Here is a 72089-nt window from a genome sequence, read left to right as displayed (position 1 = left end):
CAGTTCTAGAAGCCACATAAAATCTTTCTTATAGAATGTTAGTGAAGAGTCAAGAAATCTTTTAAGATTTCGTGTGTGATGGGAGGAATTTTTCACAATGGCAGGAGAAAAGGAATAAGCAAGAGGGAAGTGTATGGAGCCCTAGTTTTTTCAAGAGGGAGAGGATCTCATCTGAAACAGTCTAGGATGGCAGGAGAAGGTTTATTGTAGCAGAAAGGGGAGCAATGACGTGCAAGTGAGGATTTAAATATGAAAAAGACATACTAAAAGTTCTCATGGGGATGTTCAACATTGTCCCCCAGACATACACTTAGACAAAAGGACAGAGAATTACTTCACTTCTCTCATTGGGAGATAATTATACACATAGGAAGGTATGAAGACAGTGAGAGGGAAATTAGAAAAGAGATGGGTTGATACAAAAAGAAAGATTAGATCTGAAGTATTTGGCTATTAATCAGTGTCTTGCCTATCAGATCTAAGAAGCCAAAATATTCTAAGTGGACTTATGAGGTAAAGCCCATATACATTTTGAATTATTCATGAAACCATTTATAACTTAGAGTATTTCCTCCCTTATGCTCCTGGCTCCCAGCGACGAGCTAGATTCAACTGTGGGGATGCTTAATTTCAGCCAGAACCCAAACTAATTAGAGTGCAAAAGCTTTCCATCTCTATCACCCAAATATCACATGCTCTGCAGTGCTGAATAACAAAGTAAAATAGAAATAGTTTATAGAGTGAGCATTATTATTTATGATTACCTCATCCACCCAATATTTATTGGGCATTTTTACCTTCTTCCAGTACTGTGCATTGCTGCCCCGGGAAACAGAAATATCTGACACCATAGTCTCTTTCTTCAAGGAAAATACTTTAACAAATGGAAAGACTATAAAACTAAAGTCAAAGCAGTTTGGTACTAGTTTCAAATATAATTATCTTATTTCTAAAATAAGTAAAATAATCAAAGATAGTCTACATACATCTTGGCAGTCCTATGCAATTCTCAGTCATGCTGTGAAACACAAAATTAGCAAACGTTTGAAAAACTATGGCAAAAATGTAGAAAAGTATTCATACAAGTTATTTAATATCTTGGCATGTGAGGCAGTGAACAACTCAATGTCATATGTGCCTGATTGAATGTGTTAAACATAATAACAAGGAATAGAGTAATTGTATAAGCCATAAAATGATGAAGATTAAATCAGATGTAGAATTTTTGAAGCACTCAGTTTAGAGTACAATGAGCTTGGAATTGAAAAAATGTGCAAAATGTCAATTGCTGTCTTCACTATGCTTGCATAAATGTGCTGGTGACATCATCCACACACCCTAATCGGTATTAGTTCTGAGGTTGCAGAGGTATTATATTATTCTTCCTAACTCTGAAAGTAGAAGTAATGGAGTGTATTCTTCTTTACATTCCTTTAATATTTCAGGAACTTAATGTCTTCTCTCAGAAAAGTAGTGGCTTTGGGCAGCTTCAACAATTCTAATCCTTTGTCCCAACTGAGTATTAAAATGACCAAGAAATTAACACTGAACATCACCCAAACTGGGCTATGTGGGAAAGTTGTTGTGTTGAATCCTGACTCCATAGTTTTCCAGTGTTCAGGAGCTGAGATATATCTGGCTTACTTAATGTAACAGAATCTCATTTATTTAGACCTCAACTCAGGTATATTTCCTATATTGTATAATAATAAGCCAAAAAATCATTTAAAATATTGGCCAGAACAGGCCTTCATGATATATATTCGGTGATTAGTAATTGGTTGCTGAATAAACAAATGAATGAGAAAAGATGTGACCTATATAAACATGATGCTTTGTGAAACTAAATGAAAAAAAAAAAAAAAAAACAAGCCTGGTACTTGGACATTCTTTTCTCTTGTCTTATTCAAACAGCAATTGGTGATTTTATAACTCTAGAAATACTCATCTGTTGTTTCTTTCAGATTTCAGACATTCAAACAATGTGGATCAACCGGATAATCCTGAAGGAATTCATCCTTGTTGGCTTTTCTGTTTATCCAGATATACAGACATTCATCTTTGTGGTCTTCCTTTGCCTCTACCTTTTCACCCTCATGGGCAATGTGGCCATCATGGGTCTAACTTGGGTGGACAGAGCCCTCCACACCCCTATGTACCTCTTTCTCAGCGCACTCTCATTCTCTGAGACCTGCTACACTATGACCATCATTCCCAAGATGCTGGCAGATCTTCTGGCCAAGGACAGAAGCATTTCAGTTGTAGGCTGTGGCTTGCAGATGTGTTTCTTCTTGGGACTTGGTGGCACCAACTGTGTCATTCTCACGTTGATGGGGTATGACCGGTTCCTGGACATCTGCAACCCTCTTAGATATCCTTTGCTCATGACAAATATGGTATGTGGACAGCTTGTGGCCTCTGCTTGGGCTGCAGGCTTCTTTGTCTCTCTGGTAGAGACTTCACTGATATTCAGAGGTTTTTTCTGTAACCCTAACCTTGTGAAACACTTTTTATGCCATATGCGGGCAGTTGTGAAGTTGTCCTGTCTAGACAGTGACTTCACAAAACTCATTGTAACAGTGATCTCAGTGTCAGGTTTGCTGGGTACCTTTATGCTCATCATCCTCACTTACATCTTCATTCTTTCCACTGTCCTCAGGATCCCTTCAACTGAGGGAAAGCAGAAGGCCTTTTCCACCTGTACTTCTCACCTCACAGTGGTCATCATTCATTTTGGTTTTGCATCTATTGTTTATCTGCAGCCAGAAGCCTCGGGAGGAGATGACACACTCATAGCTATCCCTTACACTGTCCTTACTCCTTTCCTCAGCCCTCTCATTTTCACCCTCAGGAATAAGGACATGAAGAATGCTTTCAGAAAGATGCTGGGAAAGGTTGTTGTTTTAGATAAATGATCATTGTTTGATAATGCTGGTTTAATAGATGCCGGATTGTCCCCAGGAGCCAGTTTGGTATTTACCCTATGACCTCTGGGGAAGCCTACACCATTTGCCTTTTACCAGAGGTTCAATGTGGGGATACAAGTGACTGAGTCTGGGACCTCAGCCAACACAAGCATTTCCTTAGCATGTTAAGGAAGTAGTCCAAAACTTCTACTTTCCACTGTCAGGAGAATAGTATCCCTGCTGATGTGAGGCTTCTGCCAATCAAATCTAGGTATCCAGGATAATTCACGGGGTTGGAAAAGAAAGAGTGTGGAAGGAAATAAAGACACAGATGACCATTGCACAGAGAAAATGTTTAAATGTTAAGATTGAGTAATTGGTCTAGGAAAGATTACGAAGCACTGGGTTGCATATCTCAGCAGACAATCCATTTCTGATATGAATGACACCATGTGGTATCCACCAACTATCTATTTGTGTATTTCTGTATTGAGCTGATTTTTAAAGGCTCATGCAATATTGTTTACTAAGTATTTTTAGAAATGCTCAGTTCATGATTGTGGCCTCCCACTGAATGTCAGAGACCAACTCTGCATATGCAAGATATCTTGGAGGTTAGATTCAAAAGAATATACAAGACATCTTTGCCTACTTGGTCAAGCCTATTGGAATCCATGGATGAGGGCTGGTCATAATCCCTATTTTTTCTAAGATAAATCTACTCTACAGTAAATGTTAGAGAACTAAGTCATGATATGGAGGGATTTCATAATGAAGCATGCTTTCAGATATTTTTGAAAGAACACAAAAGTATTAAGAAGGAAACCAGATAGACAAAACAGTAATTCTTTATATAGCCAATAAGAAAATTTGGGAACACTTGGAGGTTATATCACAGAAGCATGGAAAGTGATCTTATTGCAAATTCAGATACACAGTCCTAGGGAATTCCAGGGATACTTTTCTCTGTTCTCCCATTAGTCAATTCATACTCCCTCATACTTCATTGAAGTTTTGGTGTATATAAAATGTATATCTAAAGTATTGAAGTAATTTTTGAATAATATCATTTATGAGACTGTAAAGAAGATAAATGAGATAATGGATGAAAAATATTATGTACACCAATTGGTGAAAGTTTCCAATAGCCATTATCTGTGTTTTTCTCTTGACCCTTTTTTTGTGGTTTACTTCAGTGGCAAGTGTGTTTCTTCTACTTTGATTTTGTTCTTGAGAACTGGTTATACAAGCTAGGGAAGGCATGGGATCTGGGAAATAATTACTCACAGTTTTCCACTTACGGTGGGTGGAGATGATATGACATCAAGTCTATACTCATGTCCTTAAACCCAAATTTGAATGAATTCACCTACATAGGCAATACCTGATGCTGTTAGGGTAGCAGGCAACAGGTATTGCTACTTACCTACTTATTATCCATTCTTCAACTAAAAACCAGTAATTCACTGGGAGGTGGAAAATATCCATACATGTTGAAGTCAGGAAATACTTCACAAATGCCATAAATCGAATAAGAACTCCTACGTGATTTAGTTTCTTGGGATGTTCAAGCAAATAGCAAATGGCAATGAAATGGGTCAGAGTAAACAATGGGAATCTATTAATTCATGGTCTGGAAGCTAAAGGGTAGTCCACTTAAAGTTGTCATCAAGTTGAATAACTATGGAACTTTCAAGGTATGCGTATGTGAGCTTGCAAACCTTGTAACTGACAGTCCGTTTATAAAGTGTATGGAGAGTGTACATTTTAAAAAAGGACAAAAATAAATAAACAAATAAAGGAGAATGACGGGTGCATGGGATATGTTGAGTATTCTTTTCTACTTTTATTTTTATATTTATTCTCATTTTTATAGTTTTTGGAGTAATGAAAATGTCCCAGAATCTGTTATAATGATGAATACACAGGTTTATGATGATACCGTGAAGCATTGATTGTACAACAACAACAAAAAAAGATGTCATCAGGGCAATACTTTCTTCCCTGTTCTGGAGCTGACTGCTGGTGATCCTTGCTCCTTAGTTTGTCATATGCCAAGGCAAACTGAAATATTTCCTTGTCTCTCCTGTCTCTTTTAGGTTTGGTCAGTGTTCAGTTTCTTGATGCTGTCTCTATGACTCTCTCTTTATGTCTGAATTTCATTCTGCCTATAAAGTTTGCTGTTTTGAAACTGCTATATAACTCAGAAAAGGCCATCTTCTTTTAATCCATCTTTGTGGAGGCAGACCTACTGTGGTCAGATCTTTTGATGAGGTTGTTTCCATGGAGATGTGACCAACCCAATTCAAGGTGGGTCTTAAGCCTTTATTGGAGTTCTCTAAAAGAGCTTATAGAGAAAGAGAGAGCTCAGAGAAGTTGATGCAGAAATGCTCTGGGAGAAATAATCAAGGATCAACATGTAGAAGCCCAGAGACATTTTGGAGGGAAGGAACAGCAGACATTGCCATGTGGTTTCCCATGTGATGGAGGAAACTTGCATATCAGCAGACATTCCTCAGATAAGACATCTTACTCTTGACTTAGACATTTTCATGGCCTTAGAACTATAAATTTGAAAACTAATAAATCCCTATTGAAAAAAATAGATTTATTATTTCTGGTATATTGTAGTGAGCAGCTGTAGCAGACAAAAATAAAAGACCCCAGTATTAGCATTAAGACTCATCCCAGTTGAGATGGGCCAACCTTAACTAAAGTAACCTCATGAAAAGTTCCTGCTCATAATGGGTTAACAGCCTCAAGAATAAATTAAGTTTAAGAACATGTTTTTCTGGGATGTGTATTACTCCAAAAGACCACACTCCATCATATGAACCCCAAAGGATGTGTTTTTTCTAAATCTTAAACAGTCATGCTTTCACAGTATCTCAAACGTCTTAAGGCATTTTAGTAACAATGCTATGTGCAAAGTCTCATCAAAATGGTTATTTCTGGGGCACAATTCCCCTCAGTCTGTGGGTTGTGAAACCTAGACATGAAGTTATCTGCTTCTAATACAATGGAAGGGCATGCTTAGGACAAACATTTCCGTTCCCATAGAGAGATACTGGAAGTTAAAATAGGGGTCATGGGTCCCATACAATTCTAAAACACAATAGATCAAACTCCATTCAATTGCAAAGTCTGAAAATCATTTATGAATTGGTAGTTTGTACTTTGGGCCTGTTGGAATGGCAGGCCCACCCCTCCACGCACTTTTTCAATGGATGTGCTCTCCCCAAACACTGGGGTGAAAGTTGTGTCTTCTTCAAGCACATAATGGGTGACCACTGACTCTGTAAACCATGGGGCACAGTCCCCACCCTATATGAGCACTAGGGTGGCAGAACTCTCCTTGACCACCATGGTGGAAGGTCCACACTCATCAAGCACCAGGCCAGACTTGCCTTTTCCACACAAATGAGTGGTCTTGCTCTCTTGGCCCAAAGAGATCTCTTCAGTCTAGTCCTCTGCTTCCATGGTTCTTAGAGTCATTCTCCATTTAATTTATCCCTTCCCTGACCCTTTCAGTCCAGATTGGAAATGTTTCCACTCATGCAAATATCACACACACAAAAAAAACTGGTTGGCTCTGCATGCAATTCACAGGGGTCCAAACCATCAATTTCTGGAATCTTTGTGCCCAGGAATTCATTTCTCAACTTATGCCTTTCCTCTTTTATTTCACTACATATTCTTTAGGGAGAAACCAGGCTGCACTTTCCACATGATGCTTGGAAATTTGTTAGTTTAATACCCAAGCTCATTGCTTTCAAATTCTGCCTTCTATTCAATATCAGAACTCAATTTTGCCAAGTTCTCTGCCATTTTACAACTAGGGTCACCTTTCCTCAAGTTTCTGATAACATATTCATCATTTCCTTAGAAGGCCTCATCAAATGTACTGTAGTGTCTATATTTCTACATTCACTTCAAAGAAATTTATGCCTTTTCTATCAAGAATATCACAATTCTTCCAGGGTCTACCCATTGCCCAATTTCAAAACCATGTCCATATTTTTGGTTTTTACAATAGCAGAGTGCTACTTTGTTGCTAACAAAATCTGTAGTTTCCTGAATGGTCAGAGGAAATATTATGAAACAGGTTAAGCAAAAAATTTATTATCTCAAAGTTTTGAGGCCAAAAGAAAGTCCAAATCAAGGCATCACCAAATAGTTGCTTTCTTCCTGAAGATTGACATTCTGGGGCTGGCTGCTGGTCATCCTTGAGCCTCAGCTTTTCACATGGCAAGGTGGGATCTCTTCTTTCTTTATGTTCATTTTCCTTTCTCCTTCAGTGGCTTTCTCAGTCTGAATTTCATTAAGCTTATAAAGGACTCCAATAACAGAATTAAGACCTATCCTGGTTGAAATGGGCCACACCCTAGCTGAAATAACCTCATCAAACGGTCCAACATACAATGGTTCCCTACACACAAGAATGGATTAATTCAGGAACATATTTTCCTGTAGAAAATATAGATACAAACCATCACAAAATGTCAATTAGAAAAAAGTATATATTTGAACTGGAGGAAATGAAAAGATAACAGATGAAAGCTTGTGAGATACAGCTTGTTCTAGCTTGCAAGCTTGGGAATGCAATAAGCCAGAAACAGAATAGCTTGTAAAAGGGGAAATTATTGAGTTGCATGTTTACATGTTCTAAGACCACGAAAGCATCCAAATTAAAGCAAGGTTATAAAAATGTACAATCTAAGGTGTCAGGGAACGTTACCTTGGTTAAAGGAGGCTGATGATATCTCTCTCAAGTGGAAAGACACATGGCGAGCATGGCGACATCTGCTAGCTTTCTCTCCAGGCTTTTTAGTTCATGAAGCTACCCCCAGGGCGTTTTCTTTCTTCATCTCCAAAGCTCACTGGCTGTGTGGCTCTTGAGTCTCTCAGGACTATTTCTAAAATGTTTCCTCTTTAAAGGATTCCAGTAAACAAATGAAGACCCACCTGGAATGGGTGGAGTTACATCTCCCTCTAGTCAGAGGTTAATACGCAGAATTGGGTGTGCCACATCTCAGTGGAGATAATCTAAACTGGTGTTTATAGCAGAATTATTCACCATTGCCAACAGATGGAAACAGTCCAAATGTCCATCAACAGACACGTGGATAAACTGTGGTATATACACGCAATGGAATAGTATGCAAGTGTAAGACAGAATAAAGTCATGAAACATGTAAAAACATGAGTGAAACTTGTGGACATTATGTTGAGTGAAATGAACCAGAAACAAAAAGACAAATGCTGTATGGTGTCACTTACAGAAACTAACTATCATGGACAAACTATGAGAGTAAAAATTGAGAACACATGTTATCAGAAGGTAGAAAGAGGATAGAGTTTGGGTAGTTGATGCTGAAGGAGTAAGAATGTTCTACTGGATTGACTGGAATCCAGAAATGGATAGTACAAAGTTATGTGCTATGGGGTTGGGGGCATAGAAGTCTGGGGATTTGGCTAGGGAGAGCTGGGTGGGTCACACTGGCAGAGAACCCCCACCCGGGACGCGCGGAGGCACGCAGAGAGGTACAGCTCGGAGGGAGTTCCAGCCCGCCCCAGCTGATGGCGGGGGAGGAATCCCGGGGCAGATCCACAGCCCGCAGCGCCCACGGAGACACCGGAGGTGCGCGGGCTGTCTGCCCCGAAGAGCTCGCCCCAGGATGCTGAAGCTGTCGGGATTGGGCACCCCAAGTAGCCGTCCCATTGGACGCAGTACTGTGGATTGGCTGCCTGCCTGCTATCCCGGGTTCCTGGACCAACCACACAGCCGCCCAAGCCAGCAGGTAAGCCGGTACTTACAGAGGAGAGGAGGTCCCTCCGGAGCGCCACCTGCTGAGAGACTTGGTATGTTCAGACACACACTCTCCTGTCTCCTTAGGTTTTACTCTATTTTTTCTTTTGCCTTTTTCCCTCAATATATGTTTAAATACATATATGTATATTTATACATATTCTTTACTAGTAGTATTACTGTTATTCTTATTTATTTTATTTTTATTCATATACATATTTTATATTTGCATTTTTATTTATTTCTTATTTTTTAAGATTTTATTCTATTTTACTTTATTCCACTTAATTACTTTTTCCTTAATTTTTTAATTTTTACGTTTTTTTCCCTTCTGTGGGCACCGGTCTGAGTTCATACCCAAAATATCTTGGAGTGTCTCCTTCTGACTTTGAGGCCTAATACTGGTGAAATGTGATTTTTTGCTATTGGACTACAGGGAGCCAATAACAATATTTATATTTATAACCATATTATAAACTATTTATGTTTATCACAAAATTATAAATTCTTTATTTAGAATAAAATAAAATATGTAATTTTCATATTATTGTATATTTATATTATATATTATACTTTTTAATGTTTTTATTTTATTATTATTATTTCCTTAGGTTTTTTTTAGGAGGGTACACAAGTCAGGAATCAAGCTTGTGGTGGGAGGGCGTTCAGCCACTGAAGTACCTGTGCATCTCAGATTAGTTTTTAATAGACCCTCAACAAAAATTGTATCCCTACATGAGATATGGACCTAGTGAGGAATTACTGACAAACCAAGAAAAAAAGGAATCCTTAATGCAAAACCAAGTAAATACAAACCTTCAGAAGAATGAAAGAAACCAAATTGCAAAATAACCTTATTAAGATAATCAGATGCCCTGAATACAACAGAAACTCATAAAGCATGTGAAGATCCAACCAGAAATGGCTTCGCCCAACAACCATATCAAAATTCCAAAGGGGACATAGAACATGGAACAACTACTCAAGGATATTTATAAAGAAAGAATGGATATCAGGAAGACACTAGGAGAGCGTTAATAAGAATTCAGGAGATTAAATAAAACATGGCAGATTGCACAGAAATGAAAATACAGTAGAACAAATTAGAAATATACAAGAGACACATGACAGAAAATTGAAAGAAACAGAAGGAGGAATAAGTGAAATAGAAAACAGAACAATTGAACTAAAATGCACAAAAGAACAACAGGCAAGAAAGATGGAAAAAATGCAGCTGGGTCTTAGGGAAATAATAGGCAACAAGAGGCACACACATATAAGAATCACTGCTATACCTAAAAGAATAGAGAAGAGAAAAGGGTTGGGAAAGTTAGTTGAAGATATAGTAGAGAAAACTTTCCAACTCTTGCAAAAGACACAAGTATGCAAATCAAAGAGGCCCAACAAACTCCAAATAGAATGAATCCAAATAGACCTACTCCAAGACATATACTAATCAAACTGTCAAATGTTGAAGAGAAACAGAAAATCTTGAAAGCAGCATGAGAAAAGTAATCTACATACAAGAGAAAACACATAAGGCTGACCAGACTAGTCAACAGGCACCATGGAAGCAAGAAAGCAGTGGTATGATATATAGAAGATTCTGAATGAGAAAACTTTCAGCCAAGAACTCTTTATCCAGCTAAGTTATCCTTCAGAATTGAAGGAGAGATCAAAATCTTCAAAGACAAACAAAGATTGGAAGAACTCGTCAACAAGAGACCTGCCTTACAAAAAATACTAAAGGGAGTCCAGTAAGTTGGAAATTTTTTTTAAAAAAGACAGAAGAGAGAGAGACCTGTAAGAGAGCATAGAATTGAAGAACATAAGTAATAGTAATTTAAAGGATAGAAAGAAAAGGAAAAGGATCTACAGATTTGACCAAAAAACTAAAGGATAAGATGGTAGAGTTGAGAAATGCTTCTACAGTAATTACTTTGAATGTTAATGGCCTAAAACCACCAATTAATAGATATGTTGGCAAAATGTATTAGAAACATAATCCATCTACATGTTGTTTATAAGAGACACATCTTAGACTCAAGGACACACTTGGACTGAAAGTGAAAGGATGGTGAAAGATCTTCTGTGCAAGCCGAAACAAAAAGAAAGCAGGAGTAACTATACTAATAAAAACCAAAATAGACTTTAAATGTAAAGACATCATAAGAGGCAAAGAAGGACACAACATACTAATAAAAGGGATGATTCACCAGAGGAAATAACAATCATAAATATGTATGCTCTCAGTCAAGGAGCTCCAAAGCACATGAGGCAAACCCTCAAAAAATTGAAGGGAGCTATAGACACTTGAACAGTAATAGTGGGAGACTTCAATACACCACTCTCCTCTATAGATAGAACAACCACAGAGAGGATCAACAAGGAAATAGATAACTTAAACAATGGTGTAAATGAATTAAATCTAATAGACATATGTAGATCGGCACACCCCAAAACACCAGGATGTACAGTCTTCTCTAGACACGTGGGACGTACTCCAGGATAGATCAGATGCTGGGACATAAACTGACTCTTCCTAAATTTAATAAGCTTGAAATTACCCAAAGCACTTTCTCTCCTCACAATGGAATATAGGTATAAATTAATAGTCACCAAAGTACTAGAGCTTTCACAAAGACATGGAGATTAAACAACATGCTCTTAAATACTCAGAGGGTCAAGGAAGAAATTGCAAGAGAAATCAGTAAATATCTGGAGATGAATGATAATGAAAGACAACATATCAAAACTATGGGATGAGGCAAAATGCACTGAATGCCTATATTAAAAAAAAAAACGAGAGTGGACCACAGTAGCTCAGCAGGCAGAGTTCTAGCTTGCCATGCCAGAGACCCGGGTTCAGTTCTCGGTGCCTGCCTATGCCGAAAAAAAAAAAAAAAAGAAAGAAAGAAAAGTAACAAAAACAAGCAAAATTGGAGAAGTTAACTGCTCACCTGGACAACTGAAAGAACAACAAATGAACTCCAAAGCAAATAAAAGAAGAGGAATAATGAAGATGAAAGCAGATATAGACAAACTGGAGAACAACAAAACTATAGAAAGAATCAACAAAAACAAAAGTTGGTTCTTTGAGAAAATTAGTAAAATTAATGGACCCCGAGTAAGACTAACAAAGAAAAAAACAGAAAGGATTCAAATAAACAAAATGAGGGGGACCCCATTACCACAGCTTATGAAAACTTGAAAAATCTTTAAAAATCATAAGAGAATATTATGAACAACTACATGCCAACAAACTAGACAATTTAGTTAAATGGACAAATTTCTAGAAACACATGAATTACCTGTACTGGCTCACGAAGAAATAGAAGATCACAACAAGCCAATTACAAGTAAAGAGATTCAATTAGTCATCAAAAATCCTCCCACGTAAAAAAGTCCGGGACCAGATGGCTTCACAGTTGAGTTTTACCAAACATTCCAAAAAGAACACCAATCCTGCTCAAAAGCTTCAAAAAAATGGAGGAAAAAGGAATGTTACCTAACTCATTTTATGAAGCTAACATCACCCTAGTACCAAAATCGGATAAAGATGCTACAAGAAAGCAAAACTACAGACCAATCTTCCTAATGAACATGGATGCTGTGCTGGTTTGAAACATTATGTACCCAGTAAAGCCATGTTTTAATCTTGATTCAATCTTGTGAAAGCAGCCATTTCTTTTAATCTTGTGTCAATACTTTAGGTTGGAATCTTTTGATTAGATCATCTCCATGGAGCTGTGATGCACCCAATTGTGGGTGTGACCTTTTAATTAGATGGACATTTGACACCACCCATTCCAGGTGGGTCTTGATTAGTTTACTGGAATCCTTTAAAGAGGAAACATTTTGGAGAAGAAGCCTCAGAACCGACAGAAACTGACATAGTACGGGACATTTGGAGAACCAAGACATGGGTATTTGGAGATTTGAAACCCAGCAGATGTTGCCATGAGATATTAAGCAAGGCAGAACCTGGAAAGAGGCAAGGGAGGTTAAGAGATGAAAGCCAACCATGGAGAAGCAAAATAGGGAACCCCCATGGGAACAGAGGCTGAAAGCAATGAAACTTAGGAGCAAGGGACCAGCAGATGCCAGCCACTTGACTGCCCAGCTGACACAGGTGTTCAGACCCATCAGCCTGCCTTGAATTTAAGTATCTTTCCTTGAATGCCTTAGCTTGGACTATTTTGTAGGCTTAGAACTGTAAATTTGTAAGTTCTTTAGTTGCCCCTTTTAAAAGCTGTTCCAGTTCTGATACATTGTAATCTGGCAGCCTGCCAACTAGCACAGATGCAAAAATTCTTAACAAAGTACTGGTAAATCAAACCTAGTGACACATTAAAGGAATTATACATCATGACCAAGTTGGATTTATAACAGGAATACAAGGGTGGTTCAACATAAGAAAATCAATCAATGTAGCACAGGACATTAACAAATCAAAAGGGGAAAATCACATGATCATATCTATTGATGTTGAAAAAGCATTCGACAAAATCCAGCATCTTTTCCTGGTAAAAACACTTCAAAAGATAGGAATTGAAGGAAATTGTCTGAATTTCATACAGGACATATACGAAAACAAAAAAAAAACATAGCTACCATGATACTTAATGATGAGAAACTGAAAGCATTTCCCTAACATCGGGAATGAGACATGGATGCCCATTATCACCATTATTATTCAATATGATAGTCCCAGCTGGAGTGAATAGACAGGAGAGAGAAATAAAAGGCGTTCAAATAGGAAAAGAAGAAGTAAACCTTTTATTATTGGTAGATAACATGATCCTATACTTAGAAATCCCTGAGAAACATGTGGCAAAGCTAGTTGAGCTAACAAATTCAGCAGAGTGAAAGGATTCAAGAAAAATGTACAAAAATCAATAATGTTTCTATATACAAGCAATGACCTCTCTGAGGTGACAATTAAGGAAAAAATTCCTTTCAAAATAGTGAGGGGAAGAATCAGGTTTCCAGGAATAAGCCTAACCACAGATGTCACGGACTTATACACATAAAATTACCAAAAAAATTGCTAAAAGAAATAGCAATGACTTAAGTATATGGAAGAACATTCCATGCTCATGGATAGGAAGGTTGGAATGTCATGGAGATGTCAGTTCTACCCAAACTGATCTACAGATTCAAAGCAATGCCAAACAAAATCCCAACAACCTATTTAAAGACTTGTAAAAGCTGATTATCGAATTTATATGAAAGATAAGAGACATTGAGTAGCTACAGATATCTTAAGAAAAGAAGAGTGAAGTGGGAGGATTGTCATTTCCTGACTTTAAAGCTTACTTTAATGCCATAGTAGTCAAAACAGGATGGTATTGGCACAAAGATAAGAAGCTTTGACCAACAGAATAGAGTCGAGAGTGCAGATAGACCACCATATTTATGGACATTTAATCTTTGATAAGGATCCAAAATCCACTAAACTGGATAGAATAGTCTTTTTCAATAAATGTGCATGAAAGAATCAGCTCAGTAGCCAAAAGAATGAAATAGGACACCTACATTACACTCTATACAAAAATTCATTCAAAATGGATTAAAGACTTACATGGAAGAGCCAGTACCATAAAACTTCTAGAACAAAATGCAGGGAAACATCTTCAAAATCTAGTAATAGCAGGTAGCTTCTTAAATTTTACATTAAAAGCACAAGCAGCAAAAGAGAAAATAGACAAATGGGAGCTCCTTAAGATCAAGAACTTTTGTGCCTTAAATGACTTTGTTAAAAAGCTGAAAAAGTAACCAATCAATGGGAGAAAATATTTGGAAACCATATATCGGATAAAGGCTTGATATCCTGTGTACATAAGGAAATTATACAGCTCAACAACAAAAGAACAAACAACCCAATTATAAAATGAGCAGAGGATATGAATAAACACTTTTCTGAAGAGCAAATACAGATGACTAAAAAGCACATGAAGAGATGCCCATTTTCTTTAGTTATAAAGGAAATGCAAATTAAGATGACAATGAGATATCACCTCACACCTATAAGAATGGCCACTATTAAAAAAAAAGACAACTACAAATGTTTGAAAGAATGTAAAGAAGTAGGAACACATGCACAGTTGGTGGGAATGTACAATCATGCACAAGATACTTTGGTGATTCCTCAGAAATCTAAATATTGAGTTGCCCTATGAACTGGCAATACCAATACTCAGTTTACACCCAGAAGAGGTGAAAGCAGTGACACGAACAGACATTTGCACACTGACGTTCGTAGCAGCACTATTCACAAGTGCCAAAAGATGGAAACAATCCAAATGCCCATCAACACGAGTGGATATACAAAATGTGATATTATACATATGATGGAGTATTATGCAGCAGTAAGATGAAATGATGTCCCAAATAGTATGACAACATGGATGAACCTTGAGGACATAATGCTGACTGAAATAAGTCAGTCACAAAAGGACAGATACTGTACGATTTTGTTATTATGAGTTCGGTAAGGCGATCTCAGAAGTTGCACTATAGAATATAGCAGACCTAGAGGTACACAAAAACTAGAGGTGGAGCAAAGTCTACCCAAAAATCTTCAATCTAAATTCAAGGGACTGGATAGAAGTGAAGGAAATAATTAGTGGGTTATAGGTAACGATGCCATATTGAAGGTGAATATAATTGAAAGGGGATGCATAGTGTCAAGTATCCCAACGATTAAATTTACTATTATAAATAAGTTCTCACATGAACTATTTTAATGGTTTGATAATAGAAAGTCAATAATAGAAAGATATAGGGGGAGTACTAGAGAAAAAATTGAATAAATCCCTGTTGTTTACCAACCTACTGTGTGATATTTCTCATAGCATCTAAGAACTTAAGATTTATATATCATATAGATCTGTAAAAACACCACAATCAAAATATCAAATACATACATCAGAGCACAAAAGTTTTCCTGTTATCTCAACATAATCATCCTCTACTGGCTCTCCCTGAACTGTGACCCTTAGGCAACCACTAACCTAAAATAATCTCCATCCTTCCAATATAGTTTACAATTCTGAGGGTTGTATATAAATGGAGAAAGTTGAGTGACTTCTTTCTCCCAACATAATTATTCTGAGATTCATCCATGTTGTAGGTATCAAAATGTGTTCCATTATATTGCCTAGTACTGTTATATTGTACGCTAATCTAGTCACTTGTTGGCGGACACTTGCAGTTCAAATGTTTGTGGTGTCATATGCTTTTATTTCTTGGGAGCATGCCTAACTGGGTTCATATGATAGGTGAATGTTAAGCTTCTGATGTTATTTGGAGAACATTGAGATTTTATAAAACAAAGATATCCCAAATACCATTCACCCAAACTTCCTGGGTGGTAATAACTTGTATAATTATGGTACAATATCACAGCAAAGAAGTTGACTGATAACATTCATCGACCTTACTTAGTTTTCACCAGTTTTATGCTGTTACATACTCTAATGTCTTTTTGTTTTTTTCTATGCAATATGTCATGTGTCAATTCATGTGAATATCACCAGTCAAGAAAAATAAACATTTTAATCAACATAAATCCCTAGAATTATCCTTTTATAACTGCATACAATACTCTCGCTATTTTCAAAACATGTGGCACTGTGAATGTGTCATCCTGTCCATAATTTTGTAATGTCAAAAATACTATGTAAATGAATCATTTTTGGATTGGCATTATTCACTCAATTCCCAGGAGATTCATCCAAATCAATAGTTATTTTTTTATGATTGCTGAATAGTATTTAGTGATATGAATGTACCTTAAATAATTTAACCATTCATGTGTTGAGGGACATCAGAGTTATTTCCAGTTTTTGGCTATTAGGAAGAAAATTCCCATGAACATTCATGTAATGGTTTCTGCAAATACTCAAATTTCAACTTCTTCGTGTATGAATTTAATTACGAGGTTGCAGGTTAAAATTGAATGGTTTTTAAAGAAACTTCCAAACAATTTTCCAGAGTGGCTGTATCATTCTACGTTCCCACCAGTAACATATAAGTGATTCAGTTTCTCCATTTCCAAATCAGCATGTGGTGTTCTTTTGGATTCTAGCTATTTTAACAGATGTGAAATGACAGCTCATTGTGGTTTTAATCTTCATGTCTAATAATGTCGTACATCTTTTCATGTGCTTATCTGTGACCTGAATATACTTTTTGGTGAAATAATTTGGCTAATTTCTAATTAGGTTATTCAGTTTTACAATGTTGATTTTTGTATGTAATTTAAACAGTATTCCTTTCTGGGATATACAGTTTACAAATATTATCTCCCAGCCTGTAGTTATCTTTTATTCCTCTTGCCATTTTCTTTTGCAGGTAAATGTTTTTAATTTTTGATGTGGTTCAATTTATTAATTTTTTCCTTTTATATGTCATGCTTTTGATACCAACCCTAAGACCTCTGTAACTATTCCAAGTTCCTAAAAGATTTTTCTTCAATGTATTTTTCTAAAATATTTACTGTTTTACCCTTTACAATTAATTCTGTGATGCATTTTGAGTGAATTTTTGTATAAAGCTTAAGACTTAGGCCAAAGTTCTTTTTTGGTTTGTTTGTTTATTGTTTGTTTGTTTGGTCTAAATTTTTTAATGGTTCCAGCACCATGTACTGAAAAGTCTGCCCTTCCCACATTGAATTTCTTTTGCACTTTGGTCAAAATCAGTTGGACATATTGTGTGGGTTGTTTCTGTGTTTTCTATTCTGTTCCATTGATCTATATATATCTGTCCCTCTTCCAATAACATATTGTGTGTATTACTGTAGCTATACAGTAAGCTTTAATATTATGTAGAGTGGTTACTCACATTTTATTCTTCCTTTTTAAGATACTTTTATGTTTATAAGGACATATGCCTTTCCATATAAATTTTAGAATAAGCTTGTCTTTACAAAAATCTTGCTGAGATTTATTTCCTTTTTAATTAATTAATTTTAATTGTGGCAAAACATGCATAACAAAAATCTTTTTAACCAGGGCAGGCTGTGAAGTTGGCAGCTCTAATGAAGGGTCTAGATGAACTTCAAAAGAGAGGCTCACTGGCTGAAAAAGCAGTGAAAGAGTCTCTCTTCTCTGTTAAAAGCCTTAAACTGATTGGGATTATCTCCTTGTGGGAGATACACCTTAGCTGATCACAGATGTAATCGCCACAGATGCAAGCAACTGTCCGATGATTTAATACACCAATCACAAAGTATCCTTGCAGCAATGGTCGATCAGCGTTTGCCTGACCAGACTACTGGGCATAATCATTTGGCCAGCTGACACCAGAAGCCAACCATCACAACAGCCATCTTAGTGAGTATTGTGTTCCATTTTAGTTTTAATTTGCATTTCTCTAATGGCTAATGATGTTGAACATCTTTTCATATACTTATTGGGCTATTTGCATATTATGTTTGGGGAAATGTCTATTCAAATCCTTGGCCCATTTTTAATTTTTTTTTTCTTTTTTTTTGTTGTGGAAGTTCTGCATATAAGGCTTTAACCTTACCAGATACATGATTCCAAATATTTTCTCCCATTCTGTAAGTTGTCTTTTCACTTTATTGCTAACATCCTTTGATGCACAAATTTTTAAATTTGAAGGAGTTACACTTATCTACTTTTTTTGGCACTTGTGCTTTTGGTGTAAAATCTAAAAGTCGATTGTCTCCTCTGAAGTCCTGAAGATATTTCTTTATATTTTGCTGTAAGTGTTTGAAATGTTTTTGTTTTGTTCTGTTTTGTTTTTTCTATCCAATAAGTTTTGGCAACTTAAGAAAAGACTCTTGGTTTTCGGAGCTTTTTGGATTGTACATTGATTATTTGCATATTGGCCTTTCCAACCTGTTGCCTAAGCTCAGGCACTCATCTTCTGCCTGAAACCCTCCTGATGATGCCCATTCCTCTAACAACACCCTTATCCAATCCATCTTCCTGCAAAAATTATTATCCTGAATGTCCTGTTTCAAGCCCAAGCTAATACCACATTGTAGATGCAGTAAAGGATTCTATAAGGTTGGTTACTCAATCATTTCAGTTTCCTTTCCTACCCCTTCTCCCAGCCACCCTCACTTGCTTCCTATTTCAGCCCAAATCCATTTTCATACATCTCTGTAGGTGTGACTACCTTTTTCCCAAAACCATCTTTTCCCCAGCCTAGAAAACCTCCCACATTCACCCACAGCTCAAAATCTATATCCTTCAAGCTCCATTTCAAATGCCACCTTTTCCATGATTTCCTACTGATTGAAATAATTTCTTTTTCCTCTGCATTGCCATAAAGTTTTATTCTCCTCTTCTTTATTTTGGAATTCATTAATTTTATGTACTTCACTTCCTGAGGGAATCTGAATTATCCCCATTTGTCTATCCCACACAAGTGTTTGAGTGAATGCCAAGGAGGAAACTTTGTTTTTTTTTTAATTTTTATTTTTTAATACAATTTGAGATACCCTTACACACCATACAAATCATCTGAAGTATACAATCACTGGCTCAAAGTATCATTAGTTAGTTGTGCATCCATCCTCATGTTCAATTTTAGAACATTTTCATTACTGCAGAAAGGAAATAGAAATAAAAAATAAAACCCAAATCCTCTCATTTCCCTATCCCCCCACCCCCACTCCACTGACCTATAGTATTCGTGTGGTACATTTGTTAACTGTTAATGAAAGAATATTAAAATATTACTGTTAACCACAGTCCGTAGTTAGCAATAGGTACATTTTCCCCCATGTATCATCTATTATTTTTTTTAACATTTGTTCTCCCTATTATTCATTTATTTTTAATCCCTATGTACTACTTATCTGTCCATACCATAGATAAAAGGAGCATCAGAACACAAGGTTTTCACAATCACACAGTCACATTGTGAAAGCTATACATTATACATTCATCTTCAAGAAATGTGCCTACTGGAATGGTTTCATCCATTTTGAAATTTTTTATATATGTTGAGAGGTAAGTACCCACAGTCATTCTTTTGCATGTGTAGTTTTAGTTGTCCAAACACATTTTGTTGAAATGAATGTTCCTCCCCCATAAAATGGACTTGATAGCCTTGTTGAAAATCAACTGGACTCTCCGTTTTACTCCTTAGGCCATACAGACCAGCTCCCCTCTCATTTAATTATTGTAGCTTTGTAGAAAGTTTTGAAATTTGTTCTTTTCAAGATTGTCTTGGGTATTCTGGACCCCTCACAATTTCATATGAATTTAACCATCAGCTTTTCCATTTCTGAAAACAAAAGGCTGCTGGAATTTTGATAGAGAACATACTGAATATGTACATTACAATAAGCAAAATTAACATCTTAACAATACTAAGTCTTCCAATTCATGAAACAGGAGTTCTTTACTTCTATTTAGGTCTTCTTTAAATCCTTTTAGTAATCTTTTGTAGTTATCAGTCTTTCACTCCCTTGGTCAAATTTATTCCTAGGTTTTTATTTATTTAGAAACTATCACAAATGGAATCGCTTTCTTGATTGCCTCTTCATATTGTTTATTACTGGTTTATAGAAACCCAACTGACTTCCGCATGTTTATCTTGTATCCTCCACCTTTGCTGAATGAATTTATTAGTTTTAATAGCTTTCTTGAGAATTCTTTGGGATTTTCTATATACAGGATTATGCCATCTGCAAATAGGGATACTTTGATCTCTTCCTTTCCAATTCGGATGCTTCTTGTTTCTCTCTCTTGCTGATTACTCTGGCTAGGTCTGCCTGTACAATGTTATTTGAATTAATTTTTGTATGTGGGTGCAGTAGACATTCTTGTTCTGTTCCTGATCTTTAGGGAAAAGCTTTCAGCCTCTCACCATTGAAAATGATATTTTCTGTTGTTTGCTTTTTTTCACCTAAATGTCCTTTATCATGTTGAGAAAGCTCCCTTATTTTCGTAAAATGAAAGGATGTTGGGTTCTGTCATAGGCCATTTCTGCATCACTTGAGATAGTCATGTAGTTCTTCCCCTCACTCTGTTAATATGATATGTTACATTGTGTGATTTCTTTATGATGTACCATCCTTGCTTTCCTGGAATAAACCCCACCTGGGGTTTATAATCCTTTTACTATACTGTTGGATTCAATTGGTTAGTATTTTATAGAGGATTTTTTGCATCCATAGTCATAAGTGAAATTGGTTTGTAATTCTCTTCTCTTGTGCTATCTTTATCCGGTTTTGGTGTCAGGATAATATTGGCCTCATAGAATGTTGTAGGAAGTAATCCCGCTTTTATTTTTCGGAAGATTTGAAAAGGATTGGTGCTAAATATTCTCAAAACATTTGGTATAATTCAGCAGTGAAACAGACTGATCTGTTGGGAGGTTTATGAGCATTGATTCAATAATTTTACTTCTTAGAGGTCTGTTGAAATTTTCTGTTTCTTCTTTTCTAAGATTAGGTGATTTGTATGTTTCTAAGAATGTGTCTATTTCATGCGTTTCCTTATGTATAAACCTCCTTATTATAAACCTCCCTATTAAAATCCTTTTTATTTCTGTAAAGTCATTAGTAATATCCCTACTTTCATTCCTGGTTTTAGTTGCTTGCATCATTTCTCACTTTTTTTTTGTCAATCTGGTGAAAAGTTTGTCAATCGTTTAAAAAAAACAATTTTCAAGTTTTTAAAATATTTTCTCTATTGCTTTTTATTCTCTATTTCACTTATCTCTTCTCTAATCTTTATTACCTCTTTCCGTCTGCTCTTCTTGTTGTGGTTTCTTTAGGTGTGACCTTAGGTTATTGATTTATGGCCTTATTTTTTTATAGGCAACTAGAGCTATAAATTTCTCTCTGAGCAATGACTTTGCTATATTCCATGAGTTTTGGTATGTTGTGTTTTAGCTTTTGTTTATTCAAGATATTTCCTAATTTCCCTTCAATTTGTTCTTTGACTCAAGGGTCGATTAATAGTGTGTTGTTTAATTTCTACATATTTGTAAATTTTCCAGTTTTCCTTCTGTTACTCTATTTGATTTGTGGCCTAACATGGCCTATTCTGGAAAATGTTCTATGTACACTTGAGAAGACTATGTATAGTGCTCCTGTTGTGTTAAGTATTCTGTATATATCCATTTGGTCTAGTTGGTTAATAGATATTTTTCAAGTCTCTATCTCCTCACTGATCTTCTACTTAAATGCTCTATCAATTATAAAGAATAGTGTATTGAAGTTCCCAATTATTATTATACCAATTTTGGGGCTTTGTTGTGAGGTGCACATATGTTTATAATCATTCTATCTTCTTACTGGACTAAGACTTTCATCAGTATACAGTATCCTTCTTTGTCTTTTGTAATCTTTTTTGACTTAAAGTCTATTTATGAGAATAATATAGCTACTCTTGCGCTCTTTTGATTACTGTTTGCCTGGAATATAATTTTCCACAATTTTACTTTCAAACTCTTTGTGTCTCTGGGTCTAAAATGATCTCTTATAGATAGAATATAGATGAATCATGCTTACTCTTCCTATCTGCCAATCTCTGCCTTTAAATAGGGGAGTTTAATCCATTGGCATAAAAAGTAATAACTGATAAGAAAGACATTATTTTCTGCCATTGGACTATTTTTTCTGCATATCTGGTGTGTTTTTTTCCTTCGGTTACTCCACTGCAGCTTTTTTGTGTATTAGTTGCTTTTTGTTGTGAACTATTTTGATTCCCTTCTCTATCCTTTTCTCTAGAGTTTTCAGTTATTTTCTTACTGGTTACCTTTGTAAATTCAGTGAATATCTTAAACTAATAACAACCCAGTTTAGCTAGCATCCTCCTAGTTTCAGTAGTATACAAACTCCTATATATTCCCATCCTTTGCCCATTATATTGGCAAATTGGTTATTGTCTTAGATTTTGTCTTTTTACAGTCTTCCTGTTACCACAGATTTATAATGTCATTTTACCCATTTGCCTGTTAATTCACATGTGGGTAAAAATCAGCTACAAATAAAAATCAAAATAATAGAAGACTTTATTTTACTGATGCAGTTACCTTTACCAATGGTTTTTTTTTTTTTGTACATTTCACTATTGTTATACACTCTAGGCATTCCTAGATTATACCATCTCAATCCTTAACATCTATCCTTCTTTCTGATTTCATTTATGTCCCCAGCCCTCCTCCCTCTATCATTCACACATGCAGCTTCATTCAGTGTTTTAACATAATTATATTACAGTTAGGTAGTATTGTGCTGTCCACACCAATGATTTTTATTATTTCTTATGGATTCAAGTACTGTCTAGTGTTCTTTTATTTCTGCATAAAATACTCATCTTAGAAATATTTGTAGGGGCAGATCTTGTGGTAATGAGCTCTATCCATGATGTTTATCTGTAAATGTCTTAACTTCTCCTTCATTTTTTAATAATAATTTTGGTGGGTATGTAATTCTCTCTTGAAGTTTTTTTTTTTTTTTAAAGACTTTAAATATGCCATGTCATTGTCTTTTGGCTTCAATGGTTTCTGATGAGAAATATGGTATTACTCTTATTGGGGATTCCTTGTATACAACTGGTTGTTTGTCTCTTGCTCTTTTCAAAATACTTCCTTTATCTTTGTATTTTGGCAATTTTGCTATAATGTATCTTGGTGTAGATCTCTTACTCTACCTTGCTTGGAGTTCACTGAGGTTTTTTGATGTGCATAGTCATGCCTTCATCAGACTGGGAAAGTTTTCAGCCATTATTTCTTCAACTACTTTCTCTGCCCCTTTCTCTCCTTCTTGTCCTTCTGGGACTCCAATATCGTGCATTTTGGCAGCCTTCATGGTGTTCCCCAAGACCATCAGATTCCCTTCATTTCTCTTCATTTTTTTCCTGCTCCTCACAGTGGATAATTTCTATTGTCTAATCTTCATGTTCACTGATTCCTTTTTCCACCTGTTCAAATCTGTGGTTAAATCCATCTAATGAGTTTTTCATTTCAATTACTGTACTTTGCAGGTCCAAAATTTGTTTTGTTCCTTATTATGGTTTCCAACTATTTATTTCGTTCAATGTTTTCCTAATTTCTTTGTGTAGGAATTTCTTTAGCTTATTGGAGTTATTTAAGATGGTTTATTTTAAATCCTTGGTATATTCAAAGTATGAGTTTTCTCAGGGATTATTTCTAGCTAATTTTTTTTCCTGTGACTGGGCCATCATTTCCTTTTTCTTGGTATGTGTTGTAACTTTTTGTTGAGGATCGGACAGTGTGATTATTATGATGTAGTGACTCTCATGCTCTAGTTCTCCCATTCCTCTAGGATTGGAGGATTCATTGTTGTTGAGGCCCGGAGCTGTCTACATGAGACTTTTCTTAACTTTTTTGCTCCCAAATGGAGAATGGAAAGTGTCAAATGAAGAAAAATGATAAGTATTGCTCTAAAGATCATCTGCCATTTTTCCTTGTAGGGGGTTGGAACAATGGCTGCTATTAGAGCTGACCCTGCAGTGATCTGAAGTAGCTGATCCAAAGCAGTGATCAGTGATCAGACTACAAACTGGAGGATCCAGTTCTTATAGCTCACTCTGGGACTGAAGTGCTACACAATAATCTTAGACTGTACTTTCCATTTTTGCCTGCCATGTGGATGAGAGATAAGGATGATTGCCACCACACAGAGGATGAAATTCAATTATATTTCCCACAATTTACCAGCTTCTTCCTCCAGCTTTTCCCTGGATGCTGCATCAGTGGTCCATTAGGCAGAGTTCCAAAATGGTTTATTCAACAGCTCCTGCCAGGTCAATATTTGTTTTGATGGAGGGTCTGATGCCTAGAGCTTCATACCCTGCTATCCCTTCCTGATTGGATTTTCTTAGGGATCGGAATAAGCCTGTAGGTAAAATTAAGGGTATTTATATTTTCTTTTTCTAAATTCTTCAGTTAAGGAATTTAAATTATTTTATGTGAACTTTTCTCTTTCCTAATGTTATCAATCAGTGCTATAAATGACCTCAACTGTGACCCAAAGATATTCATATGTTGAAATTTCATTTTCATGCAGATTTATATGTATCATTGAGACTAACTTTGAGACTTCTTCTTTGACCTATGTATATTTAGCAGTGTTAGTTAATTTTCATATTTAAAATTTTTTCTGATCTCTTTTGTTATTGATTTTGAATTGAGCCTATTATTATTATTGAACATACTCCATATGGTTTCAATTTCTTTTAAGTAGCTGAGATTTGCTTTATAAGCTAGGATATTATTTACATTGGTGAATGATCCAAGTACACAAAAAAACAAGGTATATTCTCCAATTCTGTTTTGTAGGGTTGTCTATAAATGTAAATGATATCAGTTATATCCTATTGAATAAGGATTTTGTTCAATTGTTCTATATCTTTGTTAATTTTCTGTATAGTAGGCTTATTGCTGCTGATAGTGGGGAATTGAAGTCCCTATCTATAAAAATGGATCTTTCTGTGTTCTCTTTCAGCTCTATCAGTTCTTGTTTCATGTATTTTAAGACCCTGTTGTTTGATGCATAGACATTAGGAGTGTTATATCATCTTGGTTGATTGATTCCTTCATTATTATGTTATAGTTTTCTTTGTATCTAGTGATTTTCTTTGCTATGAAGTCTGCTTTTTCTTATCGTAATATAACCACGTCTTATCTTGAAAATTTTTAATGTTACTTTCTTTTAGTTTACTAGAGCTGCCAGAATGCAAATATACCAGAAATGGGATGGCTTTTAAAAAGGGACTAGATTAACTTACAAGTTTACAGTCCTAAAGTCATAAAAATGTCCAAACTAAAGCATCTAGAGAAAGAAACCTTGACTCAAGAAAGGCCAATGTGTGTCCCATGGGAAGGTATATGGCTGGCATCTACTGGTCCTGGCTCCTAGTTCTGTTGCTTCCGGCTTCTGATGCCCGAGGTTTCCTCTCTAAGCAACTGTGGGCCTCACTTCATTCCTCTGGGACACAGCTCTGGGTTCTGGTTTGCTTAGCATCTCATGGCAGGGCACATCTGCTGGGCTTTGTATCTCCAAACATTCATTTCTAGGCATCTGCTGTCTCTGTCAACAGTCCAAGCATCTCTAAATGTCTGTGTCATGTCAGCTCTGAAGCAACTGTGTTTTCTCCAAAATGTCTCCCCCTTTAAAAGACCTCAGTAAACTAATCAAGACCCAACTTGAATGGGTGGAGTCACATCTCCATCTAACAAAAAGCCGCACCCACGATCAATTGTATCACATCTCTATGGAAGTAATCCAATCAAACGTCACACCCGCAATTGTGTGAGTCAATCTCTTTGGAATCAATCCAATGTTTCCCCCCACTATATTGAATCAGGATTAAAAGAAACATAGCTGTCCCCTCAAGACTGGATCAAAGAAAAGAACACTGTTTTTCTGAGGTACACAATACTTTCAAACTAGCACAGTTACCATGATACATCTACTAACCTTTATATATATATATATATATGTGTGTGTGTGTGTGTGTGTGTGTGTATGTTTTGCATTCAAGCTATTTTGTCGTGATTACACTGAGTTTCTTGTTGTGTATAGTTACGTCAAGTTTTTTATTTACTCTGCCAATTACTATCTCTTTACTGGTACACTTAGACTTTCTACATTTAATATAATTATTGATATGTTAGTGCTTAAATGTGTCATTTTATTATTTATTTTCTGTTCAGTTCCTATTTCTCAGTACTCTAATTTTTGTTATTGCTTACCTGAAAGAGTTTCTTTCACATATTTTGGATAGCATCTCATTTTATTGATACTCATTTAGAGTATATATTTTATCTTTGTGCTTACCATATGTATTTCAATATTCATATGTAACTTGTTACAGCCTACTGATATAGACATTTTGCTACTTTACGTGAACTATTGAAAATTCACTTTCATTTAGACATCTTTGCCTTTCCACTTTTAAACAATAATCATCTCAACTGTTTTCTTTATGTACATTTAGTACCACAACACTAGTTGTCACAATTTTTTGTTCAAAATTCAAAATGTGAGTTAAGAAATTCACAAGAAGAGAAGTCTATTATATGTAACCCAGTGTTTACCTATAACATTGTTACATTATCACTGCCATAACAAAAGTTATGAAGTAGCCTGTAGTTTTATTTATGGGCAGCATAACTCTGAAAGTTTGAAATCCCCAAAGATTCCTGGAACGGTTTTAGAAGTCACATGTTCCTTAGAGCCCTGCATCAAATGAGAACAAATTACAAACTTCGGTGAGAAAGTTCTCTTTTCCCTCTGAAGAGAAGGAAAGAGAAATCCCATAGGGTCTCATAACCAGAGGCAAACCCCTAGAGCTGAGTAACATCAAGCCCTGATGACAAAAAAAAAGACAATAAATCTAAACTGGTACTAGGAAATGCTCTAAACCATTGTTATTTAGTGAGTGGTAGGGCCTAATCACAGCACTTACGGCCCAGACTCACAAATCATGCCATAGAACTCTAGAGCCATAGAAAACTGAAGCTTGTATAAACTCAGAACTTTTTTCTCACTTTCCTGCTGGGGAAACTCAGGTGCACAAAATTTAGGAACTTTCTCACTGTCACTAAACTAATGGAAAAAAAAACTAAGAATTCAGACTTTTAGTCCCGTGCTTTCATAGCAAGTCAATCTTACCTCGTTTGACTGGAGAATGAAGCATGCTTCTAACAAATTGAAGACTGTATTTTGGAAAAATATAACCATGACAGTGAAGTGGCTTTGGAGCCCTGACAAAACACACAAGGTAAGAAAATATTCTAAACGATCTGGGTGCCTTCTATTCATAATAAGTTGTTGTTATACAAAAAAGTATAATTGGATTAATAATACATACTTTCTTCAAATCAAATCCTCATCTATCTTTGATGTTTGTGAGTGTGCATTTTTTAAAGTATGACAGTTTGGTTATAAAGGACAGTTTTAGAGACAGTGGAGGGTGGTTAGGTGTAACCCCTCCATACACACACAAAGTTCAAAATGTACCAGAAGAAAGCGAGATTCTGACATTTGCACTCAACTGCTGATTATTTAAGTATAACTGGTTATTTAAGTATAATTAAGGAAAAAAGCTGTATAAGTAAAAAAACTTTTTCAAATTTGTATTGCCAGATCTTTGCATTTCCAAAATCTTTCATAATTTTTATAGTGGCTATGAAATCCCATCAGAACTGTGTTTGAGGGGACAGTGCAGGTTCTGTGAAATCAGACTCTTCTACAGGTAGTATGCTAGCAAAAGGTAGAGATTGTACTGAGGAGACAAAGTCCTAGTTCTCACTTTAACAATATATTCTTTTACTTCCCTTTCAGGGTAGTTAGTTAATATTTCAGTTCTAGAAGCCACATAAAATCTTTCTTATAGAATGTTAGTGAAAAGTCAAGAAATCTTTTAAGATTTCGTGTGTGATGGGAGGAATTTTTCACAATGGCAGGAGAAAAGGGATAAGCAAGAGGGAAGTGTATGGAGCCCTAGTTTTTTCAAGAGGTAGAGGATCTCATCTGAAACAGTCTAGGATGCCAGGAGAAGGCTAATTGTAGCAGAAAGGGGGGCAATGATGTGCAAGTGTGGATTTAAATATGAAAGAGACATGCTAAAAGTTCTCATGGGGATGTTCAACATTGTCCCCCAAACATACACTTAGACAAAAGGGCAGAGAATTACTTTACTCTTCTCATTGGGGGATGATTATTCACACATAGGTAGGTATGGAAACAGTGAGAGGGAAATTAGAAAAGAGATGGGTTGATACAAAAAGAAAAATTAGGTCAGAAGTATTTGGATATTAATCAGGATCTCACCTATCAGATCTAAGAAGCCAAAATATTCTAAGTGGACTTATGAGGTAAAGCCCATATACATTTTGAATTATTCATGAAACCATTTATAACTTAGAGCATTTCCTCCCTTCTGCTTCTGGCTCCCAGCGACGAGTTAGATTCAGCTGTGGGAATGCTTAATTTCAGCCAGAACCCAAACTAATTAGAGTGCAAAAGCTATCGATCTCTAACACCCAAGTATCACATGCTCTGCAGTGCTGAATAACAAAGTAAAATACAAATAGTTTATAGAGTAAGCATTATTTTTTATGATTACTCATCCACCCAATATTTATTGGGCATTTTTACCTTCTTCCAGTACTGTGCATTGCTGCACTGGGAAACAGAAATATCTGACACCATAGTCTCTTTCTTCAAGGAGAAAACTTTAACAAATGGAAAGACTATAAAACTAAAGTCAAAGCAGTGTGGTACTACTTTCAAATATAATTATCTTATTTCTAAAATAAGTAAAACAATCAAAGATAGTCTACATACTTCTTGGCAGTCCTATGTAATTCTCAGTCATGCTGTGAAACACAAAATTAACAAACATTTGAAAAACTATGGCAAAAATGTAGAAAAGTATTCATACAAGTTATGTTATATCTTGGCATGTGAGGCAGTGCACAACAGCTCAATGTCATATGTGCCTGATTGAATGTGTTAAACATAAGAACAAGGAACAGAGTAATTGTATAAGCCATAAGATGATGAAGATTAAATCAGATGTAGAATTTTTGAAGCACTCAGTTTATAGTACAACGAGCTTGGAATTGAAAAAATGTGCAAAATGTCAATTGCTGTCTTCACTATGCTTGCATAAATGTGCTGGTGCCATCATCCACACACCCTAATCGGTATTAGTTCTGAGTTTGCAGAGGTATTACATTATTCTTCCTAACTCTGAAAGTAGAAGTAATGGAGTGCATTCTTCTTTACATTCCTTTAATATTTCAGGAACTTAATGTCTTCTCTCAGAAAAGTAGTTGCTTTGGGCAGCTCCAACAATTGTAATCCTTTGTCCCAACTGAGTATTAAAATGACTAGGAAATTAACACTGAACATCACCCAAACTGTGCTCTGTGGGAAAGTTGCTGTGTTGAATCCCGACTCCATAGTTTTCCAGTGTTCAGGAACTGAGATATATCTGGCTTACTTAATGTAACAGAATCTCATTTATCTAGACCTCAACTCAGGTATATTTCCTATATTGTATAATAATAAGCCAAAAAATCATTTAAAATATTGGCCAGAGCAGGCCTTCATGATATATATTCGGTGATTAGTAATTGGTTGCTGAATAAACAAATGAATGAGAAAAGATGTGACCTATATAAACATGATGCTTTGTGAAACTAAATGAAAAAAAAAAAAAACAAGCCTGGTATTTGGACATTCGTTTCTCTTGTCTTATTCAAACAGCAATTGGTGATTTTATAACTCTAGAAATACTCATCTGTTGTTACTTTCAGATTTCAGACATTCAAACAATGTGGATCAACCGGACAATCCTGAAGGAATTCATCCTTGTTGGCTTTTCTGTTTATCCAGATATACAGACATTCATCTTTGTGGTCTTCCTTTGCCTCTACCTTTTCACCCTCATGGGTAATGTGGCCATCATGGGTCTAACTTGGGTGGACAGAGCCCTCCACACCCCTATGTACCTCTTTCTCAGCGCACTCTCATTCTCTGAGACCTGCTACACTATGACCATCATTCCCAAGATGCTGGCAGATCTTCTGGCCAAGGACAGAAGCATTTCAGTTGTAGGTTGTGGCTTGCAGATGTGTTTCTTCTTGGGACTTGGTGGCACCAACTGTGCCATTCTCACGTTGATGGGGTATGATCGGTTCCTGGCCATCTGCAACCCTCTTAGGTATCCTTTGCTCATGACCAACATGGCATGTGGACAGCTTGTGGCCTCTGCTTGGGCTGCAGGCTTCTTTGTCTCTCTGGTAGAGACTTCACTGATATTCAGAGGTTTTTTCTGTAACCCTAACCTTGTGAAACACTTTTTATGCCATATGCGGGCAGTTGTGAAGTTGTCCTGTCTAGACAGTGACTTCACAAAACTCATTGTAACAGTGATCTCAGTGTCAGGTTTGCTGGGTACCTTTATGCTCATCATCCTCACTTACATCTTCATTCTTTCCACTGTCCTCAGGATCCCTTCAGCTGAGGGCAAGCGGAAGGCCTTTTCCACCTGTGCCTCTCACCTCACAGTGGTCATCATCCATTTTGGTTTTGCATCTATTGTTTATCTGAAGCCAGAAGCCTCGGGAGGAGATGACACACTCATAGCTATCCCTTACACTGTCCTTACTCCTTTCCTCAGCCCTCTCATTTTCACCCTCAGGAATAAGGACATGAAGAATGCTCTCAGAAAGCTGCTGGGAAAGGTTGTTGTTTTAGAGAAATAATCATTGTTTGATAATGCTGGTTTAATAGATGCTGGATTGTCCCCAGGAGCCAGTTTCTCATTTACCCTATGACCTCTAGGGAAGCCTACACCATTTGCCTTTTACCAGAGGTTCAATATGGGGATACAAGTGACTGAGTCTGGGACCTCAGCCAACACAAGCATTTCCTTAGCATGTTAAGGAAGTAGTCCAAAACTTCTACTTTCCACTGTCAGGAGAATAGTATCCCTGCTGATGTGAGGCTTCTGCCAATCAAATCTAGGTATCCAGGATAATTCACGGGGTTGGAAAAGAAAGACTGTGGAAGGAAATAAAAACACATATGACCATTGCACAGAGAAAATGTTTAAATGTTAAGTTTGAGGAATTGGTCTAGGAAAGATTACGAAGCACTGGGTTGCATATCTCAGGAGACAATCCATTTCTGATATGAATGACACCATGTGGTATCCACCAACTATCTATTTGTGTATTTCTGTATTGAGCTGATTTTTAAAGGCTCATGCAATATTGTTTACTAAGTATTTTTAGAAATGCTCAGTTCATGATTGTGGCCTCCCACTGAATGTCAGAGACCAACTCTGCATATGCAAGATATCTTGGAAGTTAGATTCAAAAGAATATATGAGACATTTTTGCCTACTTGGTCAAGCCTATTGGAATCCATGGATGAGGGCTGGTCATAATCCCTATTTTTTCTAAGATAAATCTACTCTACAGTAAATGTTAGAGAACTAAGTCATGATATGGAAGGATTTCATAATGAAACATGCTTTCAGATATTTTTGAAAGGACACAAAAGTTTTAAGAAAGAAACCAGATAGACACAACAGTAATTATTTATATAGCCAATAAGAAAATTTGGGAACACTTGGAGGTTATATCACAGAAGCATAGAAAGTTATCTTATTGCAAATTTACATATACAATCCTAGGGAATTTCAGGGATACTTTTCTCTGTTCTCCTATTAGTCAATTCATACTCCCTCATACTTCATTGAAGTTTTGGTGTATATAAAATGTATATCTAAAGTATTGAAGTAATTTCTGAATATCATTATTTATGAGACTGTAAAGAAGAGAAATGAGATAATGGATGAAAAATATTATGTACAACAATTGGTGAAAGTTTCCAATAGCCATTATCTGTGTTTTCCTCTTGACCCATTTTTTGTGGTTTACTTCAGTGGCAAGTGTGTTTCTTCTACTTTGATTTTGTTCTTGAGAACTGGTTATTCAAGCTAGGGAAGGCATGGGATCTGGGAAATAATTACTCACAGTTTTCCACTTACGGTGGGTGGAGATGATATGACATCAAGTCTATACTCATGTCCCTAAACCCAAATTTGGATGAATTCACCTGCATAGGCAATACCTGATGCTGTTAGGGTAGCAGGAACAGGTATTGCTACTTACCTACTTATTATCCATTCTTCAACTAGAAACCAGTAATTCACTGGGAGGTGGAAAATATCCATACATGTTGAAGTCAGGAAATACTTCACAAATGCCATAAATCAAATAAGAACGCCTACGTGATTTAGTTTCTTGGGATGCTCAAGCAAATAGCAAATAGCAATGAAATGGGTCAGAGTAAACAATGGGAATCTATTAATTCATGGTCTGGAAGCTAAAGGGTAGTCCACTTAAAGATGTCATCAAGTTGAATAACTATGGAACTTTCAAGTTATGCATATGTGAGCTTGCAAACCTTGTGACTGACATTCCGTTTATAAAGTGTATGGAGAGTGTAAATTTTAAAAAATGACAAAAATACATAAATAAATAAACAAATAAAGGAGAATGTCGGATGCATGGGATATGTTGAGTATTCTTTTCTACTTTTATTTTTTTATATATTCTCATTTTTATAGTTTTTGGAGTAATGAAAATGTCCCAGAATCTGTTATAATGATGAATACACAAGTTTATGATGATACTGTGAAGCATTGATTGTACAACAACAACAAAAAAAGATGTCATCAGGGCAATACTTTCTTCCCTGTTCTGGAGCTGACTGCTGGTGATCCTTGCTCCTTAGTTTGTCATATGCCAAGGCAAACTGAAATATTTCCTTGTCTCTCCTGTCTCTTTTAGGTTTGGTCAGTGTTCGGTTTCTTGATGTGCTCTCTATGGCTCTCTCTTTATGTCTGAATTTCATTCTGCTTATAAAGTTTACTGTTTTTAAACTGTTATATAACTCAGAAAAGGCCATCTTCTTTTAATCCATCTTTGTGGAGGCAGACCTACTGCGGGTCAGATCTTTTGATGAGGTTGTTTCCATGGAGATGTGACCAACCCAATTCAAGGTGGGGCTTAAGCATTTATTGGAGTTCTCTAAAAGAGCTTATAGAGAAAGAGAGAGCTCAGAGAAGTTGATGCAGAAATGCCCTGGGAGAAATAACTAAGGATCAACATGTAGAAGCCCAGAGACATTTTGGAGGGAAGGAACAGCAGACATTGCCATGTGGCTTCCCATGTGATTGAGGAACCTTGGATTCCAGCAGGCATTCCTCAGATAAGACATCTTACTATTGACTTAGACATTTTCATGGCCTTAGAACTATAAATTTGAAAACTAATAAATCCCTATTGAAAAAAATAGATTTATTATTTCTGGTATATTGTAGTGAGCAGCTGTAGCAGACAAAAATAAAAGACTCCAGTATTAGCATTAAGACTCATCCCAGTTGAGATGGGCCAACCTTAAGTAAAGTAACCTCATGAAAAGTTCCTGCTCATAATGGGTTAACAGCCTCAAGAATAAATTAAGTTTAAGAACATGTTTTTCTGGGATGTGTATTACTCCAAAAGACCACACTCCATCATATGAACCCCAAAGGATGTGTTTTTTCTAAATCCTAAACAGACATGCTTTCACAGTATCTCAAACGTCTTAAGGCATTTTAGTAACAATGCTATGTGCAAAGTCTCATCAAAATCAGTTGTGGGGATAGTTATTTCTGGGGCACAATTCCCCTCAGTCTGTGGGTTGTGAAACTTAGACATGAAGTTATCTGCTTCTAATACAATGGAAGGGCATGCTTAGGACAAACATTTCCATTCCCATAGAGAGATACTGGAAGGAAAATAGGGGTCATGGGTCCCATACAATTCTAAAACACAGTAGATCAAACTCCATTCAATTGCAAAGTCTGAAAATCATTTATGAATTGGTAGTTTGTACTTTGGGCCTGTTGGAATGGCAGGCCCACCTCCGCCAAGCACTTTTTCAGTGGATGTGCTCTCCCCAAACACTGGGGTGAAAGTTGTATCCTGTCCAAGTACACAATGGGTGACCACTGACTCTGTAAACCATGGGGCACAGTCCCCACCCTATATGAGCACTAGGGAGGCAGAACTCTCCTTGACCACCGCGGTGGAAGGTCCACACTCATCAAGCACCAGGCCAGACTTGCCTTTTCCACACAAATGAATGGTCTTGCTCTCTTGGCCCAAAGAGATCTCTTCAGTCTAGTCCTCAGCTTCCGTGGTTCTTGGACTCATTCTCCATTTAATTTATCCCTCCCCTGACCCTTTCAGTCCAGATTGGAAATGTTTCCACTCATGCAAATATCACAAAAAAAAAAAAAAAAACTGGTTGGCTCTGCATGCAGCTCACAGGGGTCCAAACCATCAATTTCTGGAATCTTTGTGCCTAGGAATTCATTTCTCAACTTATGCCTTTCCTCTTTTATTTCACTACATATTCTTTAGGGAGAAACCAGGCTGCACTTTCCACATGATGCTTGGAAATTTCTTAGTTTAATACCCAAGCTCATTGCTTTCAAATTCTGCCTTCCATCCAATATCAGAACTCAATTTTGCCAAGTTCTCTGCCACTTTACAACTAGGGCCACCTTTCCTCAAGTTTCTGATAACATATTCATCATTTCCTTATAAGGCCTCATCAAAAGTACTGAAGTGTCTATATTTCCACATTCACTTCAAAGAAATTTATGCTTTTTCTATCAAGAATATCACAATTCTTCCAGGGTCTACCCATTGCCCAATTTCAAAACCATGTCCATAGTTTTGGTTTTTACAATAGCAGAGTGCTACTTTGCTGGTAACAAAATCTGTAGTTTCCTGAGTGGTCAGGGGAAATATTATGAAATAGATTAAGCAAGAGAAATTTATTATCTCAATGTTTTGAGGCCAAAAGAAATTCCAAATCAAGGCATCACCAAATAGTTGTTTTCTTCCTGAAGACTGATATTCTGGGGCTGGCTGTTGGTCATCCTTGAGCCTCAGCTTTTCACATGGCAAGGCGGGATCTCTTCTTTCTTTATGTTCATTTTCCTTTCTTCTTCAGTGGCTTTCTCAGTCTGAATTTCATTAAGCTTATAAAGGACTCCAATAACAGAATTAAGACCCATCCTGGTTGAAATGGGCCACACCCTAGCTGAAATAATCTCATCAAACGGTCCAATTTACAATGGTTCCATACACACAAGAATGGATTAATTCAGGAACATATTTTCCTGTAGAAAACATAGATACAAACTGTCACAAAATGTCAATTAGAAAAAAGTATATATTTGAACTGGAGGAAATGAAAAGATAACAGATGAAAGCTTGTGAGATACAGCTTGTTCTAGCTTGCAAGCTTGGGAATGCAATAAGTCAGAAACAGAACAGCTTGTAAAAGGGGAAATTATTGAGTTGCATGTTTACATGTTCTAAGGCCATGAAAGCATCCAAATTAAAGCAAGGTTATAAAAATGTACAATCTGAGGTGTCAGGGAAAGTTACCTTGGTTAAAGGAGCCTGATGATATCTCTCTCAAGTGGAAAGGCACATGGCGAGCATGGCGACATCTGCTAGCTTTCTCTCCAGGCTTTTTGGTTCATGAAGCTACCCCCAGGGCGTTTTCTTTCTTCATCACCAAAGCTCACTGGCTGTGTGGCTCTTGAGTCTCTCAGGACTATTTCTAAAATGTTTCCTTTTTAAAGGATTCCAGTAAACAAATAAAGACCCACCTGGAATGGGTGGAGTTTCATCTCCCTCTAGTCAGAGGTTAATACCCAGAATTGGGTGTGCCACATCTCAGTGGATATAATCTAAACTGGTGTTTATAGCAGAATTATTCACCGTTGCCAACAGATGGAAACAGTCCAAATGTCCATCAACAGACACGTGGATAAACTGTGGTATATACACGCAATGGAATAGTATGCAAGTGTAAGACAGAATAAAGTCATGAAACATTTAAAAACATGAGTGAAACTTGTGGACATTATGTTGAGTGAAATGAACCAGAAACAAAAAGACAAATGCTGTATGGTGTCACTTACAGAAACTATCATGGACAAACTATGAGAGTAAAAATTGAGAACACATGTTATCAGAAGGTAGCAAGAGGATAGAGTTTGGGTAGTTGATGCTGAAGGAGTAAGAAAGTTCTACTGGATTGACTGGAATCCAGAAATGGATAGTACAAAGTTATGTGCTATGGGGTTGGGGGCATAGAAGGCTGGGGATTGGGCTAGGGAGAGCTGGGTGGGTCACACTGGCAGAGAACCCCCACCCGGGACTCGCGGAGGCACGCAGAGAGGTACAGCTCGGAGGGAGTTCCAGCCCGCCCCAGCTGATGGCGGGGGAGGAATCCCGGGGCAGATCCACAGCCCGCAGCGCCCACGGAGACACCGGAGGTGCGCGGGCTCTCTGCCCGGAAGAGCTCGCCCCAGGATGCTGAAGCTGTCGGGATTGGGCACCCCAAGTAGCCGTCCCATTGGACGCAGTACTGTGGATTGGCTGCCTGCCTGCTATCCCGGGTTCCTGGACCAACCACACAGCCGCCCAAGCCAGCAGGTCAGCCGGTACTTGCAGAGGAGAGGAGGTCCCTCCGGAGCGCCACCTGCTGAGAGACTTGGTAAGTTCAGGCACACACACTCCTATCTCCTTAGGTTTTACTCTCTTTTTTCTTTTGCCTTTTCTCCTCAATATATGTTTAAAATACATATATGTATATTTATATATATTCTTTATTAGTAGTATTACTGTTATTCTTATTTATTTTATTTTTATTCATATATATATTTTATATTTGCATTTTTATTTATTTCTTATTTTTTAAGATTTTATTCTATTTTACTTTATTCCACTTAATTACTTTTTCCTTAATTTTTTTAATTTTTACGTTTCTTTCCCTTCTGTGGGCACGGGTCTGAGTTCATACCCAATATGTCTTGGAGTGTCTCCTTCTGATTTTGAGGCCTAATACTAGTGAAATGTGATTTTTTGCTATTGGAGTACAGGGAGCCAATAACAATATTTATATTTATAACCATATTATAAATTGTTTATGTTTATCACAGAATTATAAATTCTTTATTTATAATAAAATAAAATATGTAATTTTCATATTATTATATATTTATATTATATTTTTATACTTATTAATGTTTTTATTTTATTATTATTATTTCCTTAGGTTTTTTTTAGGAGGGTACACAAGTCAGGAATCAAGCTTGTGGTGGGAGGGCGTTTTGCCACTGAAGTACCTGTGCATCTCAGATTAGTTTTTAATAGACCCTCAACAAAAATTGTACCCCTACATGAGATATGGACCTGGTGAGGAATTACCGACAAACCAAGTGCAAAAGGAAACCTTAATGCAAATCCAAGTAAATACAAACCTTCAGAAGAATGAAAGAAACCAACTTGCAAAATAACCTTATTAAGATAATCAGATGCCCTGAATACAACAGAAACTCATAAAGCATGTGAAGATCCAACCAGAAATGGCCTCACCCAACAACCATATCAAAACTCCAAAGGGGACATAGAACATGGAACAACTACTCAAGGATATTTATAAAGAAAGAATGGATATCAGGAAGACACTAGAAGAGCATTAATAAGAATTCAGGAGATTAAATTAAAACATGGCAAATCACACAGAAATGAAAGATACAGTAGAACAAATTAGAAATATACAAGAGACACATGACAGAAAATTGAAAGAACCAGAAGGAGGAATAAGTGAAATAGAAAACAGAACAATTGAACTAAAATGCACAAAAGAACAACAGGCAAGAAAGATGGAAAAAATGCAGCTGGATCTTAAGAAAATAATAGACAACAAGAGACACACACATATAAGAATCACTGCTGTACCTGAAAGAATAGAGAAGAGAAAAGGGTTGGGAAAGTTAGTTGAAGATATAGTAGAGAAAACTTCCCAACTCTTACAAAAGACACAAGTATGCAAATCAAAGAGGCCCAACAAACTCCAAATAGAATGAATCCAAACAGACCTACTCCAAGACATATACTAATCAAACTGTCAAATGTTGAAGAGAAACAGAAAATCTTGAAAGTGGCATGAGAAAAGTAATCTACATACAAGAGAAAACACATAAGGCTGACCAGACTAGTCAAGAGGCACCATGGAAGCAAGAAAGCAGTGGTATGATATATAGAAGATTCTGAATAAGAAAGCTTTCAGCCAAGAATTCTTTATCCAGCTAAGTTATCCTTCAAAATTGAAGAAGAGATCAAAATCTTCAAAGACAAACAAAGATTGGAAGAACTCATCAACAAGAGACCTACCTTACAAAAAATACTAAAGGGAGTCCAGTCAGTTGGAATTTTTTTTAAAAAAAGACAGAAGAGAGAGAGACCTGTAAGAGAGCATAGAATTGAAGAACATAAGTAATAGTAATTTAAAGGATAGAAAGAAAAGGAAAAGGATCTACAGATTTGACCAAAAAACTAAAGGATAAGATGGTAAAGTTGAGAAATGCTTCTACAGTAATTACTTTGAATGTTAATGGCCTAAAGCCACCAATTAATAGATATGTTGGCAGAATGTATTAGAAACATAATCCATCTACATGTTGTTTATAAGAGACACATCTTAGACTCAAGGACACACTTGGACTGAAAGTGAAAGGATGGTGAAAGATCTTCTGTGTAAGCCGAAACCAAAAGAAAGCAGGAGTAACTATATTAATAACAAACAAAATAGACTTTAAATGTAAAGACATCATAAGAGGCAAAGAAGGACACAACATACTAATAAAAGGGATGATTCACCAGAGGAAATAATAATCATAAATATGTATGCTCCCAGTCAAGGAGCTCCAAAGCACATGAGGCAAACCCTCAAAAAATTGAAAGGAGCTATAGACATTTGAACAGTAATAGTGGGAGACTTCAATACACCACTCTCTTCTATAGATAGAACAACCACAGAGAGGATCAACAAGGAAATAGAGAACTTAAACAATGGTGTAAATGAATTAGATCTAATAGGCATATGTAGATCAGTACACCCCAAAACACCAGGATGTACAGTCTTCTCTAGACACGTGGGATGTACTCCAGGATAGATCAGATGCTGGGACATAAACTGACTCTTTCTAAATTTAATAGGCTTGAAATTACCCAAAACACTTTCTCTCCTCACAATGGAATATAGGTATAAATTAATAATCACCAAAGAACTAGAGCTTTCACAAAGACATGGAGATTAAACAACAAGCTCTTAAATAATCAGAGGGTCAAGGAAGAAATTGCTAGAGAAATCAGTAAATATCTGGAGATGAATGATAATGAAATACAGCATATCAAAACTATGGGATGAGGCAAAATGCACTGAATGCCTATATTAAAAAAAACCGAGGGCGGGCCACAGTTGGCTCAGCAGGCAGAGTTCTAGCTTGCCATGCCGGAGACCAGGGTTCAGTTCTCAGTGCCTGCCTACGCCTAAAAAAAAAAAAAGAAAGAAAGAAAGAAAAGTAACAAAAAACAAGCAAAATTGGAGAAGTTAACTGCTCACCTGGACAACTGAAAGAACAACAAATGAACTCCAAAGCAAATAAAAGAAGAGGAATAATGAAGATGAAAGCAGAAATAGACAAACTGGGGAACAACGAAACTATAGAAAGAATCAACAAAAACAAAAGTTGGTTCTTTGAGAAAATCAGTAAAATTAATGGACCCCGAGCAAGACTAACAAAGAAAAAAACAGAAAGGATTCAAATAAACAAAATCAGAAATGAGGGGGACCCCATTAACACAGATTATGAAAACTTGAAAAATCTGTAAAAATCATAAGAGAATATTATGAACAACTACATGCCAACAAACTAGACAATTTAGTTAAATGGACAAATTTCTAGAAACACATGAATTACCTATACTGGCTCACGAAGAAATAGAAGATCACAACAAACCAATTACAAGTAAAGAGATTCAATTAGTCATCAAAAATCCTCCCACGAAAAAAAGTCCAGGACCAGGTGGCTTCACAGTTGAGTTTTACCAAACATTCCAAAAAGAACACCATCCTGCTCAAAAGCTTCAAAAAAATTGAGGAAAAAGGAATGCTACCTAACTCATTTTATGAAGCTAACATCACCCTGGTACCAAAATCGGATAAAGATGATACAAGAAAGCAAAACTACAGACCAATCTTCCTAATGAACATGGATGCTGTGCTGGTTTGAAACATTATGTACCCCAGTAAAGCCATGTTTTAATCTTGATTCAATCTTGTGAAAGCAGCCATTTCTTTTAATCTTGTGTCAATACTTTAGGTTGGAATCTTTTGATTAGATCATCTACATGGAGCTGTGATGCACCCAATTGTGGGTGTGACCTTTTAATTAGATGGACATTTGACTCCACCCATTCCAGGTGGGTCTTGATTAGTTTACTGGAATCCCTTAAAGAGGAAACATTTTGGAGAAGAAGCCTCAGAACCGACAGAAACTGACATAGTATGGGACACTTGGAGAACTAAGACATGGATATTTGGAGATTTAAAATCCAGCAGACGTTGCCATGAGATATTAAGCAAGGCAGAACCTGGAAAGAGGCAAGGGAGGTTAAGAGATGAAAGCCAACCATGGAGAAGCAAAATAGGGAACCCCCATGGGAACAGAGGCTGAAAGCAATGAAACTTAGGAGCAAGGGACCAGCAGATGCCAGCCACTTGACTGCCCAGCTGGCAGAGGTGTTCCTGACCCATCAGCCTGCCTTGAATTTAAGTATCTTTCCTTGGATGCCTTAGCTTGGACTATTTTGTAGGCTTAGAACTGTAAATTTGTAAGTTCTTTAGTTCCCCCTTTTAAAAGCTGTTCCAGTTCTGATACATTGCAATCTGGCAGCCTGCCAACTAGCACAGATACAAAAATTCTTAACGAAGTACTGGTAAATCAACCCTAGTGACACATTAAAGGAATTATACATCATGACCAAGTTGGATTTATAACAGCAATACAAGGGTGGTTCAACATAAGAAAATCAATCAATGTAGCACAGGACATTAACAAATCAAAAGGGGAAAATCACATGATCATATCGATTGATGTTGAATAAACATTTGACGAAATCCAGCATCTTTTCCTGATAAAAACACTTCAAAAGTTAGGAATTGAAGGAAATTGTCTGAATATCATACAGGACATATATGAAAACAAAAAAAAAAACATAGCCAGCATGATACTTAATGATGAGAAACAAAGCATTTCCCTAAGATTGGGAATGAGACATGGATGCCCATTATCACCATTATTATTCAATATGATAGTCCCAGCTGGAGTGAGTAGAGAGGAGAGAGAAATAAAAGGCATACAAATAGGAAAGGAAGAAGTAAAGCTTTCATTATTGGCAGATAACATGATCCTATGCTTAGAAATCCCGGAAAAACATGTGGCAAAGCTAGTTGAGCTAATAAATTCAGCAGAGTGGAAGGATTCAAGAAAAATGTACAAAAATCAATACTGTTTCTATATACAAGCAATGACCTCTCTGAGGTGACAATTAAGGAAAAAATTCCTTTCAAAATAGTGAGGGGAAGAATCAGGTATCCAGGAATAAGCCGAACCACAGATGTCACGGACTTATACACATAAAATTACCCAAAAAAATTGCTAAAAGAAATAACAATGACTTAAGTATATGGAAGAACATTCCATGCTCATGGATAGGAAGGATGGAATGTCATTGAGATATCAGTTCTACCCAAACTGATCTACAGATTCAAAGCAATGCCAATCAAAATCCCAACAACCTATTTAAAGACTTGAAAAAGCTGATTATCAAATTTATATGAAAGATAAGAGACATCCCCTCCTGCTCTGGCGGCTCTCCAACCACCACGGTGCCCTCTTCCGCCTTCACCGGCTCCTCCGCCACCAGCCTCGACAGCCTTGCCACCCTCACCTTTCTTCCTCCAGAACAGCTACTGGGGGAGTGGAGACAATACAGAGCAGCTCCCGGAGCCACGACGGAGATCAAAGGGACGGCGTACCCCATCCTGGAATGGCTGACTGTCTGGGAGAACCAGCTCCGGTGAGATCACTGAAGGGCATGGGTTTTCCTGGGCGGGACGGCAAGCGGCTGGAGTCCCTCCCTTCCTCCTTCCCAGGCCAGCTGGCAGAATTGGGCAGGCGGTCCCCTTGGGCCGCGGCGGCTGGTGCTCCCACCACGCGAGGCCCCCTGCACCAACTGAGAGAGTTGGGTCGAAAATCCCCAGACTGCGGAGAACGGTGACCAGGGGGTCCCTTCCAAACACGTGACTCCCCGGTCCAGCTGGGAACAGTGCACTCTCCCAGGCTGCACAGCTGGCGCCCTTCCGCCACGCTTGGCGCCCCGGGCCAACTAGGAAATTCGGTCGGGCGCTCTCCCGTGCTGCGGCGGCCGGTGACCCTCCCTGTGTTCGGACCCCCGGGCCAGCTGGCACTCTTCCAAGACGCTTTGGCTGCCAAACCTCCCCTACAGCGAGAGTTTTCCAGAGTTAAAGGACCCACAGCAACTTTTAATGGTGGAGCCTGTAGACAAATGTGTGCCATGAGCGTCACCTACTGGGCAGGATAAGAAAAACAGAACCCAGAGATTTCACAGAAAAATTTTTCAACCTGTGGGGTCCAACACCCAGGGAAATCTGACTAAATGCCCAGACACCAGCAGAAGATAATGGATCATGCTCAGAAAATTGAAAATATGGCCCAGTCAAAGGAACAAACCAATAGTTCAAATGAGATACAGGAGCTGAAACAACTAATGCTGAATATACGAACAGAAATGGAAAACCTCTTCAAAAACGAAATTGATAAATTGAGGGAGGACATGAAGAAGACATGGGCTGAACATAAAGAAGAAATAGAAAACTGAAAAAACAAATCACAGAGCTTATGAAAGTGAAGGATAAAGTAGAAAAGATGGAAAAAACAATGGATAACTACAATGATAGATTTAAAGAGACAGAAGATAGAATTAGTGATTTGGAGGATGGAACATCTGAATTCCAAAAACAAACAGAAACTATCGGGAAAAGAATGGAAAAATTCGAACAGGGTATCAGGGAACTCAAGGACAATATGAACCACACAAATATATGTGTTGTGGGTGTTCCAGAAGGAGAAGAGAAGGGAAAAGGAGGAGAAAAACTAATGGAAGAAATTATCACTGAAAATTTCCCAACTCTTATGAAAGACCTAAAATTATAGATCTAAGAAGTGCAGTGCACCCAAAAGAGGTTAGACCCAAATAGGCATTCCCCAAGACACTTATTAGTTAGAATGTCAGAGGTCAAAGAGAAAGAGAGGATCTTGAAAGCAGCAAGAGAAAAACAATCCATCACATACAAGGGAAACCCAATTAGATTATGTGTAGATTTCTCAGCAGAAACCATGGAAGCTAGAAGACAGTGGGATGATATATTTAAGTTACTAAAAGAGAAAAACTGCCAACCAAGACTCCTATATCCAGCAAAATTATCCTTCAAAAATGAGGGAGAAATTAAAACATTCTCAGACAAAAAGTCACTGAGAGAATTTGTGACCAAGAGACCAGCTCTGCAAGAAATACTAAAGGGAGCATTAGAGTCAGATACAAAAAGACAGAAGAGAGAGACATGGAGAAGAGTGTAGAAAGAAGGAAAGTCAGATATGATATATATAATATAAAAGGCAAAATGGTAGAGGAAAATATTATCCAAATAGTAATAACTCTAAATGTTAATGGACTGAATTCCCCAATCAAAAGACATAGACTGGCAGAATGGATTAAAAAACAGGATCCTTCTATATGCTGTCTACAGGAAACACATCTTAGACCCAAAGATAAACATAGGTTGAAAGTGAAAAGTTGGGAAAAGATATTTCATGCAAATAACAACCAGAAAAGAGCAGGAGTGGTTATACTAATATCCAACAAATTAGACTTCAAATGTAAAACAGTTAAAAAAGACAAAGAAGGACACTACTAAGAAAAGGAACAATTAAACAAGAAGACATAACAATCATAAATATTTACGCACCGAACCAGAATGCCCCAAAATACGTGAGGAATACACTGCAAACACTGAAAAGGGAAATAGACACATATACCACAATAGTTGGAGACTTCAATTCACCACTCTCATCAATGGACAGAACATCTAGACAGAGGATCAATAAAGAAATAGAGAATCTGAATATTACTATAAATGAGCTAGACTTAACAGACATTTATAGGACATTACATCCCACAACAGCAGGATACACCTTTTTCTCAAGTGCTCATGGATCATTCTCAAAGATAGACCATATGCTGGGTCACAAAGCAAGTCTTAACAAATTTAAAAAGATTGAAATCATACACAACACTTTCTCAGATCATAAAGGAATGAAGTTGGAAATCAATAATAGATGGAGTGCCAGAAAATTCACAAATACATGGAGGCTCAACAACACTCTCTTAAACAACAAGTGGGTCAAAGAAGAAATTGCAAGAGAAATTAGTAAATACCTCGAGACGAATGAAAATGAAAACACAACATATCAAAACTTATGGGACGCAGCAAAGGCAGTGCTAAGAGGGAAATTTATTGCCCTAAATGCCTATATCAGAAAAGAAGAAAAGGCAAAAATGCAGGAATTAACTGTCCACTTGGAAGAACTGGAGAAAGAACAGCAAACTAATCCCAAAGCAAGCAAAAGGAAAGAAATAACAAAGGTTAGAGCAGAAATAAATGAAATTGAAAACATGAAAACAATAGAGAAAATCAATAAGACCAGAAGTTGGTTCTATGAGAAAATCAATAAGATTGATGGGCCCTTAGCAAGATTGACAAAAAGAAGAAGAGAGAGGATGCAAATAAATAAGATCAGAAATGGAAGAGGAGACGTAACTACTGACCTCACAGAAATAAAGGAGGTAATAACAGGATACGATGAATAACTTTACACTAATAAATACAACAATTTAGAGGAAATGGACGGGTTCCTGGAAAGACATGAACAACCAACTTTGACTCAAGAAGAAATAGATGACCTCAACAAACCAATCACAAGAAAAGAGATTGAATTAGTCATTCAAAAGCTCCCTAAAAAGAAAAGTCCAGGACCAGACAGCTTCACATGTGAATTCTATCAAACATTCCAGAAAGAATTAGTACCAACTCTCCTCAAACTCTTCAAAATAATCGAAGTGGAGGGAAAACTACCTAATTCATTCTATGAAGCCAACGTAACTCTCATACCAAAACCAGGCAAAGATATTACAAAAAAAGAAAACTACAGACCAATCTCTCTAATGAATATAGATGCAAAAATCCTCAATAAAATTCTAGCAAATCGTATCCAACAACACATTAAAAGAATTATACATCATGACCAAGTAGGATTCATCCCAGGTATGCAAGGATGGTTCAACATAAGAAAATCAATTAATGTAATACACCACATCAACAAATCAAAGCAGAAAAATCACATGATCATCTCAATTGATGCAGAGAAGGCATTTGACAAGATTCAACATCCTCTCCTGTTGAAAACACTTCAAAAGATAGGAATACAAGGGAACTTCCTTAAAATGATAGAGGGAATATATGAAAAACCCACAGCTAATATCATGCTCAATGGGGAAAATTTGAAAACTTTCCCCCTAAGATCAGGAACAAGACAAGGATGTCCACTATCACCACTATTATTCAACATTGTGTTGGAGGTTCTAGCCAGAGCAATTAGACAAGAAAAAGAAATACAAGGCATCAAAATTGGAAAGGAAGAAGTAAAACTATCACTGTTTGCAGACGATATGATACTATACGTCGAAAACCCGGAAAAATCCACAACAAAACTACTAGAGCTAATAAATGAGTACAGCAAAGTAGCAGGCTACAAGATCAACATTCAAAAATCTGTAGCTTTTCTATACACTAGTAATGAACAAGCTGAGGGGGAAATCAAGAAACGAATCCCATTTACAATCACAACTAAAAGAATAAAATACCTAGGAATAAATTTAACCAAAGAGACAAAAAACCTATATAAAGAAAACTACAAAAAACTGCTAAAAGAAATCACAGAAGACCTAAATAGATGGAAGGGCATACCATGTTCATGGATTGGAAGACTAAATATAATTAAGATGTTTATCCTACCTAAACTGATCTACAGATTCAATGCAATACCAATCAAAATCCCAACAACTTATTTTTCAGAAATAGAAAAACCAATAAGCAAATTTATCTGGAAGGGCAGTTGCCCCAAATTGCTAACAACATCTTGAGGAAAAAAAACGAAGCTGGAGGTCTCGCGATGCCGGACTTTAAGGCATATTATGAAGCCACAGTGGTCAAAACAGCATGGTATTGGCATAAAGATAGATATATCGAGCAATGGAATCAAATAGAGTGTTCAGATATAGACCCTCTCATCTATGGACATTTGACCTTTGATAAGGCAGTCAAGCCAATTCACCTGGGACAGAACAGTCTCTTCAATAAATGGTGCCTAGAGAACTGGATATCCATATGTAAAAGAATGAAAGAAGACCCGCATCTCACACCTTATACAAAAGTCAACTCAAAATGGATCAAAGATCTAAACATTAGGTCTAAGACCATAAAACAGTTAGAGGAAAATGTAGGGAGATATCTTATGAATCTTACAACTGGAGGTGGTTTTATGGACCTTAAACCTAAAGCAAGAGCACTGAAGAAGGAAATAAATAAATGGGAACTCCTCAAAATTAAACACTTTTGTGCATCAAAGAACTTCATCAAGAAAGTAGAAAGACAGCCTGCACAATGGGAAATAATATTTGGAAATGACATATCAGATAAAGGTCTAGTATCCAGAATATATAAAGAGATTGTTCAACTCAACAACAAAAAGACAGCCAACCCAATTACAAAATGGGAAAAAGACTTGAACAGACACCTACCAGCAGAGGAAATACGGATGGCCAAGAGGCACATGAAGAGATGCTCAATGTCCCTGGCCATTAGAGAAATGCAAATCAAAACCACAATGAGATATCATCTCACACCCACCAGAATGGCCATTATCAACAAAACAGAAAATGACAAGTGCTGGAGAGGATGCGGATAAAGAGGCACACTTATCCACTGTTGGTGGGAATGTCAAAGGGTGCAACCACTGTGGAAGGCAGTTTGGCGGTTCCTCAAAAAGCTGAATATAAAATTGCCATACGACCCAGCAATACCATTGCTAGGTATCTACTCAAAGGACTTAAGGGCAAAGACACAAACGGACATTTGCACACCAATGTTTATAGCAGCGTTATTTACAATTGCAAAGAGATGGAAACAGCCAAAATGTCCATCAACAGAAGAATGGCTATATAAACTGTGGTATATACATACGATGGAATATTATGCAGCTTTAAGACAAGATAAACTTATGAAGCATGTAATAACATGGATGGACCTAGAGAATATTATGCTGAGTGAGTCCAGCCAAAAACTAAAGGACAAACACTGTATGGTCCCACTGATGTGCATGGACATTCGAGAATAAACTTGAAATATGTCATTGGTAACAGAGTCCAGCAGGAGTTAGAAACAAGGTAAGATAATGGATAATTGGAGCGGAAGGGATACAGACTGTGCAACAAGACTAGATACAAAACTCAAAAATGGACAGCACAATAATACCTAACTGTAAAGTAATCATGTTAAAACACTGAATGAAGCTGCATCTGAGCTATAGGGTTTTTTTTTACTATTATTACTACTTTTATTTCTTTTCTCTATATTAACATTTTATATCTTTTTCTGTTGTTTTGCTAGTTCCTCTAAACCAATGCAAATGTACTAAGAAACGATGATCATGCATCTATGTGATGATGTTAAGAATTACTGAGTGCATATGTAGAACGGTATGATTTCTAAATGTTGTGTTAATTTCTTTTTTTTTTTCTGTCTTCCGTTAATAAAAAAATAAAAATAAAAAAAATAAAAAATAAAATGATTGCTTTTTTTGTAGGGCAGGCCAAAGTGCCTCAGTAGGCAGAGTTCTCGCCTGCCATGCTGGAGACCTGGGTTTGATTCCCAGTGCCTGCCCATGCAAAAAAAAAAAAAAAAAAAAGACTGCTTTTTGCTTTCTTTGCTTTGTATATATGTTACATTTTACAAAAAAAAAGTGTTTTTAAAAATATATTATTTGATAAGGATTCCTGAGTAAAATTATAATAAGGGTATATAATAACTATATGAATCCAAGAATACATGTTAGAAAAGGCTTATATCTGCGAACTTAGGGTCTGTCTGTTGCAAGTGAAAGAATTCTATCCTTAAGACAGTACACACATGTGCTGGTTTGAAAGGAAGCATGCCCCCTAAGAAAAGTCATGTTTTATTAAAAATCCCATTTCATAAAGATAGAATAATCTCTATTCAATACTGTATGTTTGAAACTGTGATTGGATCATCTCCCTGGTTGATGTGATTTAGTCAAGAATGGTTGTTAAACTGGATTAAGGGACGACATGTCTCCACCCATTTGGGTAGGTCTTGATTAGTTTCTGAAGTCCTATAAAAGAGGAAATATTTTGGAAAATGAGTCAGAGAGAGCAGAGAATGATGCAGCACCACAAAGCAGGGAGTCCACCAGCCAGACCTTTGGAGATGAAGAAGGAAAACACCTCCTGGGGAGCTTCATGAAACAGGAAGCCAGGAGAGGAAGCTAGCAGAAGATGCCATGTTTGCCATGTGCCTTCTCACTTGAGAGAGAAACCCTGAACTTCATCGGCCTTCTTGAACCAACGTATCTTTTCCTGGATGCCTTAGATTGGACATTTGTATAAACTTGCTTTAATTGTAACATTTTCTCAGCCTCAGAACTGTAAACTAGCATCTCATTAAATTCCCCTTTTTAAAAGCCAAAAAACAAACAAACAAAAAAGATAAGAGACATTGAGTAGCTACAGATATCCTAAGAAAAGAAGAGTGAAGTGGGAGGATTGTCATTTTCCGACTTTAAAGCTTACTTTAATGCCATAGTAGTCAAAACAGGATGGTATTGGCACAAAGATAAGAAGCTTTGACCAACAGAATAGAGTCGAGAGTGCAGATAGACCACCAAATTTATGGACATTTAATCTTTGATAAGGACCCAAAATCCACTAAACTGGATAGAATAGTCTTTTTCAATAAATGTGCATGAAAGAATCAGCTCAGTAGCCAAAAGAATGAAATAGGACACCTACATTACACTCCATACAAAAATTCATTCAAAATGGATTAAAGACTTATATGGAAGAGCCAGTACCATAAAACTTTTAGAACAAAATGCAGGGAAACATCTTCAAAATCTAGTAATAGCAGGTAGCTTCTTAAATTTTACATTAAAAGCACAAGCAGCAAAAGAGAAAATAGACAAATGGGAGCTCCTTAAGATCAAGAACTTTTGTGCCTTAAATGACTTTGTTAAAAAGCTGAAAAAGTAACCAATCAATGGGAGAAAATATTTGGAAACCATATATCGGATAAAGGCTTGATATCCTGTGTACATAAGGAAATTATACAGCTCAACAACAAAAGAACAAACAACCCAATTATAAAATGAGCAGAGGATATGAATAAACACTTTTCTGAAGAGCAAATACAGATGAGTAAAAAGCACATGAAGAGATGCCCATTTTCTTTAGTTATAAAGGAAATGCAAATTAAGATGACAATGAGATATCACCTCACACCTATAAGAATGGCCACTATTAAAAAAATAGACAACTACAAATCTTTGAAAGAATGTAAAGAAGTAGGAACACATGCACAGTTGGTGGGAATGTACAATCATGCACAAGATACTTTGGTGATTCCTCAGAAATCTAAATATTGAGTTGCCCTATGAACTGGCAATACCAATACTCAGTTTACACCCAGAAGAGGTGAAAGCAGTGACACAAACAGACATTTGCACACTGACGTTCGTAGCAGCACTATTCACAAGTGCCAAAAGATGGAAACAATCCAAATGCCCATCAACACGAGTGGATATACAAAATGTGATATTATACATATGATGGAGTATTATGCAGCAGTAAGATGAAATGATGTCCCAAATAGTATGACAACATGGATGAACCTTGAGGACATAATGCTGACTGAAATAAGTCAGTCACAAAAGGACAGATACTGTACAATTTTGTTATTATGAGTTCGGTAAGGCGATCACAGAAGTTGCACTATAGAATATAGCAGACCTAGAGGTACACAAAAACTAGAGGTGGAGCAAAGTCTACCCAAAAATCTTCAATCTAAAAATTCAAGGGACTGGATAGAAGTGAAGGAAACAATTAGTGGGTTACAGGTAACGCTGCCATATTGAAGGTGAATATAATTGAAAGGGGATGCATAATGTCAAGTATCTCAACGATTAAATTTACTATTATAAATAAGTTTTCACATGAACTATTTTAATGGTTCAATAGTGGACAAAAAGTCAATAATAGAAAGATATGGGGGAGAACTAGAGAAAAAATTGAATAAATCCCTGTTGTTTAAGCCAACCTACTGTGTGATATTTCTCACAGCATCTAAGAACTTAAGATTTATATATCACATAGATCTGTAAAAACACCACAATCAAAATATCAAATACATACATCAGAGCACAAAAGTTTTCCTGTTATCTCAACATAATCATCCTCTACTGGCCCTCCCTGAACTGTGACCTTGAGGCAACCACTAACCTGAAATAATCTCCATCCTTCTAATATAGTTTACAATTCTGAGGGTTGTATATAAATGGAGAAAGTTGAGTGACTTCTTTCTCCCAACATAATTATTCTGAGATTCATCCATGTTGTAGGTATCAAAATGTGTTCCATTATATTGCCTAGTACTGTTATATTGTATGCTAATCTAGTCGCTTGTTGGCGGACACTTGCAGTTCAAATGTTTGTGCTGTCATATGCTTTTATTTCTTGGGAGCATGCCTAACTGGGTTCATATGATAGGTGAATGTTAAGCTTCTGATGTTATTTGGAGAACATTGAGATTTTATAAAACAAAGATATCCCAAATACCATTCACCCAAACTTCCTGGGTGGTAATAACTTGTATAATTATGGTACAATATCACAGCAAAGAAGTTGACTGATAGCATTCATCGACCTTACTTAGTTTTCACCAGTTTTATACTGTTACATACTCTAGTGTCTTTGTGTTTTTTTCTATGCAATATGTCATGTGTCAATTCATGTGAATATCACCAGTCAAGAAAAATAAACATTTTAATCACCATAAATCCCTAGAATTATCCTTTTATAACTGCATACAATACTCTCCCTATTTTCAAAACATGTGGCACTGTGAATGTGTCATCCTGTCCATAATTTTGTAGTGTCAAAAATATTATGTAAATGAATCATTTTTGGATTGGCATTATTCACTCAATTCCCAGGAGATTCATCCAAATCAATAATTATTTTTTTATGATTACTGAAGTGTATTTAGTGATATGAATGTACCTTAAATAATTTAACCATTCATGTGTTGAGGAACATTAGAGTTATTTCCAGTTTTTGACTATTAGGAAGAAAATTGCCATGAACATTCATGTAATGGTTTCTGCAAATACTCAAATTTCAACTTCTTTGTGTATGAATTTAATTACCAGGTTGCAGGTTAAAGTTGAATGGCTTTTAAAGAAACTTCCAAACAATTTTCCAGAGTGGCTGTATCATTCTACATTCCCACCAGTAACATGTAAGTGATTCAGTTTCTCCATTTCCAAATCAGCATGTGGTGTTCTTTTGGATTATAGCTATTTTAATAGATGTGAAATGACAGCTCATTGTGGTTTTAATCTTCATGTCTAATAATGTTGCACATCTTTTCATGTGCTTATCTGTGACCTGAATATACTTTTTGGTGAAATAATTTGGCTCATTTCTAATTAGGTTATTCAGTTTTACAACGTTGATTTTTGTATGTAACTGAAACAGTATTCGTTTCTGGGATATACAGTTTACAAATATTATCTCCCAGCCTGTAGTTATTTTTTATTCCTCTTGCAATTTCCTTTTGCAGGTAAATGTTTTTAATTTTTGATGTGGTTCAATTTATTAATTTTTTCCTTTTATATATCATGCTTTTGATACCAACCCTAAGACCTCTGTAACTATTCCAAGTTCCTAAAAGAATTTTCTTCAATGTATTTTTCTAAAATATTTACTGTTTTACCCTTTACAATTAATTCTGTGATGCATTTTGAGTGAATTTTTGTATAAAGCTTAAGACTTAGGCCAAAGTTCTTTTTTGGTTTGTTTGTTTATTGTTTGTTTGGTCTAAATTTTTTAATTATTCCAGCACCATGTACTGAAAAGTCTGCCCTTCCCACATTGAATTTCTTTTGCACTTTGGTCAAAATCAGTTGGACATATTGTGTGGGTCTGTTTCTGTGTTTTCTATTCGGTTCCATTGATCTATATATATCTGTCCCTCATCCAATATCACACTGCCTGAATTACTGTAGCTATACAGTAAGCTTTAATATTATATAGAGTGGTTACTCACATTTTATTCTTCCTTTTTAAGATACTTTTATGTTTATAAGGACATATGCCTTTCCATATAAATTTTAGAATAAGCTTGTCTTTACAAAAATCTTGCTGAGATTTATTTCCTTTTTAATTAATTAATTTTAATTGTGGCAAAACATGCATAACAAAAATCTTTTTAACCAGGGCAGGCTGTGAAGTTGGCAGCTCTAATGAAGGGTCTAGATGAACTTCAAAAGAGAGGCTCACTGGCTGAAAAAGCAGTGAAAGAGTCTCTCTTCTCTGTTAAAAGCCTTAAACTGATTGGGATTATCTCCTTGTGGGAGATACACCTTAGCTGATCACAGATGTAATCGCCACAGATGCAAGCAACTGTCCGATGATTTAATACACCAATCACAAAGTATCCTTGCAGCAATGGTCGATCAGCGTTTGCCTGACCAGACTACTGGGCATAATCATTTGGCCAGCTGACACCAGAAGCCAACCATCACAACAGCCATCTTAGTGAGTATTGTGTTCCATTTTAGTTTTAATTTGCATTTCTCTAATGGCTAATGATGTTGAACATCTTTTCATATACTTATTGGGCTATTTGCATATTATGTTTGGGGAAATGTCTATTCAAATCCTTGGCCCATTTTTAATTTTTTTTTTCTTTTTTTTGTTGTGGAAGTTCTGCATATAAGGCTTTAACCTTACCAGATACATGATTCCAAATATTTTCTCCCATTCTGTAAGTTGTCTTTTCACTTTATTGCTAACATCCTTTGATGCACAAATTTTTAAATTTGAAGGAGTTACACTTATCTACTTTTTTTGGCACTTGTGCTTTTGGTGTAAAATCTAAAAGTCGATTGTCTACTCTAAAGTCCTGAAGATATTTCTTTATATTTTGCTGTAAGTGTTTGAAATGTTTTTGTTTTGTTCTGTTTTGTTTTTTCTATCCAATAAGTTTTGGCAACTTAAGAAAAGACTCTTGGTTTTCGGAGCTTTTTGGATTGTACATTGATTATTTGCATGTTGGCCTTTCCAACCTGTTGCCTAAGCTCAGGCACTCATCTTCTGCCTGGAACCCTCCTGATGATGCCCATTCCTCTAACAACACCCTTATCCAATCCCTCTTCCTGCAAAAATTATTATCCTGAATGTCCTGTTTCAAGCCCAAGCTAATACCACATTGTAGATGCAGTAAAGGATTCTATAAGGTTGGTTACTCAATCATTTCAGTTTCCTTTCCTACCCCTTCTCCCAGCCACCCTCGCTTGCTTCCTATTTCAGCCCAAACCCATTTTCATACATCTCTGTAGGTATGACTACCTTTTTCCCAAAACCATCTTTTCCCCAGCCTAGAAAACCTCCCACATTCACCCACAGCTCAAAATCTATATCCTTCAAGCGCCATTTCAAATGCCACCTTTTCCATGATTTCCTACTGATTGAAATAATTTCTTTTTCCTCTGCATTGCCATAAAGTTTTATTCTCCTCTTCTTTATTTTGGAATTCATTAATTTTATGTACTTCACTTCCTGAGGGAATCTGAATTATCCCCATTTGTCTATCCCACACAAGTGTTTGAGTGAATGCCAAGGAGGAAACTTTGTTTTTTTTTTTAATTTTTATTTTTTAATACAATTTTATTGAGCTACCCTTACACACCATACAAATCATCTGAAGTATACAATCACTGGCTCAAAGTATCATTAGTTAGTTGTGCATCCATCCTCATGTTCAATTTTAGAACATTTTCATTACTGCAGAAAGGAAATAGAAATAAAAAATAAAACCCAAATCTTCTCATTTCCCTATCCCCCCACCCCCACCCCACTGACCTATAGTATTCGTGTGATACATTTGTTAACAGTTAATGAAAGAATATTAAAATATTACTGTTAACCACAGTCCATAGTTTGCAATAGGTACATTTTTCCCCATGTATCCATCTATTATTTTTTTAACATTTGTTCTCCCTATTATTTATTTATTTTTAATCCCTATGTATTACTTATCTGTCCATACCATAGATAAAAGGAGCATCAGAACACAAGGTTTTCACAATCACACAGTCACATTGTGAAAGTTATACATTATACATTCATCTTCAAGAAATGTGCCTACTGGAATGGTTTCATCCATTTTGAATTTTTTTATATATGTTGAGAGGTAAGTACCCACAGTCATTCTTTTGCATGTGTAGTTTTAGTTGTCCAAACACATTTTGTTGAAATGAATGTTCCTCCCCCATAAAATGGACTTGATACCCTTGTTGAAAATCAACTGGACTCTCAGTTTTACTCCTTTGGCCATACAGACCAGCTCCCCTCTCATTTAATTATTGTAGCTTTGTAGAAAGTTTTGAAATTTGTTCTTTTCAAGATTGTCTTGGGTATTCTGGACACCTCACAATTTCATATGAATTTAACCATCAGCTTTTCCATTTCTGAAAACAAAAGCTGCTGGAATTTTGATAGAGAACATACTGAATTTTGTACATTACTATAAGCAAAATCACCATCTCAACAATACTAAGTCTTCCAATTCATGAAACAGGAGTTCTTTACTTCTATTTAGGTCTTCTTTAAATTCTTTTAGTAATCTCTTGTAGTTATCAGTCTTTCACTCCCTTGGTCAAATTTATTCCTAGGTTTTTATTTATTTAGAAACTATCACAAATGGAATCGCTTTCTTGATTGCCTCTTCATATTGTTTATTACTGGTTTATAGAAACCCAACTGACTTCCGCATGTTTGTCTTGTATCCTCCACCTTTGCTGAATGAATTTATTAGTTTTAATAGCTTTCTTGAGAATTCTTTGGGATTTTCTATATACAGGATTATGCCATCTGCAAATAGGGATACTTTGATCTCTTCCTTTCCAATTCGGATGCTTCTTGTTTCTCTCTCTTGCTGATTACTCTGGCTAGGTCTGCCTGTACAATGTTATTTGAATTAATTTTTGTATGTGGGTGCAGTAGACATTCTTGTTCTGTTCCTGATCTTTAGGGAAAAGCTTTCAGCCTCTCACCATTGAAAATGATATTTTCTGTTGTTTGCTTTTTTTCACCTAAATGTCCTTTATCATGTTGAGAAAGCTCCCTTATTTTCCTAAAATGAAAGGATGTTGGGTTCTGTCATAGGCCATTTCTGCATCACTTGAGATGGTCATGTAGTTCTTCCCCTCACTCTGTTAATATGATATGTTACATTGTGTGATTTCCTTATGATGTACCATCCTTGCTTTCCTGGAATAAACCCCACCTGGGGTTTATAATCCTTTTACTATACTGTTGGATTCAATTGGTTAGTATTTTATAGAGGATTTTTTGCATCCATAGTCATAAGTGAAATTGGTTTGTAATTCTCTTTCCTTGTGCTATCTTTATCCGGTTTTGGTGTCAGGATAATATTGGCCTCATAGAATGTTGTAGGAAGTAATCCCTCTTTTATTTTTTGGAAGATTTGAAAAGGATTGGTGTTAAATATTCTCAAAACATTTGGTATAATTCAGCAGTGAAACAGACTGATCTGTTGGGAGGTTTATGAGCATTGATTCAATAATTTTACTTCTTAGAGGTCTGTTGAAATTTTCTGTTTCTTCTTTTATAAGATTAGGTGATTTGTATGTTTCTAAGAATGTGTCTATTTCATGCGTTTCCTTATGTATAAACCTCCTTATTATAAATCTCCCTATTAAAATCCTTTTGATTTCTGTAAAGTCATTAGTAATATCCCTACTTTCATTCCTGGTTTTAGTTGCTTGCATCATTTCTCACTTTTTTTTTGTCAATCTGGTGAAAAGTTTGTCAATCGTTTAAAAAAAACAATTTTCAAGTTTTTAAAATATTTTCTCTATTGCTTTTTATTCTCTATTTCACTTATCTCTTCTCTAATCTTTATTACCTCTTTCCGTCTGCTCTTCTTGTTGTGGTTTCTTTAGGTGTGACCTTAGGTTATTGATTTATGGCCTTATTTTTTTATAGGCAACTAGAGCTATAAATTTCTCTCTGAGCAATGACTTTGCTATATTCCATGAGTTTTGGTATGTTGTGTTTTAGCTTTTGTTTATTCAAGATATTTCCTAATTTCCCTTCAATTTGTTCTTTGACTCAAGGGTCGATTAATAGTGTGTTGTTTAATTTCTACATATTTGTAAATTTTCCAGTTTTCCTTCTGTTACTCTATTTGATTTGTGGTCTAACATGGCCTATTCTGGAAAATGTTCTATGTACACTTGAGAAGACTATGTATAGTGCTCCTGTTGTGTTAAGTATTCTGTATATATCCATTTGGTCTAGTTGGTTAATAGATATTTTTCAAGTCTCTATCTCCTCACTGATCTTCTACTTAAATGCTCTATCAATTATAAAGAATAGTGTATTGAAGTTCCCAATTATTATTATACCAATTTTGGGGCTTTGTTGTGAGGTGCACATATGTTTATAATCATTCTATCTTCTTAGTGGACTAAGACTTTCATCAGTATACAGTATCCTTCTTTGTCTTTTGTAATCTTTTTTTACTTAAAGTCTATTTCTGAGAATAATATAGCTACTCTTGTGCTCTTTTGATTACTGTTTGCCTGGAATATAATTTTCCACAATTTTACTTTCAAACTCTTTGTGTCTCTGGGTCTAAAATGATCTCTTATAGATAGAATATAGATGAATCATGCTTACTCTTCCTATCTGCCAATCTCTGCCTTTAAATAGGGGAGTTTAATCCATTGGCATAAAAAGTAATAACTGATAAGAAAGACATTATTTTCTGCCATTGGACTATTTTTTCTGCATATCTGGTGTGTTTTTTTTTTTCCTTCGGTTACTCCACTGCAGCTTTTTTGTGTATTAGTTGCTTTTTGTTGTGAACTATTTTGATTCCCTTCTCTATCCTTTTCTCTAGAGTTTTCAGTTATTTTCTTACTGGTTACCTTTGTAAATACAATGAATATCTTAAACTAATAACAACCCAGTTTAGCTAGCATCCTCCTCGTTTCAGTAGTGTACAAACTCCTATATATTCCCATCATTTGCCCATTATATTGGCAAATTGGTTATTGTCTTAGATTTTGTCTTTTTACAGTCTTCCTGTTACCACAGATTTATAATGTCATTTTACCCATTTGCCTGTTAATTCACATGTGGATAAAAATCAGCTACAAATAAAAATCAAAATAATAGAAGACTTTATTTTACTGATGCAGTTACCTTTACCAATGGTTTTTTTTTTTTTTGTACATTTCACTATTGTTATACACTGTAGGCATTCCTAGATTATACCATCTCAATCCTTAACATCTATCCTTCTTTCTGATTTCATTTATGTCCCCAGCCCTCCTCCCTCTATCATTCACACATGTAGCTTCATTCAGTGTTTTAACATAATTATATTACACTTAGGTAGTATTGTGCTGTCCACACCAATGATTTTTATTATTTCTTATGGATTCAAGTACTGTCTAGTGTCCTTTTATTTCTGCATAAAATACTCATCTTAGAAATATTTGTAGGGGCAGATCTTGTGGTAATGAGCTCTATCCATGATGTTTATCTGTAAATGTCTTAACTTCTCCTTCATTTTTTAATAATAATTTTGGTGGGTATGTAATTCTCTCTTGAAGTTTTTTTTTTTTAAAGACTTTAAATATGCCATGTCATTGTCTTTTGGCTTCAATGGTTTCTGATGAGAAATATGGTATTACTCTTATTGGGGATTCCTTGTATACAACTGGTTGTTTGTCTCTTGCTCTTTTCAAAATACTTCCTTTATCTTTGTATTTTGGCAATTTTGCTATAATGTATCTTGGTGTAGATCTCTTACTCTACCTTGCTTGGAGTTCACTGAGGTTTTTTGATGTGCATATTCATGCCTTCATCAGACTGGGAAAGTTTTCAGCCATTATTTCTTCAACTACTTTCTCTGCCCCTTTCTCTCCTTCTTGTCCTTCTGGGACTCCAATATCGTGTATTTTGGCAGCCTTCATGGTGTTCCCCAAGACCATTAGATTCCCTTCATTTCTCTTCATTTTTTTCCTGCTCCTCACAGTGGATAATTTCTATTGTCTAATCTTCATGTTCACTGGTTCTTTTTTCCACCTGTTCAAATCTGTGGTTAAATCCATCTAATGAGTTTTTCATTTCAATTACTGTACTTTGCAGGTCCAAAATTTGTTTTGTTCCTTATTATGGTTTCCAACTATTTATTTTGTTCAATGTTTTCCTAATTTCTTTGTGTAGGAATTTCTTTAGCTTATTGGAGTTATTTAAGATGGTTTATTTTAAATCCTTGGTATATTCAAAGTATGAGTTTTCTCAGGAAATATTTCTAGCTAATTTTTTTTCCTGTGACTGGGCCATCATTTCCTTTTTCTTGGTATGTGTTGTAACTTTTTGTTGAGGAGTGGACAGTGTGAATATTATGATGTTGTGACTCTCATGCTCTAGTTCTCCCATTCCTCTAGGATTGGAGGATTCATTGTGGTTGAAGCCTGGAGCTGTCAACATGAGACTTTTCTTAATTTTTTGCTCCCAAATGGAGAATGGAAAGTGTCAAATGAAGAAAAATGATAAGTATTGCTCTAAGGATCATCTGCCATTTTTCCTTGTAGGGGGTTGGAACAATGGCTGCTATTAGAGCTGACCCTGCAGTGATCTGAAGTAGCTGATCCAAAGCAGTGATCAGTGATCGGACTACAAACTGGAAATCCACTTCTTATAGCTCACTCTGGGACTGAAGTGCTACACAATAATCTTAGACTGTACTTTCCATTTTTGCCTGCCATGTGGATGAGAGATAAGGATGATTGCCACCACACAGAGGATGAAATTCAATTATATTTCCCACAATTTACCAGCTTCTTCCTCCAGCTTTTCCCTGGATGCTGCATCAGTGGTCCATTAGACAGAGTTCCAAAATGGTTTATTCAACAGCTCCTGCCAGGTCATCTTTGTTTTGATGGAGGGACTGATGCGTAGAGCTTCATACCCTGCTATCCCTTCCTGATTGGATTTTCTTAGGAATCAGAATAAGCCTGTAGGTAAAATTAAGGGTATTTATATTTTCTTTTTCTAAATTCTTCAGTTAAGGAATTTAAATTATTTTATGTGAACTTTTCTCTTTCCTAATGTTATCAATCAGTGCTATAAATGACCTCAACTGTGACCCAAAGATATTCATATGTTGAAATTTCATTTTCATGCAGATTTATATGTATTATTGAGACTAACTTTGAGACTTCTTCTTTGACCTATGTATATTTAGCAGTGTTAGTTAATTTTCATATTTAAAATTTTTTCTGATCTCTTTTGTTATTGCTTTTGAATTGAGCCTATTATTATTATTGAACATACTCCATATGGTTTCAATTTCTTTTAAGTAGCTGAGATTTGCTTTATAAGCTAGGATATTATTTACATTGGTGCATGATCCATGTACACTAAAAAAACAAGGTATATTCTCCAATTCTGTTTTGTAAGGTTGTCTATAAATGTTATGATATCAATTATATCCTATTGAATAAGGATTTTGTTCAATTGTTCTATATCTTTGTTAATTTTCTGTAAGTAGGCCTATTGCTGCTGATAGTGGGGAATTGAAGTCCCTATCTATAAAAATGGATCTTTCTGTGTTCTCTTTCAGCTCTATCAGTTCTTGTTTCATGTATTTTAAGACCCTGTTGTTTGATGCATAGACATTAGGAGTATTATATCATCTTGGTTGATTGATTCCTTCATTATTATGTTATAGTTTTCTTTGTATCTAGTGATTTTCTTTGCTATGAAGTCTGCTTTTTCTTATCGTAATATAACCACGTCTTATCTTGAAAATTTTTAATGTTACTTTGTTTTAGTTTACTAGAGCTGCCAGAATGCAAATATACCAGAAATGGGATGGCTTTTAAAAAGGGAATAGATTAAGTTACAAGTTTACAGTCCTAAAGTCATAAAAATGTCCAAACTAAAGCATCTAGAGAAAGGAACCTTGACTCAAGAAAGGCCAATGTGTGTCCCATGGGAAGGTATATGGCTGGCATCTGCTGGTCCTGGCTCCTAGTTCTGTTGCTTCCGGCTTCTGATGCCCGAGGTTTCCTCTCTAAGCAACTGTGGGCCTCACTTCATTCCTCTGGGACACAGCTCTGGGTTCTGGTTTGCTTAGCATCTCATGGCAAGGCACATCTGCTGGGCTTTGTATCTCCAAACATTCATTTCTAGGCATCTGCTGTCTCTGTCAACAGTCCAAGCATCTCTAAATGTCTGTGTCATGTCAGCTCTGAAGCAACTGTGTTTTCTCCAAAATGTCTCCCCCTTTAAAAGACCTCAGTAAACTAATCAAGACCCAACTTGAATGGGTGGAGTCACATCTCCATCTAACAAAAAAGCCGCACCCACGATCAATTGTATCACATCTCTATAGAAGTAATCCAATCAAACGTCACACCCGCAATTGTGTGAGTCAATCTCTTTGGAATCAATCCAATGTTTCCCCCCACTATATTGAATCAGGATTAAAAGAAACATAGCTGTCCCTTAAGACTGGATCAAAGAAAAGAACATGGTTTTTCTGAGGTACACAATACTTTCAAACTAGCACAGTTACCATGATACATCTCCTAACCCTTATATATATATGTGTGTGTGTGTGTGTGTGTGTGTGTATGTTTTGCATTCAAGCTATTTTGTCGTGATTACACTGAGTTTCTTGTTGTGTATAGTTACGTCAAGTTTTTTATTTACTCTGCCAATTACTATCTCTTTACTGATACACTTAGACTTTCTACATTTAATATAATTATTGATATGTTAGTGCTTAAATGTGTCATTTTATTATTTATTTTCTGTTCAGTTCCTATTTCTCAGTACTCTAATTTTTGTTGTTGCCTTCCTGAAAGAGTTTCTTTCACATATTTTGGATAGCATCTCATTTTATTGATACTCATTTAGAGTATATATTTTATCTTTCTGCTTACCATATGTATTTCAATATTCATATGTAACTTGTTACAGCCTACTGATATAGACATTTTGTTACTTTACGTGAACTATTGAAAATTCACTTTCATTTAGACATCTTTGCCACTTTTAAACAATAATGATCTCAACTGCTTTCTTTATGTACATTTAGTACCACAACACTAGTTGTCACAATTTTTTGTTCAAAATTCAAAATGTGAGTTAAGAAATTCACAAGAAGAGAAGTCTATTATATGTAACCCAGTGTTTACCTATAACATTGTTACATTATCACTGCCATAACAAAAGTTATGAAGTAGCCTGTAGTTTTATTTATGGGCAACATAACTCTGAAAGTTTGAAATCCCCAAAGATTCCTGGAATGGTTTTAGAAGTCACATGTTCCTTAGAGCCCTGCATCAAATGAGAACAAATTACAAACTTCGGTGAGAAAGTTCTCTTCTCCCTCTGAAGAGAAGGAAAGAGAAATCCCATAGGGTCTCATAACCAGAGGCAAACCTCTAGAGCTGAGTAACATCAAGCCCTGATGACAAAAAAAAAAAGACAATAAATCTAAACTGTTACTAGGAATTGCGATAAACCGTTGTTATTTAGTGAGCGGTAGGGCCTAATCACAGCACTTATGGCCCAGACTCACAAATCATGCCATAGAACTCTAGAGCCATAGAAAACTGAAGCTTGTATAAACTCAGAACTTTTTTCTCACTTTCCTGCTGGGGAAACTCAGGTGCACAAAATTTAGGAACTTTCTCACTGTCACTAAACTAATGGAAAAAAACCTAAGAATTCAGACTTTTAGTCCCGTGCTTTCATAGCAAGTCAATCTTACCTCGTTTGACTGGAGAATGAAGCATGCTTCTAACAAATTGAAGACTGTATTTTGGAAAAATATAACCATGACAGTGAAGTGGCTTTGGATCCCTGACAAAATACACAAGGTAGGAAGATATTCTAAACGATCTGGGTGCCTTCTATTCATAATAAGTTGTTGTTACACAAAAAAGTATAATTGGATTAATAATACATACTTTCTTCAAATCAAATCCTCATCTCTTTGATGTTTGTGAGTGTGCATTTTTTTAAGTATGACACATTTGGTTATAAAGGACAGCTTTAGAGATAGTGGAGGGTGGTTAGGTGTAACCCCTCCATACACACACAAAACACATGAGAAGAAAGTGGGATTCTGACATTTGCACTCAACTGCTGATTATTTAAGTATAACTGGTTATTTAAATATAATTAAGGAAGAAAACTGTATAAGTAAAAAAACTTTTTCAAATTTGTATTGCCAGATCTTTGGATTTCCCAAATCTTTCATTATTTTAATACTGGCTATGAAATTCCATCAGAACTGTGTTTGAGGGGATAGTGCAGGTTCTGTGAAATCAGACTCTTCTGCAGGTAGTATGCTAGCAAAAGGTAGAGATTGTACTGAGGAGACAAAGTCCTAGTTCTCACTTTAACAATATATTCTTTTACTTCCCTTTCAGGGTAGTTAGTTAATATTTCAGTTCTAGAAGCCACATAAAATCTTTCTTATAGAATGTTTGTGGAGAGTCAAGAAATCTTTTAAGATTTTGTGTGTGATGGGAGGAATTTTTCACAATGGCAGGAGAAAAGGGATAAGCAAGAGGGAAGTGTATGGAGCCCTAGTTTTTTCAAGAGGTAGAGGATCTCATCTGAAACAGTCTAGGATGGCAGGAGAAGGCTAATTGTAGCAGAAAGGGGAGCAATAATGTGCAAGTGTGGATTTAAATATGAAAGAGACATGCTAAAAGTTCTCATGGGGATGTTCAACATTGTCCCCCAAACATACACTTAGACAAAAGGGCAGAGAATTACTTTACTCTTCTCATTGGGGGGATGATTATTCACACATAGGTAGGTATGGAAACCTTGAGAGGGAAATTAGAAAAGAGATGGGTTGATACAAAAAGAAAAATTAGGTCAGAAGTATTTGGATATTAATCAGGATCTCACCTATCAGATCTAAGAAGCCAAAATATTCTAAGTGGACTTATGAAGTAAAGCCCATATACATTTTGAATTATTCATGAAACCATTTATAACTTAGAGCATTTCCTCCCTTCTGCTTCTGGCTCCCAGCGAGAGCTAGATTCAGCTGTGGGGATGCTTAATTTCAGCCAGAACCCAAACTAATTAGAGTGCAAAAGCTATCGATCTCTAACACCCAAGTATCACATGCTCTGCAGTGCTGAATAACAAAGTAAAATACAAATAGTTTATAGAGTAAGCATTATTTTTTATGATTACCTCATCCACCCAATATTTATTGGGCATTTTTACCTTCTTCCAGTACTATGCATTGCTGCACTGGGAAACAGAAATATCTGACACCATAGTCTCTTTCTTCAAGGAGAAAACTTTAACAAATAGAAAGACTATAAGACTAAAGTCAAAGCAGTGTGGTACTAGTTTCAAATATAATTATCTTATTTCTAAAATAAGTAAAACAATCAAAGATAGTCTACATACTTCTTGGCAGTCCTATGCAATTCTCAGTCATGCTGTGAAACACAAAATTAACAAACATTTGAAAAACTATGGCAAAAATGTAGAAAAGTATTCATACAAGTTATTTAATATCTTGGCATGTGAGGCAGTGAACAACAGCTCAATGTCATATGTGCCTGATTGAATGTGTTAAACATAAGAACAAGGAATAGAGTAATTGTATAAGCCATAAAATGATGAAGATTAAATCAGATGTAGAATTTTTGAAGCACTCAGTTTATAGTACAATGAGCTTGGAATTGAAAAAATGTGCAAAATGTCAATTGCTGTCTTCACTATGCTTGCATAAATGTGCTGGTGACATCATCCACACACCCTAATCGGTATTAGTTCTGAGCTTGCAGAGGTATTATATTATTCTTCCTAACTCTGAAAGTAGAAGTAATGGAGTGCATTCTTCTTTACATTCCTTTAATATTTCAGGAACTTAATGTCTTCTCTCAGAAAAGTAGTGGCTTTGGGCAGCTCCAACAATTGTAATCCTTTGTCCCAACTGAGTATTAAAATGACTAAGAAATTAACACTGAACATCACCCAAACTGTGCTCTGTGGGAAAGTTGCTGTGTTGAATCCCGACTCCATAGTTTTCCAGTGTTCAGGAACTGAGATATATCTGGCTTACTTAATGTAACAGAATCTCATTTATCTAGACCTCAACTCAGATATATTTCCTATATTGTATAATAATTAGCCAAAAAATCATTTAAAATATTGTCCAGAAGAGGCCTTCATGATATATATTCGGTGATTAGTAATTGGTTGCTGAATAAACAAATGAATGAGAAAAGATGTGACCTATATAAACATGATGCTTTGTGAAACTAAATGAAAAAAAAAAAAAAACAAGCCTGGTATTTGGACATTCGTTTCTCTTGTCTTATTCGAACAGCAATTGGTGATTTTATAACTCTAGAAATACTCATCTGTTGTTTCTTTCAGATTTCAGACATTCAAACAATATGGATCAACCGGACAATCCTGAAGGAATTCATCCTTGTTGGCTTCTCTGTTTATCCAGATATACAGACATTCATCTTTGTGGTCTTCCTTTGCCTCTACCTTTTCACCCTCATGGGTAATGTGGCCATCATGGGTCTAACTTGGGTGGACAGAGCCCTCCACACCCCTATGTACCTCTTTCTCAGCGCACTCTCATTCTCTGAGACCTGCTACACTGTGACCATCATTCCCAAGATGCTGGCAGATCTTCTGGCCAAGGACAGAAGCATTTCAGTTGTAGGCTGTGGCTTGCAGATGTGTTTCTTCTTGGGACTTGGTGGCACCAACTGTGTCATTCTCACGTTGATGGGGTATGATCGGTTCCTGGCCATCTGCAACCCTCTTAGGTATCCTTTGTTCATGACAAATATGGTATGTGGACAGCTTGTGGCCTCTGCTTGGGCTGCAGGCTTCTTTGTCTCTCTGGTAGAGACTTCACTGATATTCAGAGGTTTTTTCTGTAACCCTAACCTTGTGAAACACTTTTTATGCCATATGCGGGCAGTTGTGAAGTTGTCCTGTCTAGACAGTGACTTCACAAAACTCATTGTAACAGTGATCTCAGTGTCAGGTTTGCTGGGTACCTTTATGCTCATCATCCTCACTTACATCTTCATTCTTTCCACTGTCCTCAGGATCCCTTCAGCTGAGGGCAAGCGGAAGGCCTTTTCCACCTGTGCCTCTCACCTCACAGTGGTCATCATCCATTTTGGTTTTGCATCTATTGTTTATCTGAAGCCAGAAGCCTCGGGAGGAGATGACACACTCATAGCTATCCCTTACACTGTCCTTACCCCTTTCCTCAGCCCTCTCATTTTCACCCTCAGGAATAAGGACATGAAGAATGCTCTCAGAAAGATGCTGGGAAAGGTTGTTGTTTTAGATAAATAATCATTGTTTGATAATGCTGGTTTAATAGATGCTGGATGTCCCCAGAACCAGTGTGGCATATACTCTATGACTTCTGGGAAAGCCTACACCATTTTACTTTTACCAGACGTTCAATGTGCGGATACAAGTGACTGAGTCTGGGACCCCAGCCAACACAAGCATTTCCTTAGCATGTTAAGGAAGTAGTCCAAAACTTCTACTTTCCACTGTCAGGAGAATAGTATCCCTGCTGTCATTCCCGTTATGAAGTGTATAGAGAGTGTAAATTTTTAAAAAAGACAAAAATAAATAAATAAATAAATAAATAAATAAATAAATAAATAAACAAAGGAGAATGTCGGGTGCATGGGATATTTTGAGTATTCTTTTCTACTTTTATTTTTATATTTATTCTCATTTTTACAGTTTTTGGAGGATTGAAAATGTCCCAGAACCTGTTAAAATGATGGATACACAATTTATGATGATACTGTGAAGCACTGATTGTACAACAACAACAACAAAAGATGTCATCAGGGCAATACTTTCTTCCCTGTTCTGGAGCTGACTGCTGGTGATCCTTGCTCCTCAGTTTGTCATATGCCAAGGCAAACTGAAGTATTTCCATGTCTCTCCTGTCTCTTTTAGGTTTGGTCAGTGTTCAATATCCTGATGCTCTCTCTATGGCTCTCTCTCTATGTCTGAATTTCATTCTGCTTATAAAGTTTGTTGTTTTGAAACTGATATGTAACTCAGAAAAGGCCATCTTCTTTTAATCCATCTTTGTGGAGGCAGACCTACTGTGGGTCAGATCTTTTGATGAGGTTGTTTCCATGGAGATGTGACCAACCCAATTCAAGGTGGGTTTTAATCCTTTATTGGAGTTCTTTAAAAGAGCTTATAGAGAAAGAGAGAGCTCAGAGAAGTTGATGCAGAAATGCCGTGGGAGAAATAATCAAGGATCAACATGTAGAAGCCCAGAGACATTTTGGAGGGAAGGAACAGTAGACATTGCCATGTGGTTTCCCATGTGATGGAGGAAACTTGCATATCAGCAGACATTCCTCAGATAAGACATCTTACTCTTGACTTAGACATTTTCATGGCCTTAGAACTATAAATTTGAAAACTAATAAATCCATATTGAAAAAAAAATTTCTGGTATATTTTAGTGCAGCAGCTGTAGCAAACATAAATAAAAGATTCCACTATTAGTTTTAAGACTCATCCCAGTTGAGATGGGCCAACCTTAAGTAAAGTAATCTCATGAAAAGTTCCTGCTCATAATGGATTCACACCCTCAAGAATAAATTAAGTATAGGAACATTTTTTTCTGGGATACATATTACTCCAAAAGACCACACTCCATCATATGACCACCAAAAGGACATGTTCTTCCTAAATCCAAAGCAGTCATTCTTTCCTTGTATCTCAAAAGCCTTAAGGCATTTTAGTAACAATGCTATGTGCAAAGTCTCATCAAAATCAGTTGTGGGGATGGTTATTTCTGGGGCACAATTCCCCTCAGTCTGTGGGTTGTGAAACCTAGACATCAAGTTATCTGCCTCTGACATAATGGAAGGGCACACTTGGGATAAACATTTCCATTCCCATAGAGAGATATTGGAAGGAAAATAGGGGTCATGGGTCCCATACAATTCTAAAACACAACAGATCAAACTCCATTCAATTGCAAAGTCTAAGAATCAATTTTGAATTGGCAGTTTGTTCTTTGGGCCTGTTGGAATGGCAGGCCCACCCCCTCCAAGCACTTTTTCAGTGGATGTGCTCTCCCCAAACACTGGGGTGAAAGTTGTATCCTGTCCAAGTACACAATGGGTGACCACTGACTCTGTAAACCATGGGGCACAGTCCCCACCCTATATGAGCACTAGGGTGGCAGAACTCTCCTTGACCACCACGGTGGAAGGCCCACACTCATCAAGCACCAGGCCAGACTTGCCTTTTCCACACAAATGAATGGTCTTGCTCTCTTGGCCCAAAGAGATCTCTTCAGTCTAGTCCTTGGCTTCCATGGTTCTTAGAGTCATTCTCCATTTAATTTATCCCTTCCCTGACCCTTTCAGTCCAGATTGGAAATGTTTCCACTCATGCAAATATCACAAAAAAAAACTGGTTGGCTCTGCATGCAATTCACAGGGGTCCAAACCATCAATTTCTGGAATCTTTGTGCCCAGGAATTCATTTCTCAACTCATGCCTTTCCTCTTTTATTTCACTATATATTCTTTAGGGAGAAACCAGGCTGCACTTTCCACACATAGCTTGGAAATTTTCTTGGTTTAATACCCATGCTCATTGCTTTCAAATTCTGCCTTCCATCCAATATCAGAACTCAATTTTGCCAAGTTCTCTGCCACTTTACAACTAGGGTCACCTTTCCTCAAGTTTCTGATAACATATTCATCATTTCCTTAGAAGGCCTCATCAAAAGAACTGTAGTGTCTATATTTCCACATTCACTTCAAAGAAATTTATGCTTTTTCTATCAAGTATATCACAATTCTTCCAGGGTCTACCCATTGCCCAATTTCAAAACCATGTCCATATTTTTGGTTTTTACAATACCAGAGTGCTACTTTGCTGGTAACAAAATCTGTAGTTTCCTGAGTGGTCAGAGGAAATATTATGAAATAGGTTAAGCAAGAGAAATTTATTATCTCAAAGTTTTGAGGCCAAAAGAAATTCCAAATCAAGGCATCACCAAATAGTTGTTTTCTTCCTGAAGACTGACATTCTGGGGCTGGCTGTTGGTCATCCTTGAGCCTCAGCTTTTCACATGGCAAGGCGGGATCTCTTCTTTCTTTATGTTCATTTTCCTTTCTCCTTCAGTGGCTTTCTCAGTCTGAATTTCATTAAGCTTATAAAGGACTCCAATAACAGAATTAAGACCCATCCTGGTTGAAATGGGCCACACCCTAGCTGAAATAACCTCATCAAACGGTCCAACATACAATGGTTCCATACACACAAGAATGGATTAATTCAGGAACATATTTTCCTGTAGAAAATATAGATACAAACCATCACAAAATGTCAATTAGAAAAAAATATATATTTGAACTGGAGGAAATGAAAAGATAACAGATGAAAGCTTGTGAGATACAGCTTGTTCTAGCTTGCAAGCTTGGGAATGCAATAAGCCAGAAACAGAACAGCTTGTAAAAGGGGAAATTATTGAGTTGCATGTTTACATGTTCTAAGGCCATGAAAGCATCCAAATTAAAGCAAGGTTATAAAAATGTACAATCTTAGGTATCAGGGAAAGTTACCTTGGTTAAAGGAGGCTGATGATATCTCTCTCAAGTGGAAAGGCACATGGCGAGCATGGAGACATCTGCTAGCTTTCTCTCCAGGCTTTTTGGTTCATGAAGCTACCCCCAGGGCGTTTTCTTTCTTCATCTCCAAAGCTCACTGGCTGTGTGGCTCTTGAGTCTCTCAGGACTATTTCTAAAACATTTCCTCTTTAAAGGATTCCAGTGAACAAATAAAGACCCGCCTGGAATGGGTGGAGTTTCCTCTCCCTCTAGTCAGAGGTTAATACCCAGAATTGGGTGTGCCACATCTCAGTGGAGATAATCTAATCAAGTTTCTTACCTAAATTCTGAATAAGGATTAAAAGGAATGGCTGCCTCCACAAGATGGATCAGGATTAAAACATGGCTTTCTAAGGTACATAGCTTTTCAATGTTTAGATGGAAATATGTAGCCTACAAAACACAATTTTAGAAGGTCATACACTGAAAATGAATAAGATAAGCATTCATCTCAAAAAGTTTGAATTGGCATAACCAAATTAACAGAATAATATTATAAGAAGCAATTAAAAATCTAAGACCAAAATTTGTAATCACCTACAACAGAGTGGATCAAGAAGCTAAAGGTTGGAAAATTGAAATTCTTAATAAATTAGATAATTTTCTGGTAATATTGATGAAGAAATAGAGAGCATAGATAAGAGTGACATATATGAAAAATTGGGTATTTATCAGATCATATAGAAATATGAAAGATTATTGTCAATAACTTTTTGAACATGTATTTGAGAACTTAAATAAAGGGGGCACATGGTTATAAAATACATATTAAAATTGACAAAAGGAGAAATAGGTAATTAATTTTCAAAGAAATTAATTTTATTAATATGTTTCACATAAAAACAACTCTTGCTCATTTAACTTCACTGGTAGATTCTGCCAAATTTAAAAATGTAATTTATGTCAACCTTTCACACAATCTCCCATAAGATTAGATTATAGAACTTATTTTAATGAGCAAATATTATCTAAATACTAAGTCTTGTAATCTCTCTCATGAATACAGATGCAAAATTCTTAAGCAAAGTATTAGCAAATTGTGTGTTTGAGTGTAAATATTCAAGTTCAGTTTAATCCAGAAATGCTAAAATGGCACATTTGAACATCAGTCAAGTTAATTTATCAAATTAAGAGAATAAGAGAGATTAATCATTTGAAAAGCATTTGGTACAATTTAACATACATTTAGAAGAAAATATCTCTTAGTATATTGGGAATTGAAGTTCTTTAATCTGATGAATGTGTTCAGCAGAAAAATCTTTAATAAACTTCCTACTTCACAGGGGAACATTTACATTGCTCCGGGTTCAGTCACAGACAAAGCAATAAAGCTCTATGTCATCACTTCTATTCCACATTTTCCTAGATATTTAGTCAGTGCAGAAAGAAAGGAAAAGGACATATACAATCATTTATTTCTCCTAAAATATATGATTGTGTATGTTTGAAAAGCCAAAAGAATCTGGCACTAAATTAATATAATTAAGAAGGAAATTTAGCTATGTTGCTGAGTGCCTGGTTCATGAAACAATCAATTTAATCTTATAAATTAGTAACAAAAATTAACATATAATTTTTGAAGATATAATTTATAAAAGCTCCAAAATATCAAATCCCTAAGAATAAATTTAATTAAAAACATGTAAAGCCTTTACTCAGAAAACTATTAAGCTTGATTAAAGTAATTTCCTAAAGAATTATATAAATGAGATAAACCATTTCACAGATTAGAAGTCTCAATTTTGTTGAGATGTACATTTTTCACAAACTAATCCAAGACTCAAAGGAATCCTAATGAAAATCTCAATTCTTTCTTTTCATTTTTCTTTTTTTATGTTCTTTTAATTTTTATTATGCTTTTAGTTTCTTAATTTAACTGTAGGATCATTTTAACACATACAGGCTCAAAAAGAGCAAAGAGACCTTTGGAAAAGTAAAAGATAATTTGCTTTACTAGATATCAAGACTCATTACGTGGTGTAACTGTGAAAATCTTGTGTCTAATGCTCTTTTTATCTAAGGTATGGACATTGAGTAAAAAATATGGATAAAAATAAACAACAGGGGAACACAGTTTAAAAAAATTGCATAGATTGAAATACTAGTGGTCAGTGAGAGGAAGGGCTAAGGGATATAGATATCTGAGCTTTTTCTTTTTTCTTTTTCATGTCTTTTGCTGGAGTGATGCAAATGTTCAAAAAAATGATCCCAGTGATGAATACACAACTATGTGATGATATTGTGAGCCACTGATTGTACACCATGTATAGAATGTTTATATGTCAAGAATATTTGTATGTTTGTTGGTTACGGTTTTATAATACAAATATTTTTTTAAAAAAAGACTCGTTATACATCTACAGTATGGAATGGGCAGAAATAGAAAAACCAAAAGACCCCTGCACATATAGGCACTTGCTTTGTGACAAATATAGCCACACATTGAGAAAACAACAGACCTTTCAATAACTGGTGCTGTAAAAATTTCATACCTAGATGAGGAAAATAAAACTTGGCCCCTGTGTGAGATTGAATCATGACAAAAGATGTTTTTGTTCCCCAACCTGTGGTCCTGTGAGTGCTGGCCCACTGTAAGCAGGCTGTCTTGAGGATGTTACTTCAGTTAAAGTGTGGCCCAATCGAATGAGGTGGGGCTTTAATGTGGATAACT

The 72089-nt window shown here is 36.2% G+C and overlaps 3 protein-coding genes across 3 annotated transcripts; all 3 read left to right on the top strand.

The window, feature by feature from the left end:
* The first annotated feature begins 1982 nt into the window (after window positions 1-1982).
* Window positions 1983-2915, top strand: LOC143678775 (olfactory receptor 10X1-like). The gene has a single exon (XM_077155712.1). The coding sequence runs from the start codon at window positions 1983-1985 to the stop codon at window positions 2913-2915; it is 933 nt and encodes a 310-aa protein (XP_077011827.1).
* Window positions 2916-30024: 27109 nt separating this feature from the next.
* LOC143678774 (olfactory receptor 10X1-like) lies at window positions 30025-30957 on the top strand. Its single transcript, XM_077155711.1, has one exon. It carries the CDS (start codon window positions 30025-30027, stop codon window positions 30955-30957), a length of 933 nt encoding a protein of 310 aa, XP_077011826.1.
* A 5691-nt stretch (window positions 30958-36648) lies between these two features.
* LOC143680156 (olfactory receptor 10X1-like) lies at window positions 36649-66102 on the top strand. The gene is made up of 2 exons (XM_077156769.1): window positions 36649-36832; window positions 65102-66102. Exons 1-2 carry the CDS (start codon window positions 36649-36651, stop codon window positions 66100-66102), a joined length of 1185 nt encoding a protein of 394 aa, XP_077012884.1.
* The last annotated feature ends 5987 nt before the right edge of the window (window positions 66103-72089 follow it).

The sequence above is a fragment of the Tamandua tetradactyla genome, chromosome 4 (genome assembly GCF_023851605.1).
Source record: "Tamandua tetradactyla isolate mTamTet1 chromosome 4, mTamTet1.pri, whole genome shotgun sequence".
Taxonomy (NCBI): domain Eukaryota; kingdom Metazoa; phylum Chordata; class Mammalia; order Pilosa; family Myrmecophagidae; genus Tamandua; species Tamandua tetradactyla.
The sequence above is the reverse complement of the archived record's forward strand: the minus strand, read 5'-3'. Positions and strand labels throughout refer to the sequence as shown.

Excerpts from the sequence above, each read along its gene's own strand:
- LOC143678775 (XM_077155712.1), top strand. The coding sequence starts at position 1,983 with ATGTGGATCAACCGGATAATCCTGAAGGAATTCATCCTTGTTGGCTTT.
- LOC143678774 (XM_077155711.1), top strand. The coding sequence starts at position 30,025 with ATGTGGATCAACCGGACAATCCTGAAGGAATTCATCCTTGTTGGCTTT.
- LOC143680156 (XM_077156769.1), top strand. The coding sequence starts at position 36,649 with ATGCTGAAGCTGTCGGGATTGGGCACCCCAAGTAGCCGTCCCATTGGA. Across the intron at positions 36,833-65,101 it reads GCCACCTGCTGAGAGACTTG|CAATTGGTGATTTTATAACT; the intron begins GTAAGTTCAGGC and ends TTATTCGAACAG.